The sequence below is a fragment of the Antechinus flavipes genome, chromosome 2 (assembly GCF_016432865.1).
Source record: "Antechinus flavipes isolate AdamAnt ecotype Samford, QLD, Australia chromosome 2, AdamAnt_v2, whole genome shotgun sequence".
In the NCBI taxonomy this organism is placed as follows: domain Eukaryota; kingdom Metazoa; phylum Chordata; class Mammalia; order Dasyuromorphia; family Dasyuridae; genus Antechinus; species Antechinus flavipes.
In genome coordinates, this window is record NC_067399.1 from 231,181,537 (window position 1) to 231,242,484 (window position 60,948).

General features: G+C 38.9%; 3 protein-coding genes and 1 long non-coding RNA gene across 8 annotated transcripts in view; 2 read left to right on the forward strand and 2 right to left on the reverse strand.

Moving 5' to 3' along the window:
• Positions 1-5,123, reverse strand: part of DBNDD2 (dysbindin domain containing 2) — a 12,790-nt gene extending 7,667 nt beyond the window's left edge. The window contains exons 1-2 of one of the 3 annotated variants that reach the window (XM_051976476.1): positions 5,063-5,123; positions 1,660-1,808 (exon numbers count right to left, since the gene is read on the reverse strand). In XM_051976476.1, the coding sequence (XP_051832436.1) occupies positions 1,660-1,798 (139 nt within the window). In that variant the 5' untranslated portion in view covers positions 1,799-1,808; positions 5,063-5,123. Of the gene's footprint in view, positions 1-1,659; positions 1,809-4,015; positions 4,463-4,994 lie in introns of those variants that run through there. The other 2 variants (XM_051976475.1, XM_051976474.1) reach the window with 2 other exon arrangements.
• Positions 5,124-31,167: 26,044 nt separating this feature from the next.
• On the forward strand, positions 31,168-34,250 carry TP53TG5 (TP53 target 5). Its single transcript, XM_051982962.1, has 4 exons — positions 31,168-31,302; positions 31,740-31,811; positions 32,323-32,453; positions 33,792-34,250. The coding sequence occupies exons 1-4, from the start codon at positions 31,279-31,281 to the stop codon at positions 34,216-34,218; spliced, it is 654 nt and encodes a 217-aa protein (XP_051838922.1). The 5' UTR covers positions 31,168-31,278; the 3' UTR covers positions 34,219-34,250.
• A 595-nt stretch (positions 34,251-34,845) lies between these two features.
• Positions 34,846-42,650, forward strand: LOC127548847 (uncharacterized). The gene is made up of 3 exons (XR_007950477.1): positions 34,846-37,349; positions 38,081-38,204; positions 42,184-42,650. It is a non-coding gene; the product is annotated as an uncharacterized LOC127548847 (long non-coding RNA).
• A 2,025-nt stretch (positions 42,651-44,675) lies between these two features.
• SYS1 (SYS1 golgi trafficking protein) lies at positions 44,676-49,090 on the reverse strand. 3 transcript variants are annotated; one of them, XM_051976479.1, is made up of 4 exons: positions 48,899-49,090; positions 48,157-48,436; positions 46,635-46,702; positions 44,676-45,718 (listed from the first exon to the last, which is right to left on the reverse strand). In XM_051976479.1, exons 2-4 carry the CDS (start codon positions 48,316-48,318, stop codon positions 45,478-45,480), a joined length of 471 nt encoding a protein of 156 aa, XP_051832439.1. In that variant the 5' UTR covers positions 48,319-48,436; positions 48,899-49,090; the 3' UTR covers positions 44,676-45,477. The 3 variants fall into 3 exon arrangements, with proteins under 3 accessions (XP_051832439.1, XP_051832440.1, XP_051832438.1); XM_051976480.1 differs by having other exon boundaries at positions 48,157-48,561; XM_051976478.1 differs by having other exon boundaries at positions 48,157-49,090.
• Between the last annotated feature and the right edge of the window lie 11,858 nt (positions 49,091-60,948).

The window sequence follows — 60,948 nt, forward strand, 5'->3', positions numbered from 1 at the left end:
TAAACTCTGGCTCTCTCCCAGCACCTTGGACAGTGCAGTGCTACACAATTGTTTAAAGACTACAGAAAGTAACCTTCCTTTGTCTTTGTAATTCTAAGGGGACTTTGGAATTGCTCCAGAAGGGAATCAAATGCAGGGAAGGAGTGGATCAGAAAAACAAGGAGAATCCAGGAAAGATGCCAAAGATAGTTCTTTTCATTCAATATATGCATGTTAACAAATGTTTGTTGAACTGAACTACCTCAGGGGGGTATGGAACCGAGCCACTCTCTAGGACACTGGGGAATCAGAAATAGCGGTTCAATTCTATCCAACAAAAGATTTATTAAATAACTGCTCAACACAGAGTCTTTTGCCCTGTGCTAAGGATACAATGATGAAATAAGTAAAAATCCATACCTTCATGTTGCTTACATTCTCATGGGAAGTGTTGTAGTGTATAAGTAACTAAAATAGCTACTCCCATAAACTTATTAAGTACACAGGGATTTGTGTGTGAGAGAGAAAGAGAGACAGAAAGAAAGAGAAAGAGACAGAGACAGAGACAGAGAGACACTCACAGAGAGATTTGTAATCTGAGAGATATGAGGTTATAAGGATAAGTTCCAGTTAGAAGGCTGGGAAGGTATGAAGAAGAGGCAGCACCTGAGTTGGCTCCTAAAAAAAAGATTCTAACAGATAAATGTATAGAGTCTATTACAGGCATGGGGATCAGTGAGCATAAATTCAAGAATAAAGACATCCAGTTTGGTCAGAGAAAGCACAAAATTAAGCTCCAGGAAGTAATGTTGGACAAGGGTCTTGGTATCAAGATTGTGGAGGGTCATAACAAGCTGATGAACTGATCCTTTTCTAGGCAGTTGGAAAGAGTTTTAATTCTTTTAAGGGTAAGAGGCTAAAGAAGATCCTAATGTAGAATCTTCAGAAGCCAAATGAGATCATGAATGGGAGGCTTTCAGGGTTGACCAAGGCCCTGCCTCCAGTCTCTCCCCAGTCTTCATTCAACTACCAAGGGGATCTTACTATAAAGTACAGGTCTACCCATGTCACTCCTATTCCATAAACATCAGTGGCTATCACCTCTAAAATCTTCTATTTGGCTTTTATAGTTCTGGGTCCCTTTCTACTTTTCTTACATTTTATTTCCCTCTACCTACACTATGATCCAGAAATACTGGTCTTCTTGCTATTATTCAAATTCCACACCTCATTTTCCAACCCCAAGTCTTTTCAAAGGATAGCCATATGCTGTGAATGCTCTATTTCCTTATCTTCCTCCAGGCTTCCCTAGCTTCCTTCAAGATTGAACTAAAACCTCACCTTCTACCAAGGACTTTTCTGGTCCTCTCCTTCCCATAATTCCTTTCTTCTGAGATTCCTATCTTCTATTTATACTATACATATCTCATAAGCATATAGTTGTTCCCATGCTGTCACCTCCACTAGAATATCAGCTTCTTGAAGACAAGGATTGTTTGGGGCTTTTTTTTTTTTTTTTTTTAAGATCCCCATTGTACAACACAGTTCCTGGAACATAGTGTATGTTTAGTAAATGTCTATTGATGGGTACCACATTGGCTTGCTATCTAGTGAGTGTTGTGGTCATTTCCTTCCCCCATATCAAGATGATACACTCCAACCCCAACTAGCTATGCTCACGTCTCCGGGACTCGAGGTGAAGATGTGATAGAGGGAAGAAGAATTCGGAGTCTTGCTGGAAAACTTCTTCAAAGAACTTCTGTCGATCTCGAAGACGGAGCTGCTGCCGGTCCAAGGCTCCACGGGAATTGGGTTCCATGATGGCTTCTCTAGGGTTAAAAAGAAGATTAAGCTCTTCAAAGTCAGGAGACAACATGTTGTGATGAAGAGAGCAATGGACTGGGAGCCAAGTGACCTGGGGGTCTTGGTTCAGGCTCTGCCATTAATTTCCTGTATGATGTTAGGCAAGTCCCTGGGTCTCAACTTTCTTATCTTTCAAATAAGGGCATTGTAGATGATCTCTAAAGTTTCTTCTAGTTTTGGCATTCCAATTTATATGACTCCAAAGCATGGTCATATACAGAAAAACTAGACATGTGACTTAATCTTATGCTTCAGTCCCCATAGCACCCAGCCTCCATGGAGCCACATGGCTCCAACCTACATCTCTCTATCCTCACTTGATTTCCCTTCCTAGTCTATTTCTCTCTATCTCTATCCCTTCAGACACATACAATCTATCCTTCCCTACTGAAGCTGACTTGTGCATCCACAAAAGAGATGCTTGTCCCAGGCACCACTTGGGGGAAACTGGCTCTGTAGAAGAAGCTGTTCCCTATCAGGGGAATCCTGCCAAATGCTAGAGTGAAATGTAAGGGTTGGTTCAGCCTGGATGAACAGGACCAGGGCAAAAAGCCCTGAAAGACCTTGTTCACATTAGCAAGGTCAGAACATGAGAAGGAAATGAAGAACCTGAACATGGATTGAGTACTCCTTACATGTTTCCTCAAAAGGAATAATTTGGTCTGAGCTTTGGATATTGCAAATTCAGAACTTTCTGGATGCCAACGGCGAGCTGACGTTTATAGAATAGATCAATTTCAGCATTTGTTAAGCTTTGGTTTATTCATTTGTAAAATGAAGATATTTACTATCTGTGAGGATATCATTTTATATGCTATAAATGGCTCCATAAATGTGAACTGTTATTACAGAATATTAAAACTACAAAATAGACCTTAGAACACAGAATATTAGCACACAGAACTATTGAATCTATTATGTTAGAGCCAGAAGAGATTTAGCATTAACATACATGTCAGAGACAAAAGGGAGTTTAGAGATTAACTGGCTCCCTGTCCCTTTACAGAGGGGGAAACTTGAGTTATAGGGAATTATAGTCACTATCATGAAACTACTGACAGAGTAAATTACCTGAGCTTGGAGATGAAAAGGAACTAGGGAAATGAATTCTAAGTTCAATTCTCCTGATTTCTCTTGGTACCTTCTTATAGTTAAGAGACTTTTGAATATTAAATATCAGAGCTGGAAGGTACATTCTGTCTTTGAAGAGGGACACAGAATAGTATTCCCCCTATACATGCGGTTTCCTCTAAAAACAGTTCTGATTCTCTATCCCTGATCCTAGAATGCGGACACACCCTTTCTCAGCCTAAGTCCCTCTAGTTTATCTACTTATCGCTTTAAACAGTCAGGTCACCAGCCCATATGATGAGATCAACAGGACCTAGGGGTCTCAGGAGTCTAGGTGGAACCCAGTCAGGGAGGGTGGGACCCCGGAATATGGAGCTGGCAAGGGTGTAGAGGAAGTCACAGTGGGGCGGGAGATTTGGCAGCAGAGAAAGGTTGGGGACAGGGAGAACTGCTGTGACTAGGATCCCTGGGAAAAGCTCTTAGAGCAGCCGCCCAGGTCATCCAGCTAAAAATACTCCTGAGCCCAACAGGGGCACTAGTTGGGGGTGGGGTGGGGGTGGAAGAAGAAAGGGAAGGGGCTGAACTGGGTCTAGGAACCCCCTCCTAATAATCCTTTCCCACCATCCCCGTCACCCCTCCCAGGGGACTTCAAACCAGTGGGACTGTAGGAATGACGATACAGCGCAGGGCGGGAGAGGAGGTAGGAAAAAGGAAAGGAGGAGAAGGAGGAGGGGGGAGATGATAGGTAGAAAGCCTTGTTTACTGGTCTTGGGGGAGGCGCGCATGACTGGAGGGAGAGAAGGAAATGCGGACGGCGCTCTAGGGGACAGGGAAGGGGATGAAATCCAGAGATCCAGAGCCAGGGACCGCGAGGTCTCTTTCTCTCTCCTCCCCCACCCACGAATCCCAAAAGGCTTCCGACAGAGCAAGAGCTAAAGAATTTCCCTAAAAAAGGAAAAGGCGCGGAGTGGCTGGGGGAGGGGGAAAGCAAGACACTAAGGAGATAGCTTCCTGCTTGACCCTCAGCTACCCGGGTGGGCCTTCCCTGTCCATTCTTCTTCGCACCCAGGGCGCACCTGTCCTTAACGGGGCTCCCTCCTACCTGCCTGGCAGCCCCTGTTTCAGTCCCCAAGCGGCCTCGGCTTCCCGATGAATCCGAGGAGACGCTTCGGGGGCAGCTGGCTCCGAAGGAACACTGCGCGTGTGCGCTCGCCCGCCCGGTGTGAGCAGTTCCGACGGGGCGGCGGCCGCGTGGGCGTGAGAGCAAGCCGGCCCGTCAGGCGGGGTGTGGCTGTGGCGGAGACAGCTACCCACGCTCCGCCCGTCCGGCGGCGTCGCCTAGGGCTCACTGTGGACTGGCCCAGGGAGAGTGAACTAGGAAGAGGCAGGCGGCGGAAGTGGGGTTGGAGGGAGATGGAGTGTCCCAGTGGTCTAGGTATTTGGGATCCCCACTCTCACGATAGGAGCTTCTTGCAGATTTAGCTTCCCGAAGGGACGCAACTCAACATAAGCATATGTGTTGAGAAGAAAGGAAAAAAAAGTTAGATGCACAATTAATCTTTTTCTAACCTTCAAACAAATTGGTATCCCAAGCACAATTGACACGCCTAACAGTTTGCCTTACTTTGGATACGCAAGCATTGCAGATCTCCTTTGCATTCATCAGATAAGATACACACGTTCTCCCTGGAACATGCACATTTGGGTTAATAATGTGCATTTCTCAATATTGCTTTAAATGTTTACAAAGCACTCTTCCCATGGTAACTCAGTGAGCCAAGGATACATAATACACACATACCCATAGCAACCCTATTCACGCGCAGACATTAAGATAAAATGATTTCCCATATAGACCATCAGAAACACTGTTGCACTCACCCAGAATCTCCTTAGTAAATAGACACACAGACACGCACACATTTCCATGTACACACAGACTCACTCATTTACACATGGTCTTTTTGCACATCAACGTTAGAAGGCACTAAAAGATGGGAGCTGGAACTGAAGGAGTTCACAGTGTGTTACCAGAGTTTTGAAGGGAACATGTTAAGATCCGTGACCCCGCCTCCCCTTACCCATTATTAGATTACAGGTGCACAGTTGCCCTGAAGCTGGGTCACATACTCCTCTCTCTAAGACTCACCAGACCGCTTCCCACTCGGGTCTCCGACCGACTTTGCGAATGTACTGTATAAAGAGGAAGCCTGAGCCAGGGCGGAGTCTCCTGGGGAAGGCAGAGAGGCGGTGTCTAAACCCATCCAGAGCCGATTTCCACAGTTGGCCTCAGAGCTCTCAATAATTCAGGGACCGAGAGAGGGCACTGTGGAAGGAGCTAAGGAAGCAAGGCCTGTAGATGACAGATGGGAAACAGTATTAGAATATCACAGCTGGGACTTTGGCGATCATCTAATCATATAATTAAAGACCTCGGAGACTGGAAAAGGCTTTAGAGGTCATCTAGTCCAATCTCCTCATTTTAAAGGGAAGGAAACTGAACACTTTAGGGGAAGTCATTTGCCCAAAGATGGCAGAGCAGCAAGTAAGTGGTCGAGCTGGGAGGAGAATCAAGAGTCTTAAATTGAAAGGATTGTCTCCTTTCCCCAGGAAAAAGTTATATTTTCTTTTTAATTTTTCTATTAAAAAATAGATTTCCATTTTCTAAATATATGTAAAGATAGTTTTCAACATTCACTCTTGCAAAACCTTGTGTTTCAAATTTTTTCTCTCTCCTTTCCTCCCTACTCTCTCACCTAGACAGCAAGTAGTCCAATATATATGTTAAACGTGCAATTCTTCTATACATATTTCCACATTTATCATGCTTCACAAGAAAAATCAGATCAAAATGGGAAAAATGAGAAAAAAAACAAAAAGCAAGCAAACAACAACAGCAAAGGAGAAAATATTTTATGATCCACACTCAGTCCCCACAGTCCTCTCTCTAGATTCAGATGGCTCGCTCCATCACAAGTCTATTGGAATTGGCCGGAATCACCTCTTTGTTGAAAAGAGCCATACAGGACAAGGTTCTTAACACAGGATTCTGTGAATAGACTTCAGGGGGTCTGTGAACTTGGAAAGAAAAAATTACATCTTTATTTTCACTCATTTCTAACTGAAAAATAACATTCCTTCAAATAATTTAAAAAACATTATTCTGAGATTGAGTTCACAGGCTTCATCAGATTGCCAAAGAAGTCCACCACACAAAAAAAGATGAAGAAATCTTAGAGAAATTTACAGATTTAAGACCTTAGAAATAATGTAGTCATAGAACTCCTTTTCAGAGCTAGATTAGAGCTGGAAGGGACCTTTATTTTTTTTTTAATTTAATTTTATTTAATAATAACTTTGTATTGACAGAATCCATGCCAGGATAATTTTTACACAACATTATCCCTTGCAATCACTTATGTTTCGTTTTTTCCCCTCCCTCCCTCCTCCCCCCCCCCAAAATGGCAAGCAGTCCTATATATGTTAAATATGTTGCAGTATATCCTAGATACAATACATATTTGCAGAACCGAACAGTTCTCCCGCTGCACAGGGAGAATTGGATTCAGAAGGTAAAAATAACTCGGGAAGAAAATCAAAAATGCAAATAGTTCACATTCATTTCCCAGTATTCCTGGAAGGGACCTTTAAAACCATCGGATTCAACCCTCTCCTTTTACAAATGTGGACATTTAAACGCAGTAGGGTAGTGACAGTCCAGTTATACAGTGAGTTAGAGGCAGAGCCAGACCTGAAGTGTTGGTGTTTACACTTCCAGAGCAACATACTACATATACTTAGGTAATATATAATATAATTAACATAATATAACAGTATAACAGGGCAATGTCTGAACCAACTGTTCTTATTATCTTAGTAAATATTTATTTATAAAATACCTGTATGTATATATTTCTGTGTGAAATATATGTGTATATGTTAAATGTGTTTATATATGTGTATATATCTCTATATATTATATGCATTATCAGTCAATATACTTTTATCAAATGCTTATTGTGTTCCAGTTACTGTTCAGGGAGTACAAAGACAGGCAAAAAAGACCAACCCTGCTCTCTAGAAGCTCCAAGTCTAGATTGTGTGTGTGTGTGTGTGTGTGTGTGTGTGTGTGTGTGTGTAATGTTTGTATAGAAAAAGGGACTTTTTTTTTAATAAAAGGGAAAAGTCACAAAAAATACACCAAAAAACGTGAAAATAATGTTTCAACTTGCATTCATACTCCATAGTTCTTTCTGTGGATGTTGATAGTATTTTCCATCATGGATCTTTTGAAATTGTTTTGGATCATTGTGTTTTAAGAAGAACTAAGCCAATCATAATTGATCATTGCATAGTATTAATATTAGCTGTGTAGAATGTTCACCTGGTTCTGCTTACTTCACTCAGAATCATTTTATATGTCTTTCCAAGTATTTTTTGAAACCTATCTGCTCACTTCTTATAGTACAATAGTGTTCCCTTACATTCATATAATACAACTTATTCAGCCATTCCTCAATTGATGAGTATTCCCTCGATTTCCAATTTTTTTGCCCCCACAAAAAGAACTACTATAAATATTTTTGCACATATAGGTCATTTCCCCTTTTTTATCATCATAAAAATGGGATACAAAACTAGTAATGGTATTGCTGGATCAAAGGGAGTAGACAGTTTAATTACTCTTTGGCATGGTTCCAAATTCTACACAATAGTTGAATCAGTTCATAATTCCATCACCAATGTACCAGTATTCCAGCTTTCCACATCTTCTTCAACATTTATCATTTTCCTTTTCTATCATTTTACCAATCTGATAGGTGTGAAGGGGTACCCCAGAATTGTTTTGATTTGTATTTCTCTATTCAACAGTGATTTAGAAAATTTTTTCATGTGACTTTAGATAGCTTTAATTTCTTCATCTAAAAACTGCCTGTTCATATCCTCTGAACATTTATCAGTTGGGGAATGACTTATATTTTTATAAATTTGATTCAGTTATTTATATGTTTGATAAATGAAGTCTTTATCAGAAATACTGGCTATAAAAATTGTGTCCTAGCTTTATTTTTGCAAAACCTTTTTAACTTCATGTAATCAAAATTATCCATTTTGCATTTATAATATTCTTTATCTCTTGTTTTATCCTAAATTCTTCTCTTCTCCATAGATCTGATAGGTAAACTATTCCTTGCTCTCCTACTTCATTTATGGCATCACCTTTTATGTCTAAATCATGTATCCATTTTGACCTTAACCTGATATATGGTGTGAATGTTTATGCCCAGTTTCTGCCATACTATTTTCTAGTTTTCCCATTAGTTTTTTTTTAATAACGAGTTCTTATTCCAAAATATGGAGTCTTTGAGTTTATCAAACAGTAGATTACTATAGTCATTGACTACTGTGTCTTGTGTACCTAACCTATTCCACTGATTGACCATTCTATTTCTTAGCCATTACCAAATAGGTTTGGTGATTGCCACTTTATAATATAGTTTTAGATCTGGTGCAACTAGCCCAACTTTCTTTACATTTTAATTCCCTCTATATTCTTAACCTTTCATTCTTCCAGATGAATTTTATTCTTATTTCTTTCAGCTCTATAAAATAATTTTTAGTAGTTTGATTGGTATGGCACTGAATAAGTAAATTAATTTAGAGAGAACAGTCATTTTTATTATATTAGTTCTGACTACTCATGAGCAACTGATATTTTCCCCATTGTTTATATCTGACTTTATTTGTGTGAAAAGTGTTTTAAAAGTATATTTATATAGTTTTTGGGTTTTGCTTGACAAGTAGACTCCCAAATATTTTATATTGTCTACTATTATTTTAAATGGAATTTCTCTTCCTATCTTTTGCTGCTGAACTTTATTGGTAACAAACAGAAATGCTGATTTATGTGGGTTTATTTTATATCCTGTTGCTTTGTTGTTAATTATTTCCAGAAGCTGTTAAGTTAATTCTTTAGGAATTAACTAAATTAAGAAATCTCTCATATTCTTTGCAAAGAGCATAGCTTTTGACTCTTCATTGTCTATTTTAATTCCTTCAACTTTTTTTTTTCTCTTACTGCTAATGCTAAAATTTCTAATACAATGTTGAATGATAGTGGTGATCTTTGTTCCACTCTGATCTCATTAGAAAAACTTCTAGCTTATCCCCATTATAGATAATGCTTACTGGTAGTTTTAGATAGATACTGCTTGTCTTTTTAAGGAAAGCTCAATTCCTATGCTCTTTAATGTTTTCAATAAGAATCTGTACTATGTTTCCTTCATCTAATAAGATAATGATATGATTTCTGTTGGTTTGCTATTGATGAAATCAGTTATAAGTTTTCCTAATATTGAGCCAGTCCTGCATTCCTGGCATAATCCTACTTGGTCCTATGGATTATTATAGTGATAAATTGCTGTTATCTCATTGCTAACATTTAAATATTTTGTATCAATATATTCATTAGGGTTATTAGTCTGTAATTTTCTTTCTCTGTTTAAGCTCTTCCTGGTTTAGATATAAGCACTGTATTTGTATCATAAAAGGATTTTGGCAGGACTCCTTTCCTTATTTTTCCAAATAGTTTATATAGTATTGGAATTAATTGTTCTTTAAAGGCTTGATAGAATTCACTTGTAAATCCAATTGGCCATGAGATTTTTTTTCCTAGAAGTTCATTGTTGACCTATATCTTTTTCTAAAATGGGGTTATTTATATATTTTATTTCATCTTCTGTTAGTCTGAGCGATTTATGTTTTTAAAAGTTATTCATCCATTTTACTTAGATTGACTGATTTATTGGCATTCAATTTGGCAAAATAGCACCTAATTATTGCTTTATTTCCTCTTCATTGATGGCAAATTCACCCTTTTTATTTTTGATATTGGAACTTGGATGTCTTCTTAAAATAAAAACAAATTACCTAAAGATATAGCTATTTTATTATTTTTTAAATAAAATCAATGCTTAGTTTTATTTATTAGTTTGATAGTTTACTTACTTAAAATTTTATTAATCTCTCCTTTGGATTTCAGAATTCCTAATTTGATATTTAATTGAGGATTTTTGATTTATTCTTTTTTTAGCTTTTTTAATTGCATGCCCAATTCATTGATTTCCTCTTTATTTTATTCATGCAAACATTTAGATATAAAATTTTCCCCAAATACTGCTTTGACTGTATCCCATAAATTTTGATACATTGTTTCATTATTGTCATTCTCTTTGATGAAATTGATTTTTTCTAAAATTACTTGTTTGTATTCATTCTTTAGTATTAGATTATTTTAATTTCCAATTAATTTTTAACCTATCTTTCAATGGTTCTTAGGTGCATGTAATTTTTATTGCATCATGATCTGAAAAAGATACATTTAATATTTCTGCCTCCCTGCATTTGATTGTGAGGTTTTTATGCTCTAATATATAGTCAATATTTGTGTAGGTGCCATGTACTAATGAGAAAAGGGTACATTCTGCTGAGCTAATATAATAAAAATGATAATATTACCTAAATTAATCTACTTATTTCATGCCAATCAAACTCTCAAGAAATTACTTCACAGAGAATGGATCCAGCCATTCTGGAGAGCAATTAGGAACATACTCAAAAAGTTATCAAACTGTACATACCCTTTAATTCAGCAATGTTTCTACTGGGTTTATATCAAAAAGAGATCTTAAAGTAGGGAAAGGGATCCATGTGTGCAAAAATGTTTGTGGCAGTCCTTTTTGTAATGGCAAGAAACTGGAAACTGAGTGGATGCCCATCAGTTGGAGAATGGCTGAATAAGTTATGATATATGAATGTTATGGAATATTATTGTTCTATCAGAAACAATCAGTAGAATGATAGTAGAGAAGTCTGGGGAGACTTTCATGAACTGATACTGACACAAGCAGAAACTCTAAGAGATCATTGTACACGGCAACAACAAGATTATATGATTATCAATTCTGATGGACATGGCTCTTTCCAACAATGAATCAATTCCAATAATCTTATAATGAAGAAAGCCATCTATACCCAGAGAGAGGACTGTAGGAACTGAGTATGGACCACAACATAGCTTTTTTCACTCTGTTGTTGTTTGCTTACATTTAGTTTTCTTTCTTGTTTTTTTTTTTTTCTTCTTGATCCAATTTTTCTTGTGTACCAAGATAACTGTGTGAATATGCATACATGGATTTAACATATATTTGAACAGATTTAATAGGTATTGAATTACCTGCTATCTAGGGGAGGGATTGGAGGGAAGGAGGGGAAAGTTTGGAACACAAGATCTTACAAGAGTCATTGTTGAAAAATTACCCATGTATATGTTTTGTAAGTAAAAAGCTTTAATTTAAAAAAATTAAGAAAATTAAAAAAAGAAATTACAGAGCTAGAAAAAATAATAACTAAAAAAGTCAAGAATTTCAAGGGAATTAATGAAAAATGCAAATGGAGGTGGCCTAGCTGTATCAGACTTAAAATTATTTTATAAAGCAGCAGTCATCAAACTGTTTGGTACTGGCTAAAAAGCAGAGTAGTCAATCAGTGGAATAGGTTAGGTTCACAGGACAAAATAGTCAATTACTATAGTAATCTAGTGTTTGACAAACCCAAAGATCCCAACTATTGGGATAAGAACTCATTATTTGACAAAAACTCTTGGGAAAATTGGAAATTAATATGGCAGAAGCTAGGCATTGACCCACACCTAACCACCCTATACCAAGATAAGATTGAAATGGGCTTTATTATTTGGACATAAAAAATGATAGTATAAGCAAATTAAAAGTACAAAGGATAGTTTACCTCTCAGATCTGTGGAGAAAGAAGAAATTTATGTCCAAAGAAGAAATTGAGCACATTATTGAATGCAAAATGGATAATTCTGATTATATTAAGTGAAAAAGTTTTTGTACAAACAAAACGTGTGCAGACAAGATGAGAAGGGAACCAATAAACTGAGAAAAAAAAATTTTACATTCAAGGCTTCTGATAAGGTCCTCGTTTCTAAAATATATAGAGAATGGACTCAAATTTATAAGAATTCAGGTCATTATCCAATTAATAAAGGGTCAGAGAATATGAGCAGGAAATTTTTTTTTTATTTTTTTTTAAATTTTTATTTAATAATTACTTTATATTGACACTCGTTTCTGTTCCAGTTTTTTTTCCCTCCCTCCCTCCACCCCCTCCCCTAGATGGCAAGCAGTCCTTTATATGTTGGATATGTTGCAGTATATCCTAGATACAATATATGTTTGCAGAACCGAACAGTTCTCTTGTTGCATAGGGAGAATTGGATTCAGAAGGTATAAATAACCCGGGAAGAAAAACAAAAATGCAGATAGTTCACATTCGTTTCCCAGTGTTCTTTCTTTGGGTGTAGCTGCTTTTGTCCGTCATTTATCAATTGAAACTCAGATCTCTTTGTCAAAGAAATCCCCTTCCATCAAAATATGTCCTCATACAATATCGTTGTCGAAGTGTATAATGATCTCCTGGTTCTGCTCATTTCACTTAGCATCAGTTCATGTAAGTCTCGCCAGTCCTCTCTGTATTCATCCTGCTGGTCATTTCTTACAGAACAATAATATTCCATAACATTCATATACCATAATTTACCCAGCCATTCTCCAATTGATGGGCATCCATTCATTTTCCAGTTTCTAGCCACTACAAACAGGGCTGCTACAAACATTTTGGCACATACAGGTCCCTTTCCCTTCTTTAGTATTTCTTTGGGATATAAGCCCAATAGAAACACTGCTGGATCAAAGGGTATGCACAATTTGATAATTTTTTGGGCATAATTCCAGATTGCTCTCCAGAATGGTTGGATTCGTTCACAACTCCACCAACAATGCAATAGTGTCCCAGTTTTCCCGCATCCCCTCCAACATTCATCATTATTTTTTCCTGTCATCTTAGCCAATCTGACAGGTGTGTAGTGGTATCTCAGAGTTGTCTTAATTTGCATTTCTCTGATCAATAATGATTTGGAACACTCTTTCATATGAGTGGTAATAGTTTCAATTTCATCCTCTGAAAATTGTCTGTTCATATCCTTTGACCATTTATCAATTGGAGAATGGCTTGATTTCTTATAAATTTGAGTCAGTTCTCTATATATTTTGGAAATGAGGCCTTTATCAGGACCTTTAACTGTGAAAATGTTTTCCCAGTTTGTTGCTTCCCTTCTAATCTTGTTTGCATTAGTTTTATTTGTACAAAGGCTTTTTAATTTGATGTAATCGAAATTTTCTATTTTGTGATCAGTAATGGTCTCTAGTTCATCTTTGGTCACAAATTTCTTTCTCCTCCACAAGTCTGAGAGATAAACTATTCTATGTTCCTCTAATTTATTTATAATCTCGTTCTTTATGCCTAGGTCATAGACCCATTTTGATCTTATCTTGGTATATGGTGTTAAGTGTGGGTCCATGCCTAATTTCTGCCATACTAATTTCCAATTATCCCAGCAGTTTTTATCAAATAATGAATTCTTTTCCCAGAAGTTAGGGGCTTTGGGTTTGTCAAACACTAGATTGCTATAATTGACTATTCTGTCTTGTGAACCTAGCCTTTTCCACTGATCCACTAATCTATTTCTTAGCCAATACCAAATGGTTTTGGTGACTGCTGCTTTATAATATAATTTTAGATCAGGTACAGCTAGGCCACCTTCATTTGATTTTTTTTTCATTAATTCCCTTGAGATTCTCGACTTTTTATTGTTCCATATGAATTTTGTTGTTATTTTTTCTAGATCAATAAAATATTTTCTTGGAAGTCTGATTGGTATAGCACTAAATAAATAGATTAGTTTAGGGAGTATTGTCATCTTTATTATGTTCGCTCGGCCTATCCAAGAGCACTTAATGTTTTTCCAATTATTTAAGTCTGACTTTATTTGTGTGGAGACTTTTTTATAATTTTGCTCATATAATTCCTGACTTTCCTTTGGTAGATAGATTCCCAAATATTTTATGGTATCAACAGTTATTCTGAATGGAATTTCTCTTTGTATCTCTTGCTGTTGGGTTTTGTTGGTGATGTATAAAAATGCTGAGGATTTATGGGGATTTATTTTGTAGCCAGCTACTTTGCTAAAATTATGAATTTTTCCAATAGCTTTTTAGTAGAATCTCTGGGGTTCTCTAGGTATACCATCATATCATCTGCAAAGAGTGATAGTTTGGTTTCCTCATTGCCTACTCTAATTCCTTTAATTTCTTTCTCGACTCTTATTGCCGAGGCTAGTGTTTCTAATACGATATTAAATAATAATGGTGATAGTGGGCAACCTTGCTTCACTCCAGATCTTACTGGGAAAGGTTCCAGTTTTTCCCCATTGCATATGATGCTTACTGATGGTTTTAAATATATGCTCCTGACTATTTTAAGGAAAAGTCCATTTATTCCTATGCTCTCAAGTGTTTTTATTAGGAATGGATGTTGGATTTTATCAAATGCTTTTTCTGCATCTATTGAGATGATCATATGGTTTTTGTTTGTTTGGTTATTGATATAGTCAATTATGCTAATAGTTTTCCTAATATTGAACCAGCCCTGCATTCCTGGTATAAATCCTACTTGGTCATAGTGTATTATCCTGGTGATGATTTTCTGTAATCTTTTTGCTAATATTTTATTTAAGATTTTAGCATCAATATTCATTAGGGAGATTGGTCTATAATTTTCTTTCTCTGTTTTCAGCCTACCTGGTTTAGGTATCAGTACCATGTCTGTGTCATAAAAGGAGTTTGGTAGGACTCCTTCAATCCCTATTTTTTCAAATAGTTTATATAACATTGGAGTTAATTGTTCTTTAAATGTTTGGTAGAATTCACATGTAAATCCATCTGGTCCTGGGGATTTTATCTTAGGGAGTTGATTGATAGTTTGTTCTATTTCTTTTTCTGAGATGGGACTGTTTAGGATATTTACTTCTTCCTCTGTTAGTTTGGGCAAGCTATATTTTTGGAGGTATTTTTCTATTTCATTTAAGTTGTCGAATTTATTGGCATAAAGTTGGGCAAAGTAACTCCTAATTATTGCTCTAATTTCCTCTTCGTTAGTGGCGAGTTCTCCCTTTTCATTTTTAAGACTAACAATTTGATTTTCCTCTTTCCTTTTTTTAATCAGATTTACTAAGGGTTTGTCTATTTTGTTGGTTTTTTCATAGAACCAACTCTTAGTTTTATTAATCAATTCAATAGTTTTTTTACTTTCAATTTTATTGATCTCACCTTTTATTTTTAGAATTTCAAGTTTAGTGTTTGACTGGGGGTTTTTAATTTGTTCCTTTTCTAGCATTTTTAATTGCAAACCCAATTCATTGATCTTCTCTTTCTCTATTTTATACAAATAGGCCTCTAGAGATATGAAATTTCCCCTTATTACCGCTTTGGCTGCATCCCATACATTTTGGTATGATGTCTCATTATTATCGTTTTCTTGGGTGAAGTTATTAATTATGTCTATGATTTGCTGTTTCACCCAATCATTCTTTAGTATGAGATTATTTAGTTTCCAATTATTTTTTGGTCTACTTCCCCCTGGTTTTTTGTTGAATGTAATTTTCATTGCATCGTGGTCTGAAAAGGATGCATTTACTATTTCTGCCTTACTGCATTTGAGTTTGAGGTTTTTATGTCCTAATATATGGTCAATTTTTGTATAGGTTCCATGAACTGCTGAAAAGAAAGTGTATTCCTTTCTGTCTCCATTACATTTTCTCCAGAGATCTATCATATCTAACTTTTCTAGTATTCTATTTACCTCTTTGACTTCTTTCTTATTTATTTTGTGGTTTGATTTATCTAATTCTGAGAGTGCAAGGTTGAGATCTCCCACTATTATAGTTTTACTGTCTATTTCTTCTTGCAGCTCTCTTAGTTTCTCTTTTAAGAATTTAGATGCTACCCCACTTGGTGCATATATGTTTAATATAGATAGTGCTTCATTATCCATGCTACCCTTTAGCAAGATATAGTGTCCTTCCTTATCTCTTTTAATTAGGTCAATTTTTGCTTTAGCTTGATCTGAAATCAGGATGGCTACCCCTGCTTTTTTGACTTCACCTGAAGCATAGTAGATTTTGCTCCACCCTTTTACCTTTAACCTGCATGTATCTCCCCGCTTCAGGTGTGTTTCCTGTAAACAACATATTGTAGGATTCTGGCTTTTAATCCATTCTGCTAACCGCTTCCTCTTTATGGGGGAGTTTACCCCATTCACATTTATGGTTAGAATGACCAATTCTGTATTACTTGCCATCTTGTTAACCCCGGTTTATGCTTTTCTCCCTTCTTTCCCCTTTCCCCCCCTTCCCAGTATTAAGCTTGTGAGCACCACTTGCTTCTCACAGCTCTCCCTTTTTAGTATCCCTCCCCCCACCTTAGAGTTCCTCCCCCTATCTTACCCCTTTCCCTCCCAGTTCCCGTATTCCCTTCCGCTTAGCTTATTCCTTCCCTTTTCACTTTTCCCTTCTCACTTTTCAATGAGGTGGGAGAAGTTTTACCATAGATTGAATATGTCTTAAGATTTTTCACTTAAAGCCAATTCTGAAGGCAGTAAGATACCCACTATATTCATCCCCCTCCATTCTTTCTCTCAGATATAATAGGTTTCCTATGCCTCTTCATGAGATGTACTACCCCCACTTTACCCTTTTTCTGATACAATGTCCTTTCCACATCAATTTCTAGAACAAGGTATACATGTATTCTTTATACATCTATATAGTCAAAATATAGTTCCCAAGATTAATCTTTACCTTTTTAGATTTCTCTTGAGTTCTGTATTTGTAGATCAAACTTTTTGTTAAGTTCTGGTTTTTTCATCAGAAATAGATGAAATTCGCTTACTTCGTTGAATGTCCATCTTCTTCCCTGGAAAAAGATGCTCATTCTCGCTGGGTAAGTTATTTTTGGTTGCATACCAAGTTCCTTAGCCTTTCGGAATATCATATTCCAGGCCCTTCGATCTTTTAATGTGGATGCTGCCAGATCCTGGGTGATCCTTATTGTGGCTCCTTGATACTTGAATTGGGTTTTTCTAGCCGCTTGCAATATTTTTTCCTTCATCTGAGGGTTCTGGCATTTGGCCACTATATTCCTTGGTGTTTTGATTTTAGGATCCCTTTCAGTGGGTGATCGATGAATCCTTTCAATGTTTATTTTTTCCTCTGTTCCTATGACTTCTGGGCAGTTCTCTTTGATAATTTCCTGGAAAATAGTGTCCAGGCTCTTTTTTTCATCATGTTTTTCTGGGAGTCCAATGATTCTCAGATTGTCTCTCCTGGATCTGTTTTCCAGGTCTGTTGTCTTCCCCAGAAGGTATTTCACATTTTTCTCCATTGTTTGATTTTTTTGGATTTGCTTGACTGATTCTTCTTGTCTCCTCGAGTCATTCAATTCCACTTGTTCAATTCTGATTTTCAGTGAAGTGTTCTCTTCACTCACTTTTTAAAAATCTTTTTCTAATTGTCCAATTGAATTCTTTTGTTCTGTGGAATTTTTTTCCATTTCGCCAATTTTGTTTTTTAGAGAGCTGTTTTCTGTTTCCAGTTCACTAATCCTATTTTTCAAGGATTTTACTTCTTTATCCACTCTCTCTTTAACTTTCTCCAGGCTCTTTTGCCAAGCCTCCCTCTCCTTTTCCCAAGCTTCTCTCTCCTTTTGCCAAGCCTCACTCTGCTTTCCCCATTTTTCTTCTAGCTCCCTTGTGAGAGCCTTTTAAATCACTTCTATGAGGTTCATCTGTGCTGAGGAACAGATGGTCTCCTCCTTTGGGGAATCACCTGGGGACTGCCTGTTTTTAGTCTCCTCAGGATTTAGAGTCTGCTCTCTATCTGTGTAGAAGCTGTCAAGGGTTAAAGTCCTCTTCAGCTTCTTGCTCATTCTGTCTATTAATCAGAGACAAACTACCAAAGAAAAACAGAAAAAACTGGAGTCTTTCTTTGGGGGAGGGGTTGGGTATGTTATCGAGCTTCCTCTACAGACTGCAGGGGGCAGCAGTGAGGCACTAGCAGGACTGTGCTGCGCCTGCGCTCTGAGATCCCAGAGCGTGCTGAGTCACTGTGGGGGGGAAGGGGGGGGCGGCCAGGTCCCGAGAGACTCCAGCTGTTTGGGGTTGTGTTCTTCAGCCCCGGTGTTTTTAGCTTCTCTGCTGGGCTGCTGACTTGCTGCTGGAGTAAAGTATCCAAACCTGTAGCGAAGCTCTCCCCGCAGAGACGGCTGCGATCACTCCCCACCCCCTCTCAGCTCTGCTCCCGTGCTCTCACTGCCGCTGCCCTCAGCCTGCGCCCGATCTAAAACCGTCCCAGCCCTCCAGTAAAGACAGACCTTTCTTGGCGGATCTCAAGGATGGCTTCTCTTGGTAACTATATGTGGGTTTTTTTCAGTCAAGCATTGATTCAGAGGCTTGTAATGAAGTGGATAGTGAGAGAAAGCGCGGAGCTTATGCAACTGTGAGCCTCCTCTCCGCCATCTTAACCGGAAGTCCCAGGAAATTTTTAGATGAAGAAATTAAAACCCTGTCTACTCATATGAAAAGATTCTCTAAATCATTATCGATCAGAAAAATGCAAATTAAGACAACTGAGGTACACTACACACCTCTCAGATTGGCTAAAATGATAGGAAAATATAGTGATGAATGTTGGAGAGCATGTGGGAAAACTGGAACACTAATACATTGTTGGTGGAGTTCTGAACTGATTCAACCATTCTAGAGAGCAATTTGAAACTACACCCAAAGGGCTATCAAACTATGCATACTCTTTGATCAAGCACTGTTTTTACTGGGCTTGTATCCTAAAGAGATCATAAAGATGTGAAAAGGACCTGAATGTGCAAAAATGTTTGTGGAAGCCCTTTTTGTAATGGCAAGAAACTAGAAACTCAGTGGATGTCCATCAATTGGTGAATAGCTTAACAAGTTATGGTATATGAATGTTATGGAATATTATTGTTCTATAAGAAATGATCAGCAAGATGATTTCAGAGAGGCCTGGAAAGACTTACAGGAACTGATGCTAAGTAAAATGAGCAGAATCAGGAGATCACTATAGACCATAACAGTAAGATTATATGATGATTGATTCTGATGGACATGGCTCTCATCAACAATGAGGTGATTCAGACCAGTTCCATTGTGATGAAGAAAGCCATCTGCACCCAGAGAGAGGACAGTGGGAACTGAATGTAGACCATAACATAGTATTTTCACTCTTTTTGTTGTTGTTTGCTTGCATTTTGGTTTTTTCTCATTTTTTCCCTTTTACATCTGATTTTTCTTATGCAGCATGATATTTGTGGAAATATGTATAGAGAAATTGCACATGTTTAACATATATTGGATTGCTTTTTGATTGGGAGAGAGGGAGGAAAGGAGGAGGAAAAAATAGAATCCAGGGTTTTGTAGAGGTGAATCAAAAATTATCCATGTATATATTCTGAAAATAAAAAGCTATAATTAAAAAAGAGAAAAAGGTACATTCCTTTTCATCCCTGTTCAGTTTTCTCCAAAGGTTTATCATATCTAAATTTTCTAAAATTCTATTCACCTCCTTAACTTCTTTCTTGTTTAATTTGTGGTTAGATTTAGCTATTCTGAGAGGGAGAGATTGACATACACCACTAATATAGTTTTGCTGTTCAGTTATTCCTATACCTTAACTTCTCTTCTAAGCATTTGAATGCTATACCACTTGGTGCATATATGTAATATATTACTTTATTATCTATGGTACTTTTTAGGAAGTTATAATTTCCTTTCTTGTCTCTTTTAATTAGATCTATTTTTATTTTTGATTTGTCTGAGATCAGGATTGCTAACTGATTTTTTTTTTTTACTTCAGCAAAAGCATAATATATTTTGTTGTAGACTTTTACCTTTACTCTAGATGTGTTCTTTGCTTTCATTGTGTTTTTTTGTAAACAACTTAGTGTAGAATTCTGATTTTTAATCCACTATTATATACTTCCATTTTATAGGAGAGTTCATCCCATTCAAATCCTCAATTATGATTATTGTATATTTTCCTCCATCCTATTTCCCTTCTGTTTATACTTCTCTATTTCTTTTCATATTCTCCCTCCTCACCAGAGCTTTGATTTTGACCACCACCTCCCTCAAACTGCCTGCCTTTTACCAGTCCCTCTCTCTTCTCCTTTCTCCTCACTTCCCTATAGGGTATTATATTTCTTCACCCAGCTGTGTGTATGTTATCTCTTTGAGCCAAACCAAAGAAAGGAAGATTCAAACAATGCTCACTCCCTTCCTTCTTTCCTTCTAATGTAATACATCTTTTGCATCTCTTTATGTGATATAATTTATCCTATTTTCCCTACCTTTTTCCTCTCCTCCAGTATAATTCTTTTTTCTCCCCTTAATTTTTTTTACATCATCACATCACACTATCTAGGTAAAATCCTTCTAAAAGCCCTAATGGAGGTTCAGTATTCAATAGGTACAAGTATTACCTTCTCCTGTAGGGATGAAAATAGTTTAACCTTATGGTAATTTTTTTTTTTACTTTCCTGTTTACTTCTTTATGCTTTAATCTTATGTTTGAAGATTGAAATTTCTGTTCAGCTCTGTTCTTTTCATCAGAAAACTTGAAAGTCCCCTATTTCATTGAATAGTCATCTTTTCCCCTGAAGGATTATTCTCACTTTTGCTGGGTAGTTGATTCTTAGTTGTAATCCAAACTCCTTTGCTTTCCAGAATATTATATTCCATGCTTTTCAGTCCTTAATGTAGAAGCTGCTAAATCCTGGGTAATTCTGACTGTGACACCTTGATATTTGACTGTCTTTTTGACTGCCTGCAGTGTTTTCTCCTTGATCTGATAATTCAGAAACTTGGCTACAATATTCCTTGGAGTTTTTGTTTGGGGATCTCTTCAAAAAGTGATCGGTGGATTCTTTCAGTGATTATTTTATTATCTAATTCTATGTATTGGGGCCGTTTTCCTTGATAATTTCTTAAGAAATGCTGTCTAGGTTCTTTGTTTTGATCATAATTTTCAGGTAATCCAATATTTCTTAAATAATCTCTCCTGGATCTATTTTCCAGGTCAGTTGTTTTTTTCAATGAAGTATTTTATATTTTCTTCTATTTTTTTTCTTCTTTTGATTTTACTTGATTGTTGATATCTCATAGAGTCATTACCTCCCACTTGCCCAATCTTAATTTTTAGGGAATTATTTTCTTCAGTTAGCTTTTGTACCTCATTTGGTTAACTCTATTTTGGGAACAACTATTTTCTTCAATCAATTTTTGTAATTCCTTTTCTAAGCTGTTGTCTCTTTTTTTTCTCATAATTCTTTTGCATAACTCTCATCCCCACCTCACCCCCAATTTTTCTTCGTTCTCTCTTATTTGATTTTTAACATCCCTTTTGGGCTCTTCCAAAAAGACTTTTGGGGCCTGAGACAAATTTCCTTTTGAGACCTTGCATGTAGACTTGTTGACATTGTTGGCCTCTTTTGAGTTTGTGTTTTGATCTTCCCTGTCACCATAGTAGCTTTTTATGATCAGAGCTCTTTTCTGCTTTTTGGTCATTTAAAAAAGTTACATTCTTTTCCTGGGCTACAGTGGGCACTATCCCAAGCTTCTTCCAATGGGGATCAAAGGGCTGGTTACTGGATTTCTGCATTGGGGCCTCTGAAGCTGGTGGCTTGCCCACTGCCTTAGAGTGGTTCAACCTACTCATATCTGTTATGCCCTGGATTTCAGGGATGGCATTTTGCCTGTTGCACTGGGGCTGGAGGCCTCAGAACTGGCTACTGTGCTACTGGCTTGCTGAGCCTCACTGACGAGTGATCTGTGCGGTAACTAAGAACCTCCCATTGACTTGCCAGAACACCAGTCATGTTGGAGTATGATTCTGTTTTACCCAAGTGAGATAGAACTTTCTTCTTGTGCTGGAAAATTGTTTTACTCAATCTTTTTGTGGATTCTGTCACTCCAGAATTCTCTTGAGAGATTTAATGTTGTTTTTGAGGGAAACTGAGGAGAGTTTAGACAACTTCCTGGCTTCTCTGCACCGTCTAGACTTTCTCTCATCTCCAATACTTTTTTTTTTAAACTTTATCTTGAAGAGAGTTCTCACTAGAGCACTGGGAATTTTAGACTTGCCCAGGTTCTTAAAACCTACATATGTCAGGGACAGGACTTGAATTCAGATCTGTCTGACACCAATGTCAATTATCTCTCTACTATATATCACATTTTCATATTACATAGACTTTCATAGCATATCATATATATGTGATTTTCCAAGTTCCCCAGCAATTTTTGTAAAATAGTGAGTTCTTACCCCCAAAACTGGAGTTTGAAGTAAAAACTCACTATAAAACTAGAATACAATATGTCAGAAACTTGACATAGCCCTACATCAGTGGTTCTGAAAGTATGGTCTAGAGAATCCTGGGGATCTCTGAAACCCTTTTAAAGGGTCTACAAATTCAAAAATAGTTTTTATTTCCAATATGGTAAATGTCTATAAATATAACCCAGATAAACAAAACCGCTTTGGAGAGATCCTCAATAATTTTTAATAGGATAAAGATACTGAAAACAAAAGTTTGAGAACCACTGACCTACATCTTACATACCATACCAAAACAGGGTTAAAATGCATACATGATTTAGGCATAAAGGATAATAGTATAAGCAAATTAGGAGAATAAGGGATAATTTACCTATAAGATCTTTGGAGAAGAGAGGAATTTATGATCAAAGAAGAACTATAGAACATTATGAAAGGCAAAACGGATAACTTTAATGACATTAAGTAAAAAAAGTTTTTGTACAAACAAAACCCAAGATTAAAAGAGAAGCAAAAAGCTAGAGGAAATTTTTACAGACAGTGATTCTGATAAAGACTTCATTTCTAAAATATATAAATAACTGTGTCAAATTTATAAGAATACAAGTCATTTCCCTATTGAGAATAATCAAAGGCTAGGAATAGATAATTTTCAGATGAAGAAGTTAAAGCTATCTGTGGCCATCTGGAAAAAAAATGCTCTACATCACTATTGAGTAGAGAAATGCAAATTAAAACAACTCTAAGGTATCACTTCATACCTCTCAGATTGGCTAAGATGACAGGAAAAGATAATGATAAATGTTGGAGGAGATGTGGGAAAACTGGGACCTCAATGCATTGTTGGTGGAGTTGTGAAACAAAGCAACAGTTCTGGAGAGTAATTTGGAACTATGCCCAAAGGGCTATAAAATTGCATATCCTTTAAATAAAGAGTATCACTACTGAGTCATTCCCAAAGAAATCATAAAGGAGGGAAAAGGAATCACATATGCAAAAATATTTGTAGCTGCCCTTTTTGTGGTGGCAAAGAATTGAAAAATGAGTAGATACCCATCAATTGGGGAATGGATAAATAAGTTATGGTATATGAAAATAATGGAATACTGTTCTATAAAAAATGAGGAACATGGTAATTTTAGAAAGATCTGGAAAGACTTACATGAAGTGATGCTGAGGAAAAGAACCAGAACCGGGTCTACATTGTACACAGTAACAGCCAAGATTGTGCGATGATCAATTGTGACAGACTTGGTTCTTCTCAGTGGTTCAGTGATCCAAAGCATTCCCAATAAACTTTGAATAGACAACACCATCCACATCCAGAGAGAGAACTATGGAGACTGAATATAAACCAACACATCCTATATTTATTTATTTTTCCTTTTTCTTTTGTTTTCTTTTTCTCTCTTGGTTTTTCTTTTTTTTGTTCTGATTTTCTCTCCCAACATGATTCATAAAAAAAAAATGTAAAAAAAAAAAGTGAATACATATATAACCAAAAAATGTTGTTTTTATGTGTAATTGAGGAGAAATAAATAAATAACAATATTATATACACATAAACACATACACACATGCTCATGCACGCATGCATATATGTATGTGTGGGGGTGTCAGTTGAATCAATGCTCCCACCACACTAACAGTAACAATGTAAATAATTAAAGTAATTAATACATGCTCTACACTCTGATATCTTTATCAATCAATCAATCAAAGGCATTAAAATTGTCATAGAAAAGTTCTTAATTCAATTTGGAAAAATTGAAATGAAATGTTACACATCAAGTATATTTATATTGTTTACAGAAACTCAGTCATATCATGTAATGATATAGTATAATTTCTAGGGAAATATAGTGGTGGTTTTGGGTCACCTAACCTTAGGGCTTCTGTTCTAACAATCAGAGGATTCCAAAGTCCTCTGGCTTTGCCCCCCCTCTCCTCAACACCCATCTTAGGAATGCTATTGTTCTGACATCTGCCTGATTCCAGAGATCAGTTCTCAATTCATTGCTGATTGATAATCTTGTCCACAAGAGCCAAATTCTGAAGATCAGTCCTCCTTCCCACCCATGAGCCATAGAAGTAGTATATAAACGCTAAAAAGCTGAAAAAAGTGTTTCTCTGCTTCTGTTTCTCTGCTGAATTCCCTTAAAATTTCAGTCTACTTTGTAATGGCATTACTATTACAATAAACTTTGCCCCTTGGCTAAGGAGATGGGTTCAAGCCTGCAAATTGTTTTGAGACACCTTGCAACATTGGTCTATGACCCCAAACTTTTAGGGTCCCCTTTCCCAATTTCAACAGTAGGATGTTGGATAAAATAACAAGCCAATTCAGAACTTGAAATTCTAGTAACAGCCCAGTCTAGTAGTGGAAGTGGTTTCAGCTAAATCCCACAGCTTAAGGAGGGAAGTGGAAAGAAGAGAGTCTCCATCTCTTCTTCCTTTTGACCAGAGAATAATCTTGTAAATTATAAAAGATCAAAAAATTTTTGACCAGAATATGACCTTGTAAATTGCAAAAGGTCAGAAGATTTTGGACTTCCATGAGTGTCCTAGCAGTATTCCCAAAACAACAGTGGCTGATAGTGATGTAAACTGAGATCTTTTGGGAAAAAATGATGTAAATTGTGTCCCCTTTGGGAGGACTCTCAAACTCTAGGAAAAGCACACCTTTCCCAGACATCACCCTTAAGTGTTCTCATTCAATTGGAGATCTTGACGAGGGACATAATCACCATCTTCTATTGAATTGGAGATTAGTCCCTCAAATTGCTCCCAGCTTGGAGGGGGCAGCTGGGAAAACCTCAATAAGGCCTCAGAAGACTGATAAAAGACAACTCTGAACTCGAATCTTTGCAGAAGTCCTAACAGAAATTTGCCCACTGCTGAAGATATTTTCTTCTCAGAGTTAACCCACCTTTGCTATATTCCTAACAGGATCTTGCCCACTAAGAAGACTGTCTTCCTAGCAAGCTGTCTTCTTAGTGTAAATAAATCCCATTATTTGTCACAAACCTTGTACCTGTATTCATTGGATTTGTGAATTCTTTCTCAAAGCCTGCCACCAGCCAAGGGGGATCTCATTGCTATTAGGGGATCTCTTACCCTCAATTATTTTTTAAATAGCCTTTTATTTACAAGTTATATGTATGGGTAATTTTACAGCATTGACAATTGCCAAGCCTTTTGTTCCAATTTTTCCCCTTCTTTCCCCCACCCCCTCCTCCCTAGATGGCAGGATGACCAGTAGATGTTAAATATATTAAAGTATAAATTAGATACACAATAAGAATACATGACCAAACCGTTATTTTGCTGTATAAAAAGAATAGGACTCTGAAATATTGTAAATTAGCCTGTGAAGGAAATCCAAAATGCTGGCAGGCAAAAATATAGGGATTGGGAATTCAATGTAATGGTTCTTAGTCATCTCCCAGAGTTCTTTCACTGGGGGTAGCTGGTTCAGTTCATTATTGCTCCATTGGAATGGTTTGGTTCATCTCATTGCTGAGGATGGCCAGGTCCATCAGAATTGGTCATCATATAGTATTGTTGTTGAAGTATATAATGATCTCCTGGCCCTGCTCATTTCACTCAGCATCAGTTCGTGTAGGTCTCTCCAGGCCTTTCTGAAATCATCTTATTGGTCATTTCTTACCGATCAATAATATTCCATAATATTCATGTACCACAATTTATTCAGCCATTCTCCAATTGATGGGCATCTACTCAGTTTCCAGTTTCTGGCCACTACAAAGAGTTACCCTCAATTCTTGCACCTCATCAATATCAGTATCTGTGTTGGAAGAGGAACTCAAAGTACACAAAATAATAAAAGGTAGCTTCAGGGAGCCCAGCAGAATGCTATTTCATATCCAAGGGCAACTTCATGAGAATCCCACAAATGGAAGGAAAGGACTGCTAGCAAAGAAGAGCTATGAATTACTCTTATACTACATATGTTCACTAAGATCGAGCCTATTTTGTTCTCCTTTTGAAAAGGGATTTTTCTCATGCAGCATGATAAATGTGGAAATATGTTTGGAAGAATTGCACATATTTAACCAATATTGGATTATTTGCTGTCTAGGGGAGAGTGGAGAGAATGAGAGAGGAAGACAAATATGCAACATAAGGTTTTGCAAGGATGAAGGTTGAAAACTATCTTTGCATATTTATTTATTTTTTTTTGCTGAGGCAATTGGGGTTGACTTGCTCAGGGTCACACAGCTAGGAAGTGTTAAGTGTCTGCAGCCAGATTTGAACTCAGATCCACCTGACTTTCGGACTGGTGCTTTATCAACTGTGCCACCTAGATCTTTGCATGTATTTTGAAAAATAAAAAGCTATTATAAAAAACAAGAAAGTTTATAAAAATATCTCTCTTGATATGTTATCACTGTAATAAATAAGCAAATTTTGATTTTCTATACATTTACCTAAAAAAGAAAAACCCAGAAAGACTTACATGAATTGATGCTAAGTGAAGCAAGCAGAATCAAGAGAATATTGTACACAGTAACAAGAATATTATGTGATGATCAACTGTGATGGACTTGGCTCTTCTTAACAATGTGATAATTCAAGGCAGTTCTAATAAATTTGGGATGGAAATGCCATCTACATCTAGAGAGAGAACAATGGAGACTGAATATGGATCAAAGCATACTATTTTCATGTGTTTTTTTCCCTTTTTGGTCTGATTTTTCTACATAACATGACAAATATGGGAATACATTTAAAAGAATTGTACGTATTTAATTTATATCAGGTTATTTGCTGTTTTGGAAAGGTTAAGGAAGGAAGGGAGAAAAATTTGGAACACAAAATCTTACAAAAATGAATGTTGAAAACTATCTTTACAAGTATTTGTAAAAATGAAATACTATTAAAATTATTTTACATGTAATTGAGGATAAAATAAAGTATGAAAAAATTTTAAATTAATTTTCCTCTAAAAAATAGTTTTTCCTATCTGATGTGTCTGGGTTTGTAATTATTTCCTTGTGATTTCCAGTTATAAGCATATGGATCCACTCCTTCCACCTAATAAATTGGCCTGTTTTGAAGAATATTTTGAAATAGATCTTGACCATTGAGGTGTTAGAATGAGAAAAAAAACTGAACTATTAGTTTCCTGAAAGGGGATTGAAGCAAAAGAAAGCAATACAGCTGATTAGCCAAGATTAAACAGATGGAGAAATTGGGGGAAGGGAGAGCAGCTTGATGGCACAGTGGTTAGACCGTCACTAGGGCTTGAGTTCAAATCAATCTCAAGACATTTAACATTTGCTAGCTGTGTGACCTGGACAAGTTTTCAACCCCAATTGCCTCACCAAAAGACAGACAGACAAATACACAGACAGAGACAGACAGAGTTAGAAAGAGAAATTGGGGAAAAGAAAAGGAGATAATCATTGTAAGGATAACAAGCAAGCAAGCAAGCAACACTTATTAAGCATATACTTTTTGCAAAAAAAAAAAACTGTTAAGTACTACTAGGGATACAAATACAAAGAATGAAACAATTCCTATATTCAGAAAGTTTACATATTCACAGAGTAAGTAAGGAGAAACAATTATGCCTGTATATTACACCTTGAAAGAACCCTTAAAATGGGTCAAAACTAGAAGGACCTTTTGAAACTATCTGTTCCTCATTTTACAGATTTAAAAAAATTAACTCTCAGAAAGAGGAAGTCCATAGTTTTCCATACTGGCTGAGATAGTATCACAAATAGGATTTAAATCCTGGCAGACTTTTGTTTCAAAATTAAGGATCTTTCTTCTATACCATGAACACAGAATTAAAAGATCTGAATTCAAATCCTGATGCTGCTACTAACCAGCTGCGAAAATTTGGCAATTTCTCCTTTCTGGGCCTCAGTTTTTTCCTATGTAAAATGAAGAATTTTTTTAAAAATGATTTCTAAATGAATGGGATAAGCTGAGAGAAGACCTCTCATGGGAATGTGGCTTCAACCTATGCCCTAACTGGGGCTTGAGACTTTGCAATAACAAGTTGAGTTATAGCTAAAAAGCTACAAGTGTTCAATTGTCTTGGCTGAATATTTCCCTCTTGCTCTCCCCCCACCACACACACATACACCTCTTATTTAGGATTTTAAATACTTCTTTTAAAGGTGATCATGGCTTTAGGTATTCGGGTAACAGAATTCTCCCATCCAAAAATATCTGCTTGTATAGCAGTTCTCTAAGGAAATTTAAATTAATGGTTGTTATTTACTAATATTCTTTTGTTTTTGGGAATAGATTTCTACATTTAAAATGTAAGCCTGGACTCCCCCAGACAATGGGAGAAAAGGTGGGGAGGGAGGGGGCTTTTGCATTTAGGATCTATTTAATTTCGTATTTTGCAGTTTGTGCTTTGCACTCCTTTATAGACATCTTGTCTGTCAGGAGTCGTCCTTTTTCAAGAGATCATAATAAATCTTTTTTGTTTGTTTATTTGTTCTTTTTTTTTTTTACCTTGAGAATCTCTGACTTTAATTTCGGTAAGGGTCACTGTCCTTATTAAAGGTCTTTCTAATGTAACTGTTGGTTCAAGGGGACAGTTGCATAGAGTTCTCCCTCCCTGCTGGAAACTGACAACTCAGTGCCTCTGGGGAGGGTTAAATCCATGATATTGGGAGAAAAGAGAAAACCAGCCACTTCTGGGTAGATCTCTTCGATAAACAGAGCTTTAATTGATCAAAGATGGACAGAAGCAGCTACATCCAAAGAAAGAACACTGGGAAATGAATATAAACTGCTTGCATTTTTGTTTTTCTTCCTGGGTTATTTATACCTTCTGAATTCAATTCTCCCTGTGCAACAAGAAAACTGTTCGGTTCTGCACACCTATATTGTATCTAGGATATACTGTAACCTATTCAAGATGTAAAGGACTGCTTGCCATCTGGGGGAGGAGGTGGAGGGAGGGAGGGGAAAAATCGGAACAGAAGTGAATGCAAGGGATAATGCTGTAAAAAATTACCCTGGCATGGGTTCTCTCAATAAAAAATTAAAAAAAGAAAAAAAGAAAACCAGACACTTCTGGCTTTTCAAGAGAAGATGAATAATTCCAACCTCTCTTCAGGTTCATGAAGAGACAAAGACTCTAAGAAAAAGCTGACTTGTAGAGAGGTAGACAAATCATGTTATTATCCCCAGCTTGCTAAAGTAGACACTTTAATGAATTTTATTAAGGAGTGAAATCTGAGATTGTCTCTTAATGGAACTGATTTATTTCACATCCAAAGGGAGAGATTATTTAATTTGTATTGTCTACATACGATCATATATATGGTTTCTGTTTTGCTATCAACTTAGATAAAGGAATTTCTTTCTATTTGCTCTGTGTGTTCACTGTAGAGCTGGCACCTGGTGGGAAAAGGGTTAAGTTGAGGCCTTCTTTCCCCATTAAGGACAGAGATCAAAAGTTTAGCTTCAATCTGAAAATCACTATCCTTAGATTAATAATATTAAATGGAGCAGATAGAGCTAACTCCGACCTGGTGCCCCCTTTCTTCAAGGAAAGCAGAATGGCTAGCCTCTGTGCCCAATCTCCTCCTTCACTTCTTGGAGAAGGGTGAGATGAAGAGACTTTAGACAGGTCCATTCTTGCTTCTCTTTGAGCCACATTTAAACAAACTCATGTGGACATTCATAATGTACACGGATCAGAGAAAAGATATCCTACTACATTACATGCCCTAACATTCTATTTTCTATAGTTTGGCTCACTATAATTCTCTTATTCTATGAAGCAAGTAGGTTATAGCAAGAGACACCATACTGTTACAGGAAAAAATCGTGAATTTGGCTGCACTCATGCCACTTATTAGCTTTATGGCCTTACTTTTTGAAGCCTCAGTTTCTCCATCTGTAAAATGAGGATATAAATTCATTGCAGTGCATTCATGACAAGAATCATAAAGAAGCAGTGGATTTAGAGCCAAATCATAGAATTAAATGTCTTCATTTTACAGATGAAGAAACCGAAACCTAGATTGAACAAGAGACTTAGGGCCATAGAAGTAGTAATTAATGGAACTAAGACCAGAAATCAAGGCCTTTGACTTCAAATTTAGTGCTCTGTTCTAAGTTTTTTTAATGGACAGGAAAGTACTTTAGGATCCCAGCACAAATTTTCATCCTCTGCTCTTACTAGCAAAGTGACCATGGGCAAGTCATTCTTCCGCCTGGAACCTCAGTTTTCTCATCTGTAAAATGGGGATGATAATCCTTGTACTACCTGTCCCATAGGATTGTTGTGAGGAAGCATTTTGTAAGTCTTAAATAGCTATAGACATTTGAACTATCATGATGTTATTTTAGAAAATATAATTACAGAAGGAAGGTAGATGACAAATTGGATCGAATACCAACTCTGAAGTCAGGGGACCTGAGTTCAAATCCAAGCTCAGATGCTTAACTCTTCCTAGGTGTGTGACTCTAAGCAAGTTACTTAGTCCCAGTTGCTTCAGCAAAAAAAAAAAAAAAAAGGAAAAAAATATTATAAAAGACATTGTTTTATAAAATATGAGCTATTATTATGGGACCTACAGGGAATAAAGGGTTTTTTGGGTTTATTTTTGTTTGGCAGGGTTTTTTGGCCACTGTAACTCATGAAACTATTTGTGCAGTAAGTTTAATCTTAGTCATTTTAGAAGAAAGTGTCCACATCATAGAAAACCCAGATGTTTTGAAGTATCAAAATAAAGCATTTTCCCATTAGGAAAAAAGCTGATTTCATTTCCCAGGCTTAATCTGTTAGTCCCCAAAAGCAGAGCCTCCTACCTGCCAAATATGACATCATCAGACATATTTCTGGCATCACAAAGTTCCATGAGGTCACAGCATCCTTATCTATGTCACAACCTGCCAGCCACAGCAAGTCATTGACCTTCTCTACAGAGAGAGGAGCAGGCCTATCTTGGCACTAAACCTACCCATCAGACACGACTTGCTCTCCACCAAGAATTAGCCCCTCGGTGAAACGGAGAATGAAAACCAGGCCTGTTCCCAAGGTTGGGTACCATGCAGGAGCCCATTAGTCCCAAAGGGGTTGAGTTCAGCAAGGGCCAGAACAAGGTTATGAAGTGCAGAGAGGAAAATAGTGGGGAAAATACTGAATTGGAGTTAGGAGATCTCAGTTTGAATCTTGATTGTACAAGTTCTAAGCTTTTGTAATTTTCTGAATGTCCTTTCACTTCTCTAATCTAAAATAAGAGATAATCATTCTGGATGATCTCTTAATTTTCCTTTTAGCCCTAAATCCTATGACCCTAGAAAACACAGCATAGGGAGCTGCCAAATATACCCATCATTGAACCAAAATTGGATTCTGAACCATCACCCCATCTCACCAGAAGTCATCAAAGGCCACTGAATGTAAGAGCCCAGGCTATACAAAATATAGAAATTCCTCTCCCCATAACATGTCCTCAAACTTCTCTTTCCCCAGGTCCAAAATATGGAGCAATGGAAAAAGAGGTGTAGATCCAGCAGGGAGGTTGAGCTAAACCAGCTACGGACGGTAAGACACACACACACACACACACACACACACACACACACACACACACCCCTTTACAAAGACTCCTTAAATTACTTGCTATCTAGGGGGAGGGGGAGGGAGGAAGGAGAGGAAACTGGAACACAAGGTTTTGCAAGGCTCAATGTTGAAAAATTATCCATGCATATGTTTTGGAAATAAAAAGCTTCAATTAAAAAAAATATTCCTTAATCTTTAAACTGATCTCCTAGCATAGATATCTTCAAGCCAACAGGATCCAGATCATCTCATATTACAGGACCTAGGATTTAGAAGAAACTTCAGAGGAATCTAGTTCAGTCCCCTCATTTTGTAGAGAAGAGTTTCCACAAGGATAAATGCCTTATGGAAGGTTACCACAGGCTGAGCTGACCTGAGGAGTCCTCAAATTTAAATGACCAGGGGTAGGATGGATGGGAGAGGGGTAGAGTGAGGGGAAGGTCCCAGAAAGTTCATAACTATTTCTTCTAACCTTTTATGTCCTCCTGTATAGGTAATGAAAAACCTGTCACTCCTGAAGCTGTTGAAGAAATCAAATCCCCGTGTAATAAGTCTCCACAATCTGGCGAAGTCCTGCTGGAAACTGCTATTTCAAGTGCCCCAGATACTTCGTGTTTCCTCTAGGTGATCAAGACTCTCGCTGTACCCAGAAATATAGTGTGTGGAGCATATGTGCCTGCCTGCTGAGGCAACACTCCCAATTCTGGAGAGTGCTAGTACCCTGGACAGCTCCAGGGAGGAGAGGGTGGTGTAGAGAGAGGTAGAAGACTGCTTCCAAGTTGGTATTTCTCTTCCAGAGAAAGGAACCCTGGGGAATTCCTTTGCATACTTGCACCTTAGGTCTGGAACCAGCTTGAGTTGAATTTTTATGGCTGTATGGGATTAGAATAAAGAACACTGGTGCTAAAATCAGAGGGCCTGGGCTTGAACCCTGGCTCTTGCGACTTAAGCTTGGGCAAATCATTCTGGGCTGAACTCTCAGTTCCTTCTGTAAAATGGGAAGAGTAGGGTGAAGCTGGACTAATTGATCTCCAAGGGTCCTTTCAGCTTTAACTCTATGATTCATTCTATAGCTCTAGGCAATTCTCAGCCTTTCTGCTCTGACAATCTCTCTGGCAAGTCATCAGCTCTCTGTGGACATTCAATAGAGAGTACCTAAGAACCTAGGACCCTATCCTCCATCCCTGAACATATCTTATTGAATACACCTCTTTATCTCTCTTCATTCATTCATTTAATAAATATTTATCTTCCCAGCTGCTGCTGCTCCCAAAGAAGAGTTGCCCAACTAAAATGCTGCTGCCCCCCCACCTGAATCTGGCCCCATTGAAGGGACCAGTCCATTGCAATTACCTTTTTGACAGAAACTGTCCTGAGATTTAAAAGCTTCAATGATTTGCTTCAAGGGATTTCTGTCTCTCCACTTACTTCCCCATCTCCCTTCTTCCTTGGGGATCATGAAACTGAAAGTCAGAGATAAGAGGAAGTCTTAAAATAGAATGCTGGAGCAGGAAAGAATCTTAGAATATGACATATTATGGCTTGAAGAGACATTAGGAACCACTTGGTCCAAGTTCTGCATTTTACAAAGTAGGAAACTTCAATGCTTTGCCCAAGGCTTAATATTAAATTGTAGAAGCAAGATTCTAACCAGGCCTCCTGAATCACCATACAATGTTCCTCTTCTCTCCTATTCCAGTCTCCTTTTTGCCCCTCTCCCATCTCATTCTGTCATACAGGTCTTTGTTTCTGATGACAGGAGTGACATTATTCTCTGTTTTGGATCTGAACTGTGTTCAAGCACCACCTCTTCTTCCCAAAGACAGATTTGATTTAAGATTGGGGGTAAGGGGAAGGAAAGGGTGAAAGAGTGCAACTGCAGGGCTAAATGGATCTGATCCACTTTGGGGCTTGGGTTTCTGTTGTACTGACCACCCCCTACCCTTTCCACTACCATTCTAGGACCAGTTCTGGTACTTCCTCCAAGCTAATGGAAATGAACAGAGCTCCCATAGAGATTGGAGACCTGGTAGCAAAGAATGCAAAAGTAGAGAAGGCAAAGGCAAACATGGAGAAGGCCAAGAGAGGGGCCAAGAAGGCCACAAAGGCTAAGAGTCAATGCTGTTCCTTCTCCATCTCCTCTTCCAAGGTCAAAGCCACAAAGGGTTCCCACTTCATCGTCTTGAAGACTTTTCCCAAATCCCGCAAAGCAACCCCCCAGAACTTTAGCAAACCTTGCACATGGTTCGAGGGCCTGCCCAAACGCATCCACATACCAGCCCCCAGAACACTCTGTCGGCCTTCTTCACTTCGATGGGTAAAGCGCTGCTGTACACGGTTCTGTTCTGCAACCTTGGAACTACCAAGGGCTTACCCTTACAAAGCATGATTTGGGCTGATGCCTGGGTCAAATGTCTTAGACCCAAGCTCTCTGTGTGTGTTTATTGGTGGTAGGTTGGGTGTTGGGATTTGAGGCAGAGGTTCAAATCATAGAGCTAGAGCAGTACCTTCTCCCAAGGTATCTTAGAGGTCATTTCACCTTCACAGATTGGGACATTAAAGCCCTAGGAAGAGGAGAAAAGACGACCACAGATAACAGGCAGCAGAACTGGCACTAAAACCTAAGTTCCCTGATTTTTTTAAAATCTTTTTTTTTTGGTTAGGCAATTGAGGTTAAGTGACTTGCCCCCAGGGTCACACAGCTAGGAAGTATTAAGTGTCTGAGGCTGGATTTGAACTCAGATCCTCTTGACTCCAAGTCTGGTGCTCGATCTACTTTGTCATCTAGCTATATCCCCCAGGGCTTAATAATTACAAATATAGTAATATGTTAAAATGATAATAACCCTAGGAGATGTTAAAATAACATCTTGCAGAGGAAGCTGACTTTAGAATTAGGAAGACCAGAGTTAGGGCTTTAGCTCTAACTTGGTGTTTGGTTGATTTTCCATGACCTAATTTAGGGTTGTTGATTTTCCATTACCTAATTTAGGGTTGTTGATTTTCCATGACCTAATTTGGGATTTTCTTGGCAGAGATACTGGAGTTGTTTGCTATTTTCTTCTCCAGATTATTTTGCAGATGAAGAAATTGAGGCAAACAGAGTTAAGTGACTTACCCAGTGTTACACAGCTAGTAAGGGTCTAAGCCCAGATTTGGATTCATGTCTTCCTGATTCCAGGTCTGGTAATTATTATCCACTGATCCACTTCTGATAAATATTACCTATTTGAACCTGGGAAGCTTTAACCTCTTTGTGCCACAAATAACACTTCTAAAATAAGGTGCAGAACCGTAACTACCGTGTATTGTTAAAGGAGTTTACTATATCAGTGAAATTATAGATTTGGACCAAAAAATATCTTAAATAAGGATTGAGATTTCTGTGTGGTTACAAGACATGAAAAAAGATCTTGAACTCAGAATTCAAAATCCTAATTCTGGAATTTAATTGATGTTCTCTGGTCATGGGCAAATAAGTCAGTTAAATTCTTTAAGCCTTAGTTTTCATCTGTCAAATGGGGAGAATTATATATATATCTATATTGCCCACCTCACAGAGTTTATGAGGAAAGAGCTTTATGAGCTACATAAATTTGTTATTATTAAGTCCTTTTCTTCAGCAATACTGAAGAGGATGTGCAAATATTATTCCTGTTTTGCAGATAAGAGACACAACAGAACTGATTTGCATCGGGTCACCTAATAGTATGTGTGGCACTAGAACTCAGGTCTTCTAATTTTAGGCCCAGGGATATTACATTTAACAAAATTAGGATTTTCCTCCTTGCCTCAAACAAGCCCCTAAATTTATGTGAAGATCCTGGAGTACAGAAGTGAATCCCCACCAAGGGCTCTCTGAATTATTGTCTTTTCCCTTGACTGGGAATAGTCTTCCAGTCCACCGTTTTAGCAGTGTGCCCTTTATTACAATCCACCCCACGGGGAAGAAGTCTGGAAACCGGTACTATTCTAGACAGGTGGCCTTACACATCCCCTGTAGAGGCTACTCTCAAGCAGCGCCCCCTAGCGACAGTGCGTCCTCTTAAGATTTTTGAGCAGGCAGGTGGAGCTAATGTAAGAACGAAAGGTCAGCCCACGCCTGCGGGAAGTTCGAGAGAAATCACGATTGTGCAAATAGATGTCCCATGCAACATAGCATGGGGTTGAAACCATCTGGCCAAGATCCGTCTGTCCTTAGGGAAGAGGAAAAGACTGGAAGGGGGAGGAAGTGGGCAATCCTGGAGAGAAAATCAAGAAAACTTGGAATTTACGGGGGAATAGAATTAATCTTGGGCTAACCCAAGTCTGGCCAGCGAGTAACGCTCATCGAAATCTGAACGTCATAATTGTTTCACTCTGGCTTCAGAATCATCCCCTTTCCATTCCCCACTTCAAAGATTATTCTGGGGGAGGAAAGAAACAAGGGATACAGTCCCTCCAAGAGTGCTAATCTGGACTGGGCACTTGTAACCTTGAATTGTAGGGGGTACACCCAAACAATTTTGATTTTACATTTTTTCCGATGCTTTATTGTGGCATGACCATTATCCTCAAGTTCTGGCAGCTCCTACCAATTTGGAAAGACTAGATTTAGAATTGAATAGGATCCTTAGAAACCATCCTTTGTTTTACAGGTGGGAAAACTGAGGCACCCCCAAAGGGGAAATGAACTATCCAAGATCATTCAGCTGGCAAGCGTTAGAGCCCAAATTAGAATTTATATTCTGTCTCGGAAAGCAGAGTTCTTATCATTGACTCAAACTGATATTTTAAATAATGTATTGATTAGAGATAAAGCAAATTGGATAAAAAATGTAGAAGACCAGACGATTTGGATTCTAAATTTAGCCAGAGATTTCTCCTTGATTCTGACTCTGGGCCTGACTTTATAAGAGTATGGGATCTATTGATCATAGGATCGTAGGAATACAGATTTTGAGATGAAAGGAACCTCAGAACCCGTTAGTTCCACTCTCTCGTTTTACAGATGAGTGCGGGGAGTTGGTCATTTGTCCAAGGCTACACAGGTAGTAAACGTAAGAGGATACATTTGGATCCAAATCCTCTGAATCCAGTCAGTGTTTCCCCCTCCTTCCTCCCTCCTTTTCTGCTTTCTATTAGTCTCAAGCTTCTAGTGGAGTCCGGACGGCAGCTGGTCTCGGCCAGTGAGCCTGGCCAGGTGCGGGACCTGGGGCGGTGAGGCAGCGGTACACTGGGCAGCGGAGGGGAGGGCAGGGATAGGGAGTCAGGCGGTGGGAGCTAACGGGTTGGCGCAGATGAACTTAAGTGCGAGAGGTTTGGGCTCTTGGTTCTGCCGCTCCGTCTTCCACATGGGACTCCGCAGACTGTCCTGAGAGGGGCCATGGCACTGGGTTTTCTGCTCTCGGCGCTGCTGCTGCTGCTGCCCTCCTTTGGTAAGGCACCCACGATATGCTGAAGCACTCACCGTATCCCTCTGCAACGCGCCTTCTCTCTGTCCGCTCTTCCACGTCGGTCCTCCAGCCTCGAGCCCCCAAGGTGCGCATCTCTTCCTCCCAAAGCAAATTCTCACTTTTGCGCTCTTGTTTCTTTCTTTCCTTTGGAGCTACGATTGTAGAGCCTTTCTTCCTTTAAAATCGCTAAACTGCCTGCTCTGTCTGTGCGCTCTCAGCCTGCCTCTGCGCCCAGGTTGAACTTTCGTACCCTGTACGTTTCCTATTATTTAAGAACACCTTCCGCCTCTACTCTCTTTCTCTCTGTCCATCTCCTATTCCCGCGGGCTTCTTGCTCTCTATCCGCTGAACCTCTCCCTCAGTTCTTGGGCTTTCCTTGGCTCCCTATTTCCCAGCTTAATCCCAGTTTATTTTTCTCTCTGCCTGGGGCAAAATGAGCTTAATTGCAAACTGGGGTGTGGTAGAGAGAAGACTGGGATGAACCGCTCGAGAGGATCCTGAAAGAAATGAACCATAATTGATTTAAGATCGAGCACTTTCTGCGGTACAGAAGGAGGCAATAGGAGAACTACTTTGCATGTGGAGGGTGGGACAAGTTGTTTAGCCTTAGCCTACAAATATCAGAGTGGAGATAGGGGTGTGTGTGGGTCGGAAGAATTAAGCTAGCGATACACACACTATATCTATCTATGTATATGTATACACACACACACACACACACACACACACACACACACAGACACACTGATTCATAGGGAGCGGGACGAGTTCATTATATCGCGTTCCCTCCCTCCTTTTTTCTGCCTTCTACTCCAGGGACTTCAGACAAGGCTCGAGATGCCCAGGTAGAATGCCTTCAAGTATACCGCGGATTCTCTGCTTGTGTATTGCAGCTAGGAAACAGCATGGCTGAGGCAAAGGGACTGTCCGCAGTGTGTGGGTGAGTAGAATTCATCTTTCCTCTCCCTCTGGAAGCCAGTTGCCACAAGTGTCCCCCACCAGCCTTGGTGTCCCTATAGGTCCTCACTAGAAAAGATTGGAAGGATGAAGGAGACTGAGAGCACAAGAACAGAGATGACATCCTCATTCACTTCTTTTTACCTGCTTCTTTAGGATGCCCTAAAGATACTCATGACCTCATTTCTCCCCACTAATGAGCAGCTGCTCGACTACCCACCCTCAGGGAATTAATTACCCACGGTATTTGAAAGGGAAGTTTGTTCCTTCACAACCTCCCGAATGATCTGCTGAAATATTAAAATTTTTGATCTCCCCATAGTACCTGACTTTCTGAAGGGGACAAAGGATATTTCTGATCAAAGCCATGCAAAATCTGCCTTTACGTGAAAGAAAATACTTTGGTGACCTGTCTGAAAGCTGGTGGTTTTAAAATTCATTGAAACTCACGGTCTTTTAAGCAAATGGCATTGGATAGGATCAGGTCTGATCCAAAATCTTTTACTTTCTCTACTATTTCTATCTCTTAATAATCCTACCTTTGCACTAATTCATTGTATAACTGTCCAAGCCTCAGTTTACTCTGAAAAATGAAGTAGAACTAATTAATCATTAAGGGCTTCTTCTGCTCTATGATTCCATGAGTCACCTGAAAGGATTGAAGTACAGAGGTGGGGGTACAAAAAAAAAAAGCGCTAGAGGAAAAGCTTGCCTACCAAGCCCAACTGGTATTCTCTCCCCCAGGAATGCCAAAATAACTTTAATCCTAGCTTTATATTCACAATTTAAGTTCTACTTTGGATTCTTTACAGCCTCTTAAAATCTGATTTTCCCATCTCTTCTAACTAGGGAGATATGCTTCTCACCAAGACACCATATTCTCCTCACAATATCCAAAGCATCTCAATTTTGGCTACACCTTTTTCCCTCTATAGTCCTACAGTTAGCTAATTCAGGTACATATATTATCTCCTTATAATTCCCTTGTCCCTTTGTCTTGTCATTAACCCCGTCAACCCTGGATCTCCTCAGCTATCTGCTTTTTTTACTCTCACTCTTCTCTAGCTGATTAAGACTAGAAGCTATACAACATCTGTGTCCACTACAAACTCACTGGTGTGTGTGTGTGTGTGTGTGTGTGTGTGTGTGTGTGTGTGTACTACAGTTAAACATTTATTAGGATACCATTGATTGATTATAACAAATATCAAGATGATAAACAATGGGACAGCTGGGTGGCACAGTGGATAGGCTCTATAGCAATCCTTTTATTCTTCTCTGACTATTCTAAAACCTCGAAGTGACTATTCCAAAATTACTCTCATCAAAACCTCCCTTTTAGCAGATGTTCTCATCTTCCTTTTTACTGATTGTGAATTTTCATTGTCCCAACTCTACATACCTCAGAACCCTTCTAGATTGTCTCTGCTTATCTCTTCCTTTGCTCTAGCCTTTAAGAGGGGTGACCTTTCTCCTCCAAGATAAACCTCTCTACTTGTGCCTCTGCTTTCATCTTCCACAATTTCTTCCTCTTGCTCTCACCAACATTTCTCCAAATAAGCTCCCTCTCCTGTACAAACATTTTTTTCATCTATCTCATCAGCTAGTCTCTCCAGCTACAATCCTTTATCTCTCCTCTTTCACTGCCAGTGTTTCCTCAAAAGAATAATCTATTTGCTTCTTTTATTTCCACAATACCTATTCATTTCTCAGTCATTTGCAATCTGATTTATAATCCCACCACTGAAATGAGACTTTCCCCAAGATTAATAGCAATTTTTTAACACTTAAATTGAAAAGCTTCTCAGCCAACATTTTCCTTGACCTTTCTGCAAAACCTGCCAATGTTAGTCACCTCCTCCTATCACACTGCTTTCTCCGATTCCTCTGTCTATCCAGTTTCTCTTCTGTCTATCTCCTTTGCCAGATCATCCATCTCCTGGTCCTCTAGCAGGGCTCTGTCCCATGCCCTTGTCTCCCTCTATGCTTTTTTCCTGGTGCTGTCATCTGCTTCCACTGGTTCAGCTATCTCTCCCCAGATGATTCCCAAATCTAAATATTCCACCATTGTCCTTTCCTGAGTTCACTTCATAATATCAACTTGCTGTCCTCTACCTCTTCTTAGATGTTCTGTAGGCACTTCAAGCTCAACATATTCAAAACCAGAACTAATTCTCTTCACCAATTAATTTACCTCTCATTCAAACGTCCTTATTTCTCCTGAGAAATTGATTAGATTTATAAGCTAAGAATCACCCTTGAATATTCATTTACCCTCACTATCTCACAAGGCCAATGAATTACCAAGTCTCTTAGATTCTATCTTCACATCTCTTGAAAAAATATAAAAGTCTGGAAAGATTTACATGAATTGGATGTTGAGTTGAGCAAATAGAACTAGGAAAACATTGTATACAGCAACAAAATTGTGTGATATTCGAATTGAATATCACAATAGCCAAGTCTATTGTGATATTCAATTTGAACTGAATCAACAATTCAATGATCCAAGGGGATTCTAATAAACTTTGGATGGAAAAAGCCATCCACAGCTAGAGAGAAAACTCTAGAGACTGAATGCAGATATTATTTTCACCATCTTTATTCGTTTATCTTTTCTTCTCATAGTTTTTCCCTTTTATTCTGATTTTTCTCTCCCAATATAACTCATATAATATGTAAAAAAATAAATGGACATGTATAACCTAAAATACACATACACACATATAATAGCTGGCATTTATAAAGCCCTATGGCCAGGAATTTTACAAATATTATTTCATTTCATCACCACCCCAACCCTGAGATAAATGCTATTATCCTCATTTTTACACTTGAAGAAACTGAGACAAACAACTTACTCAAGACATAGATTAGCTATCCACTACCCACCTAGCTTCTTCTACTCATAAACTAATATTATAATTCAGATCTTTATCACCTCTCTTCTAGACTATTTAATAGACTTCGAGTTGGTTTCTGTTTTTAGTCTTTCCTGAAGAACTACTAAAATAATCCTCCTAAAACACTAGTCTAAGCATATCACTTCACACCCCCTACTCAAAGAACCTTTAGTGGTTTCCTATTTATTCAATCATGGCATTTAAAGTCGTCCTAAATAGGCTCCCAACCAGACTTCGAAAATTATTTCTTGCTACTCTTTGTACACTCATATTCTAGCCCACTGGACTTCTAGCTGTTGCTTGCACTCAACATTCTATTTCTTATGCTAGGGACAAATTGGCACATGCCCCATACTAAGCATCCATTCCTCCATCAACGTTGCCATCCAGAAACTTCTTCCAATAAAACTAAACTCAAGTCCCAACTAAAAAAACCTTCCCTCCCTAATAAATTTGGAAATTGACCAGTGAGAAACCTAGATAAGTGAGGGCCTTAAATAGATGCCAAGTGAAGAACTATTGGAACTTCAGATGTTTAGCCAGGGAAACTCAGTCAAAACAATTTTAAGTATTTGAAAGGCAGTCAAGTTGAAAGATTAGACTTTTTTTTTGCCCCAAGGGCAGAACTAAATTGCAAAGGGTGAAAATTGTCAAGAGGCCAATTTAGGGCTTGATGTAAGGGAAAGCTTAATTATACCTCTTTAAAAAATGGAAGGGGCAGTCTCAGGAGGTGGGGGTGGAAGGGACAAGTCCCCCTCATTGGGAGCTTTTAATCAAAGAATTGATGGAAAGATTGTCAGAGCTTCCCTAAAAGGGTTTATGTTAAACCATTCAGCTCCCTTCCAAATCTGAAAATCTGTTCTGTAATTGTCTCCCTCCTCAGTTTTCTTTGTATCATATTTGTTTGTGTACATAAACTCAGAGGACAGGAGTGTTTTGTTTTTGTATTTATCATCTAGCAGTTTTTATATATAGAAGATGGTTATATTATATGACTTTTATTGAATTAATGTATCCAAAGTTCTGAAAGGCTACATCTTTGTCTTTTTTTGACTACAGGTACTGGGAAGAGTTTCATGCCTGTGCCCTGACTACCCTCCAGGACTGTGAAGAGGAAGCTACTCTAATCTGGGAGACATTAAAAAAGGAATTTAGAAATCTTCAATTTCCTGGGAACTTGTTTGAGCTATGCAGCCCTAGGGGTTCTGGTGGGCCAGGCCCTTTATTCTTTTTACCCTGGCACCTGCTGGGCACTGCCTTGTTCCTTCTTTGGTTCTAAGCAAGCCTGGGTCAGTGCATGGAACCTACCTCCCTGAGCCAAACCCTCTCTTGTCAAAAGGAAAGATCTTTTCCTGCCATGTTCTAAGCCACTTGATCCAATATCTAATCCTAACAGGTGAGAGTCCTACCATCCACTGGTTTCCTGCCTAGGTAGATAGTATCACTTCCCCCTACCAGAATACATACTGAGAAAAGAACCTACTTGTATCTTTTACAATTAATTAAAAACCTTCCTGTGATGCAGAGTCTTGCATTTTATGGATTTTGCTATATATCAGCAAGGCTTTGTAAACCTGGAAAGAAGGGAAAGCGCATACTTGTCAGTACTGAAATTTTAGAAACTCTCTGTATTCCAAGTACTCAATTAGATCCCCACTACAATGAGGTCCAAATAATAATAGCTCATTTTTAAATAGTGCTTGCTTTGGGGCAGCTAAGTAGTACAGTAGATAGAGCACCAGTCCTGAAGTGTCCTGAGTTCAAATCTGGAATCAGACACTTAACTCTTTCCAGCTGTGTGATCCTGGGCAGCTCAGCAAAAAAAGCCCCAATTGCCTCAGGAAAAAAAAAAAAGAAATAATGCTTGTCTTACAAGTCCATTTGAATTATATTAGCATATTAAGTATTAAGCATTATCCTTGTTTTACAGATGAGGAAATAGGTCCAATAAGACAGATGATTTGCTCAGGTCTCATAGTATAGTAAACCACAATACCCAGAGCCTCTATTTGCTTTTCCATCATAACTTTTTCTCAAATATTCAATAACTCTTAAAAGACATTGCCATGGCATATAATTTGTCGTGTAAATACTGCTTTAAGGCTTGCAAAGCAAGCTTCTAAGGACGTTTTTGCAGCTAAGCTTCACAACAGGCCTGTGAATAAAATATCAGAGATGCCTTCTTTCTCTTAAGTTATTCCACTATACAGGAAATCATATTTCAAATCAATTTAAGCAAAGGGAAAAGTGAGTTCTCTTCTGCTGCCTTCTCTTCTCATACTATCCTAAGAGGTCACCCAAATCCCTTTTTAAGATGAGGTATTTAACTAGGACAAGAAAATTTGGTCTTCTGCCTGCTGGGACTATTGTAAAGAGAATTCATGCCCGAAGTAGGGAGGTGGGCCCCCTTGCAAAACAACAAAAAAACCTATGTCAGGTTCCTCTTGAAAATTTAAAACTTAATCAATTCACTCTCTCCCATTCTTTTTATGGCAAAATATAATCTTTTAGATTCCAATTTTTTCCCTTTCCTAATGTTTCTCCATCCAAACATTTATTTACCTTTTAAAATTTGAACATAGTCAGCCTTTAACTCTCTTCCTTTACAAGATTAAAATCCAGAGAAGCATGGGAAATCCAATGACTTCTTAAAGTCAAATCTATATTTCCTTCCCAGCTCTGAAACTATTAATGTGGAAAAATCTGGCATTTTATAGATCTTTTGGCCAGGTTTCTGCCTCACACCACTTTTCCACAAAAAAAGCAATAATTACAAAACTCAGCATCAAAACACAGATGACAGGCAAATGTGGAACAGGGAACACAGACCTTAACACCATTGTTACCTGGGCTAGAAAATGATCAGGAGTGATAGTCGTATCTCTCAACTCAGTTTCTAAGATATTTCTCTTAGAACCTGGAAGGGGATGGGCGGGGGGGGGGGTGGGGGTGGTGAAGTAGAGTAGATTTGTATGGTAATACAAGGAGAGGAATATCTAAATCTTGAAATGTTAGAACAGGACAGAAACTTCAAGACATCTAGTCTGACCTCATTTGACAGATGAAGGAACTGAAGCTTGGAAAGAGGAAGCTACTGGCTCAAGATCGTACAATTAGCTGCTGACCTAGCCAGAACTAGAAGCATGGTTCCTGATGCCTGGTTCAGCACTCTCTTCACCAAAATAATTAGTTCCTACAAATTTATTAATAATTCATTGTGATAGAACTTTAAGGCTTAACAAAATGCAGTCATTACAACAGGGCAGTGACTCAGATTGGACCACTATTATTATCCCTATTTTACAAAAAAAGAAACAAGATTACAAGAGAGGAAAAGAATGGCTCTCAGTCATGTGGTTGAGTGAGTGTTCAAACCAGGACTTTGGAAGCCTTATCTTCACTCTAGTTTCCCTGCTCTTCTCACTCTATCATGCTGCTCTGCTAGTACAATAGAAAGGTTGCTCTTACAACTCTGGAAGGGAAAGAAGGCCTTTATCGTTGTAAGAACTTCTTTCCAATAGTTCCCAATAGAAACACAGTCAGCACAGAGAGAAGTGGAAAATACTGTATTTATATACAAAGGAAGTCAAGGAGCTGTCAGGCACTCCACTAGGAAATCCCTCCCCAAAAGCACATCTGGACAACAAAGCACTACCTCCTCCTCTTCTTCACCACATCCCCAACTGGTAAGAGAAAAACCTTGGATGGGTAGAATGATGGAGTTGTCCTTTCACTGAGTAATTCCCATTGTATTATAGTTCCAAAGAAATGAGGGAATAACTCTGCCTATATTCCCTAGGGTCATATGAGCTATCTCTCACAAGAACCAGGAATCAGGGACAGGACAGAGAAGAGGTAACCAAAGGAAGGTCACTGGCCAATATGTATGTTTCAGGGTAACAGACTTTGGGCTTCACTAGCATTCAGTACCTCTGTCCGCCTTGATTACTAGACCATTTATGACCCTTCCTCCAACCACAAAAATGTATTGCCCCAAAATCTTCTTTGATCCAGCAAAATTTAAGAAGTTTTATCTATCCCAAGTTGGCAGAATGAATAGCCAGGCAGGTGATTTACTCCAATCAGAGTTTCTTGATTTTTTTCTTTAAAAACAAAATGATAAGAATAGTGGAAAGAATGAGACATCTCCCATTTTTTGCTTGCTTCTTTCACTCTGTCCTTGTCCAGATGAAAGATTTTCTTCTTGATGTATTTCTTCCCTGCAGACACCAATGCCTCAGCTTATGCCAATTGACTGCCCCAGAGCTGACTGCTGGAACCTGCTTCAATCACACCAATGTCAACTTTCATTGACCAAGTCCCTCTTGGTGCCAGCAAAGAGTTGAGTTACTCCTAGACATTGGACTTGGGAGTAGAATTAAGGGGGATCTCCTTGAGCTCTGTCCTCATACAGAGGTACTCCCCAATCACAGCCATCAGGGCAATACAAACAGCATGCACCAGCCACCAGGTCAGTGATGAGGGAAAATGGGAACTGTAGATCCAGCATCCCAGGAGGTGGAAAAAATGAACTGTGACAGTGAAGTCCAAACACTGTTTCCCTCGACGGATGAAGTATAACAAACCAAGGGCACTGTGATGGGGGAAAAAATGGGGAGAGATCATTGCATTGATCTTACTTTGAGAGAAACACCTAACAAGCTGAAGGGAACTCATTCATCTGACAGGTCACTAATTAGGCTGAATGGAGCACAACAGTTATAAGAAGAGGAAATGGGCAAACAACATACAAGTTAAAAGTTCTGTGACTATAAAATCAAGGATGCTACCCAGAAAAAAAGATTAGGCCATATATTCATAGACAATTGAAGAAGCTATGAACTCTGTTGTCACATCAGCTAAGAAACATAGCATATCAGAGAAGGAAATAGCCTAACTTCATCATTTTTATGTATGAAGTCCCTGAGGACCAGAGAGACATGATTTGCTCCAGGGTCACAGGAAGGTGGTCATAACAGACCTAAAATCTCTGTTTCAAGTCTCTGCTCAATAGTTTTATCTCTAGGCTACATTATAGGGGGTAGAAAGATACAAATGTAAACTTATGTCAGAATTGCTTTTCTATGAAAACTAGAAATGGAGTAAATGCCTGAAAGAGCCCACTTTCTTTTACTACTCCCTAAAGAGAACTTATTGTTTAGTCATGGCCAACTCTTTGTTTTTGTTTTTTTGGGTTTTTATTACAAAAATAGTAGTGTAGTTTGCCATTGCCTTCTCCAGTTCATTTTAAAGATGAGACGAAGGCAAACAAGGTAGGGTGACTAGTCGCCCACATTCACACAACACAACTGCTAAATGGCTGAGGCCAGATTTGAACTCGTCTTTCTGCCTCTAGGCCCAGTGCTCTATGCAAAAAAAAAACAATCTAGCTGCCTCAGAAAGGGACACTCATATCAACTCAGAAGTCAAGGGGATAGCCCTAATACTCAACCAAAAGAAGCTTTATCTTAGGAACTCTAGGTGGCTTATAAGGCTGGGGGGATACTCACCAGGTAAGAGCATTGAGAATGAAGGCCATCATGGAGAGACGGCCAGGAGGAGTGGAAAAGCCCAGTATCTAAGAAGAGAAAAGGAAGCAATCACAAATGAATGAATCGACACTAATTGTGAGGATAATTTTTTTCAGCAAGAACCTGGATTAAGAATCCCAGAAGGAGAATGATAATGATATCACATGCTAACAACAAGTTAGATTTACATGGTATTTTTAAATTATGTATATACATACACAACACTTCACTTGAGTCTCATCAATTTTTTTCAAGTAAGAAAACTGAGGCTCAAAGAAAATAAACTACATCTAACAAGGAAAAACATCAGAACCTAATACCAAAAAAGGATTAGGTAGATGTTGCTAGGATTCAATCACTTTTTCATTCAGCTATGGGTGAGAAATTAAATTCTGAGGATACTAAGGTCCAGATGTATACATGAATCTATCATCAATAATCTCATGGTGGATGTCCCCAGAAAGGTCTCCCTACCCTGGACCATGTTCCTGGAGTCTCAGCAGAGTCCAGAAGATAGAAGTAATAAGGGATTTTGATAATCCTTCAGCCTCATCTCCTTATACTTGCTCCTCAGGTACTCTGCTTTCTTACCCAATAATCATAACTCTGGTTCTACAGTGACTAAACAGTTTATAAAGTGCTTTCCTTTCAGCATTCTTTCCAGGAGTTGGGTAATCTTAAGTACAATTAACTCTCTTTTATAGATGAGGGAACTGAAGAGATCTGAAAGGGGAAAATTACTTTTTCAAAATTATACATCTAATATGTGATAGAGAACTAAGACTTCAATTTAGGTGTCCTGACTCTGAAGTCAGGACTCTTTCCATTACTACCACAATGTCTCTGACTGAAGCCGGAATTCTCCTCAATCTTTGCTTCAATGCCTAGAATGTTTCCTACTTTCCATTCTTCCTCTTGCCCCATCCCACTCTACCTGTTAAATTTCTATTTATCTTAAAAGTCTACCCTGCCCTCCCCATTAAGTAACACTTTCTCTTTAGACCTCAACGAGCACTTTGTTTCAACCACTCTAATTACTTATCATGTAACATGTTATATAACAATTTGCATCTGTGTGTCAATTCCATATGAATATGCGACTTGACTTATCTCAACTTTGTAGCCTTGTATAAGCACAAATCTCTGTGCACTGTAAGTACTTAATGGGTAACATCAGTGCTGGCTGGCTGACAGTGGAACAGGGACCAAGTAACACACTGGGCCGAAACGAGTGAATGAGAGACCTGAATGAGTGACTGCCTGCCCCCTGGGGTGATTGAGTGGGCGACTGGCTGGTTGACCAGGTGGCTAATCTGACTAACTGGCTGAGTGGGAGACTGTATAATTGTCCTAAAGTATGAGCTCTGAACAGCTGAATGAATGACAGTGATTGTTAGTAAAGAAGAGACTGAGTGAATGAGCACTGTTTTGAAGACTGAAGCACGGAATGCTGACTCTCTGCCATCTCTGGGCTGAACCCCTGATTCCTGAGGACCCTTACCTCGGGGCTGAACATCTGGTCCAGAGAGGGGCTGCTCTGCACCAGGCTGTCCACCAGCGCCAACCACAGACCCAAGGAGCCATAGTAGACGTTTTGCATGAGGACGATCTGGGAGACAATCAGGATGGGGTCCCACACGTAGCTGCGGAACTGGCCAGCCATGGCCAGGGCTCCAGGGCTCCGGCCTCCAGTTTCAGCACCGCTGCTGCCTCCTTCCCCCAACAGTTTCCACGTGTGTCCAAGCCATGGGAAGGGGAAGTGTGGAGGTCGGGGGCGGGGCCTGCGGGGTCGGGGTCCAAGGTGCAGTCAGGGAGAACTTCTATAACCATAGCAACTCATACTCCCCACCCATCCTCCCTTCCTCCTCCCGACACCTGGCCAGCCCAGGGAGGGGCGAACCTATAGCTGGGGGGAAAGAGAACAGATAACTCTGAGGAGCTTAGGCTAATTAGACCGCAACAATCAAAGTCCGTAGGGCCAGAGCACTGAACACTATGGCAACTTACCCTCCTCCCCCAAGTTCCATTTTTCAATAGCCTGAATATTGGGGAGAAATGAAGGGTGCGGAGGCCTGTTTCCATGGTAACCAGACCCTCCCTCCACGAGGGCGGGGTGGGGGAAAGGAGAGGAATGGACGAGCCCATTTCTGGCGGGGGGAAGGGGACCCTGAGAGGTCAGGCTGTGCCATTCTGGAAGATCAGGCAGGCTCTCGAACCTCCGCATGAGTCTGAGGTTCACTCACCCGGCTACGGACTGTGGGGCCAGTTGCTCGGCCCGGTCTCACCACGTAGCCTTACGAGCGGCGCGGACAGCTGGAACCATGGTGGTGGTAGTGGCGCCTAGAGCGTCCCGATTCCTCCGCGTCACAGCCCTAGGAAGGGAAGGGACCTAGCGCTTCCGGGGACACGGTCGGGAGCGGGGAGGAGGAGACGAGGAAAAACCCAGCTTTGCACCGGCGCACTGAGAATGACCCGCGAAAGAAGGGGCGGGGCGGAGGAGGGGAGGCGGCAGCCTGAGGAAGAAGAGTAGTGCACATGCGCATTTAGGAAATTGAAGAGAAACGGAAGTGGGACGTTAACTAAGTGGAACGTGCGTGCCCTCTGGTGGAAGCCTGTGGTTGAATGTTTTGGGGACTGGAGAGAGAGAAGAGGGAAGGAGGGAGGAGTCCTGAGTGAATGTAGGAGCCAAACTGGGAAATTCTCCAGCTAGAATGGCCTTGGAATGAATCTGCCTTTTTTTTAACCTGTCTCTGGTCACTGAGCTCGCAATGTTGCTTGTGTACCTAGCACAATTAGAATTTTAAAACTCAAAGTGCCTACTGTATACAAGGAGCCCGTGGTGGGATATGGGTAGCAAACGGAGGTCAAAAACTCCCGAACTCTACCGCAGGAAGTTCACAGTGGTAATGATAATTCCCTTTTATTTAAGATTTACAAAGGGGTTTCCTCAAAAAAAAAAATTTAAAAATACATTAAATGCTAACTTTGTTCAGAAAAAGGCCATTTGGACTGCAGCGAATATCAACAGTGAATGAAGTGAGCTCCCAAGCTCAGAAGCATTTGGCTTTCCCAAGCCTCAGCCCCTTTCAAGGACTAAGTTTGCAAGCCATTTTGTCTCAGATATCCAGTGTCTTACAAGAAGTTGTGACGGAGCCTTTAGGCACACTCCTTGGTTATTTAGGTACCATCCCTTTCACTCACTGCTTGACCGGCACCAAGGACTAGCACCTCAAACACAAGATCAAAAAGAGACCCTAGTATATTCTCTATCTGTGGTTTCTTATTGTTGTTCATCAACCCCTATTATTTTGAGATTAAAGCAAAGGAACTGCCACCAAATGAGAGCCCAGTGTTGTCCCTAGAGACCAAGTATTTACTAACCCAGAAAGATATGATCCAGTCTCTCTGTGGGCTTCATCCTGTGGTATTTGGGAAGGAAGAGAGGACTACAGAGAAATCCAATTTGTCAATCTCTCAGTCCATAACTATCCCCTGTCCTACAGAGAAAAGGGTAAAAATGTATTAGTCACCTACCAGAAATTATGCTAAAGTCTTTACATTTGTGATATATGTATGTGTGTGTATATGTACACATGTGTGTGAGAAAGAATTCTCACAACCCTCTGAGGTGGATGTTTTATTGTTCCCATTTTACAGTTGAGGAAACTTAAGAAGAAGTTGCTCAGGGATCATATTGTTGTTGCTGCTGTTTGTCCTTCATTTTCAGAGCACCGTGATATTAGGGAGATGATGCCATGACATGGAAGTGAACTGGATTTGAATGAGGGAGGGCTGTGCAAGGTCACCTATGTCATTTTCTCCTTCAGAGCCATCTAGGTCCAGTAGCCAGATACAGCTCAGGATGACTGGAGATGGCCCTGGATGAAATAGTAGACTTTGGCCTTTATAGGCTAAGGTCTTTCACAAGTCTCAGTTTGACAGGTTGAGGCAACACTCATTAAGTGATTAACACTAGGTAGTAATTGAGGCTAAGAACGGCCTCTTTCATCTAGTTAAAAACAAAAACAACCAAGCAAACAAACAAAACCAATCTAAATAAATAAATAAATCTGGAAGAGGAAGATGCTCAGGGTTTCTGGCCAAAACAGAAATGATTGCTATTTACATTCACTTTGAGTCAGGGTGACATAGCTAATAAGTATTAGAGTTCAGATACCAATTCAGGTCTTCTTAATTTCAGACCCAGCCATTTCAACAACCAGCTTCAGATGGTATGAATTTCTACCTCCACCTCTACCACCTTATCTCTGAGAATGATTTGGTGAAAATTCCTTTCTTCCTGCTATCACTAGTCACTTTATCCTCATCCATCTAAATCCTACTCTTCCATAGTCCCAATCTTCCTTCAAACTTTCCCTTCCCTTGTGCCCTCTGGAAACCACACCTCATTCTTAACAAGTTTCCTCTCATCCTAGACTCTCTCATCTACTCAGATCTCACATCCCACATATTTTCCATCTTCTTTCACTCAAAGAAATCCAGCTCAGGCTCTCTTCTAGCATATTGCTACCCTTTCTAGTAACTGCTTATCCCTCATGCTCCCAAAACAATAGGAAAAATAGGCATATTTTGCTGATCACTGCCATTTATTCAGGCCCTTTCTTTACCATCACTTAACAAACTTAACTTCTTTGAGGTACATTTCATTGATTTCCATCATCCAATCCCAATCCTCCTTGTTCTTGTCACTGATATCCAAGTCATTCTCTCTCTTTTCTCAAGGTGGCATAATGGATAGAGAGATAGGCCTAGAGTCAGAAAGTATTGAGTTTAAATTTCAACTCAAAGACTAGCTGTGTAACTCTGGACAAATCACTTTCCTAACTTCATTTTCCTCATCTATAAAATAAAGATGATAACGACACTTGACCTTTCTATGAAAAGAAAAAGATATTTACAAAGTGCTTTGGAAATCTTAAAGCTATATATTATATATATAATATACTATATATATTTATACTATTATTATTATCATCTATAATTAGTTCACAGTCTTCCTTTCAATCCCAACTTATGTCCTTATAGTTAGGTCATCTATGTCCCTCAAATATTCTGATATCTTAGCTTCTAAACTCCTATGACCTAAATCGTCATTTCATCTCAGCAACACACAGGAAGGCTCATATATTAGATCTCACTATTACCAATAGTTGCTTCCTCCAAGATAATGATAATAATATGGAATATGGGCTAGCTTTGTGATCTCCTTGTTATAGGAAATTCACTCTACCAATGAGAATCTGGTTCAAGGTCACATACTTAGTATGTGTCAGAGTTAAGATTTAAACCCATGTCTTCTTGAATGACTCTGAGGCTAGAACTCTATAGCACACTGCCAATATAATGATAATAGCAGAATAAATATTATGATTTAATATTTACATTATCTTATCTGATCCTGAATTATGAAATTCCCAAACTAATCTCAACCTCCCATTCTTCCATTTCTCCCTTTGCTTCATACTTCCTAAGCCTATTCTTCTTATAATATCTAGTATATCACTCCTATTCTGACCTCACTTTCCTCCCATCATGATCTGTACTCCATGGTTGACCAATTCAATTAAAAACTATCCTCTTCTATTGATTCTCTTGTTCTTTTGTCATACTACCATTCACATCTTGACAAACTCCAACCCCTAGTTAACCTCCCTCTTTGCCCCTAGTCAGGTGCTACTGAATGCCATTGAAAGAAGTCAACAACCATGCAAACTGGGTCTGTTGCATATTTATGTTATCTAATCTTATATAGAGATTATTGATTAAAAGCCCTTTTGCACACCCCTGTTGAGTGCTCTTTGCTACTCAAAAATTCTTGTATTTTTCCCCAACTCTATACTACTTACAGTGAGAGTTCCAACCCTTTCCCCTCCTTTCTCAAGATGTTTATGCCAACCTTTGTCTCTTTCTTAGAAGAACTCTTTAATTCTAAGAAAACCAAGACTGTATACTCTAAAGTCCTTTTTCTCTTTTGCTCCATACTTTAATACTGCTATTTTCTATCCTTTGTTCTGATCTTTGAGAAAGAGGTGATCCTTTTCCTGAGGACAGCCAGTTAATCAACAAACATTTATTAAGAGTCTACCATGTGCCAGGCACTGTGATACACTGAAGATACAAAAAAAGCAAAAGACCATACATGTTCTCAAGGAACTCACAGTTTAATTGGGAAAAGACAACAGAGCACAAACAGGATATATATCTATATACAGAATAAATTGGATCTATATATCAGATAAATTGGAAATAATAAACTAGAAGTAAGAGGAATTGGGAAAGGCTTTCTCTAAGAAGTGGAATTTTAGCTGGGACTTGAAAGAAATAAGGGAAGTCAGGGGACAAGCATGAAAAGGGAGAGCATTCCTTGTGGGAGAGACAGCCAGAGAAAATGAGCAGAGCTAAAAGATGGAGTGTCTTGTTGGGGAAGAGCAAAGAGACCATTGTTACTGGATCAAAGAGTACATGCTGGGAGAACAATGTATGGTGTAAGAAGACTGAGAAGAGAGAAGGATTTATGTCATAAAGTTCATTGGATTTGAAATAAAGGGTCTTGGTTTTGATCCTGGAAGTAGTAGGAAGCTACTGGAAGGGAGACAGAGAGAGGAAGGAAGGGAGGGAGGAAGAGAGACAGAAAGACAGACAGAGACACAGAGAAAGCCAGAAAGAGTGTGTGTGTGTGTGTGTGTGTGTGTGTGTGTGTGTGTGTGTGTATAAGGCTTCACATGATTGGATGTGAACAATAGAAAAATCACCAAGTAACTGCCTAGAGTACCAATGTAATGGAGAGAGACTTGTGCCAGGCAGTATCAGCAGACTACTGCAATAGTTCAAGTATAAGGTGAGTACCTACACTATAGTGGTAATAAATACAAGAGTTGTGGCCCCATTTGGGAATTTTTTTAATTGAAATACTGGAGCAGTTTGCCAGTTCCTTCTCTACCTAGTTTTACAGATGAGAAAACTGAGGCAAGCAAACTTAACTTTAGGTTAAGTGACTTGTCCAGGGTCACACAGCAAATATCTAAAGTCATATTCGAACTCAGGAAGATGAATCTTCTTGACTTCAGTCCTGGCATTCTATTCACTTGTATCACCTAACTATAGGGGAGAGAAAAGGTTATATAGGAGAAATGTTGCAAAAGTGAAATCTCCAGGCTGTGGTAACTGATTGGATAAGGGAAGAAGGAGGATGGAATAGAACAGGATAAGAAAATGAGTAATTACCTAGGTTGAGAGCCTGGAGAACTGAAAGAATGGTGATAACTTAGATGGTAATAGGAAGCGTGGAAAATGGTTTGAGATATAGATGAATTCCATTTTGTATCTGTTGATTTTCAGATGTCTCTTGGACATCTAGTTTGAAATGTCTAAAAGGCAATAGGAGATGCAAATCTGGAAGTCATCAGAGAGGTTAAGACAGAACAAAAAATTTTTTAAGAATCATCTTCTTGGAGATGACAATTTGATAATTAAAGTCACGAAAGCTGTGAGATAATCACGTGAAGTAGTATAGAGATAATCAGTCAAAACCCCTTCACCTTTTAGATCCGGATCCTATTCCTATCTTCTAAGAGAGCTTTCCCTTTCAATCAAACCTCCTTCTTCCCATTTTTAATCAGTCCTTATCTACTAGATCTTCCCCAGCAGAATACAAATCTCTACAATGCTTAAAATACTTAACCCTTCCCTTCCCTCAAGCTACTTGTTATTGAAACCTGACTTTCATTCCTACCATTCAACTAAAACAGCATTCTTCAATGTACTAACAACCTCTTAAATGCTTTCCCAGGCCTCATCCTTGACTTCTTTGAAAATTTAACACTATACTGGTGATCCATTTCAGCAGCTAGCAGAATGGATCGAGTGCTGAGTTTGCATTAAGGAAAATTCTGAGTTCAGATCCGGCTTCAGATACTAATTGTGCAACTCTGGGCAAGTCACTTAGCCCTGTTTGCCTCAATTTCCTCATCTGTAAGGAAATGGCAAATCATTCTAGGATCTCTGCCAAGACTGAACAATGAATTCTTTCCCTAGTATTAGCCTTCCTCTTAACAACCACCTGCTTTCTACTCATAGTTTAAAATATATCCTCTCATTTTCTTCATTTTTTTGTATTCTCATCCTAGTTATGAAAAATAATAAGTTCTAACTCCCTCTTCCTCCTTACTAGACAAGAATATATTCCTTCTTATATATTCCTTTTTGTTTTTCTTTTTTATAACATCAGAAATGAACTCCCTCTAATACCCTGATAATAAAGATTCTGAAGGATAATTGTTACCTTTTCCCCATTTAGAATGTAAGCCTTTCATCCATCTACCAAGCTTTTAGTTATTTAAAAAAATTAATCTTTCCCTAGCTTCATGGGACTCACAGTCTAATTGGCAGTTATCAACATATATAACTAAAATAAAAATTATATGCAATTGGGGTTCTTAATGCCACATCAGCAAAGCACACAACAAATCTTGAAAACCATTACTATAACCATTGAGAGGTTTCAGTCAGTGGAAGGAGCACCTTCATCATTGTGGTAGAGCACCACAATGATGAACATCAATGTTCTATGTGTGATATGCAAGGATTCTTATATGTACTTTGCATATGAAGAAACTGAGAATTAGAAATAGGAAGTAACTTATCCAGAGCCCTAGGATCACATGAAATCTCCAGAGAAGGACTTCAGAGGTCACTAAGTTCAAAGTACCTGAACAAGAATTCACTTTCTACTGTATGTAACAAGAGGTTATCTAGATTTTACTTATTTGACATTATCTGAAGTATATCTTAACTGCCTATGGGATAGCCCACTTCACTTTAAGCTAAGTCTAATTGTTTGAAAGGTTATCCTTTAACCAACCCTCAAACTAGCTCTCTGCAGCTTTTGCCCCTTTGCCAAAAAGAAGTAGTGTCTAACCCCAAGTGATTCGGTGTTTACCAAGAGGATACACCAAGTTGGTAACAAATTCATAGTATGATTTGACTACATTGCTTTCCTGAGAAAGAAAGAAGGGGGGGAGAAAAAGAGGGAGGAAGGAGAGGGAGAGAGAAGGGGGGAAGAGAGAGAAAAAAAGAGAGAAGAGAGAGAAAAAAAGAGAGAGAGAAAAGAGAGAGAGAGAGAGAGAGAGAGAGAGAGAGAGAGAGAGAGAGAGAGAGAGAGAGAGAGAAAGGGGGGAAGAGAGAAGAGAGAGGGAGAAAAGAGCACAAACCTAAGAGAAAGCACCCCTAATTAAGACCCATCAGATGATGAGCATAAGTCTGAAACATATCACCTACTAAGACTTGTGCCAGCGAAGAACATGAAAGGGGACCTCATTTGAGAGATGGGTAACTGGAAAAAAGAGTGGTCTTCCAAGAGAAAGAGCCAGAATTAGGGATAACTCACACACAGCCCTATATTGCTACTGATAGCTACAATAGTCAAGAAATCCAGAGGATTTCTGATAGGGCCCAATACATGCATTAAGAGTGACAATGGATGAGAAGGCATAAGTGGGATGTAATCTCACCATTCCTACCAGAAGGAGAAGCCAGGTGGACCAAGTAACAGATTTATCAAAATATCTAAGTGTGTTGGGGGTGAGACTAATTAGTATAAAGAGAGATAAGATTCCCTTTCCCGCACCTGCATGAAATGAGATAAGCTCAAATAAGCAAAATACTTTTTAAATGTAGAAGTTTACTCCTAGCCTGGATCTAGACACAGAGCATGTAGCAGAAGAGATGGCTATTGAATTGGTTTAGAGGTAAAGGGAAAAAACAGCATTGAATTGATTATTTTCTTCACCTGTCCAGTTCTTCATGAATCCTCAATTTTCCCGATATAGAACAGGTGTGAATAGAAGGTAGGGAGGGTTCAAAGAACCTTGACCTAGGATTTAGGAAATGTGCCAATTACAGGATTTTTGGTGAACATTATATGGCCTCGGGCAAGGCACTGCTTTCCTTCGGCAACAATTCCTCCCCATAATAAAAAAAATGTTTAGAATAGACAACCTTCAAGAGTCCTTCCCAATGGAGTTTGTTCTAAATTTGACATTGCACCTTCCAGATAACGTTCCAATCCTGATATACAACGAGTCTATGAATAATTCTTCTTACCTAGTAATCAGCCATTTCCTCCGTCTCCTAGATTTCTGATTTTTTTAAAAAGAGGAAAAAAAGCTCATCAGCCTGGAGGTGAGGTTGAGGTGTCAGTTGCGTGGAGGAATGCAGCTGAGGAGCCAACTTCCTGTAGGAATGAAAAAGGGGAATATGGAAATATTCTCCATTTGAAAGTGGCAGTTGGGAGAATATTAAAGTTTTATCTAGTTTAAGGACAGGTGCCGAGAAATGGGTACCAGAGATTGAACTCTCAGTGGGGAAAGCAGGGTCTTCTTTATTGAATGGGACTGTATCTTTTTCCTCATCTGTAAAATGGGAATAATAATGCCCTCCCTATCTCACGGAGCTATTGTAAGGAAATCATTTTGCAAACTACGACACAATCTGGAAACATAAGTGGTTATTTTTATTATTCAATTGGAGGATTTTATACTAATCTTCCCAGGATGAGGCTGGAATTCATAGGTTTCAGTTTCCTGGATTGTCCACCCACCCCCATTCCCATTCAAGCTTTGTGATGTGAGACCCATCCCCCTCTTTTCCTCACTGGGAGTGTCCTGGCCCTGCCCCCTTTTCCTGAAATGGAACTAAAGGCGGGCTGAGCTGGGCTGGATTGGGCTGGGCTGGCTGCTTGCCTGCACTGAATAGCTGGTTTCTGATGTAATCCCCTGAGTTGTGTGTACTCCTGTAACTCTTGGGAAAGCACCCTTCCTGCCAGCTGTTCTCCCCCATCCCCACCTGGGCAAGATGCTTTTTCCCTTTCCATTTGCAGTTTCACTTCTCAGCTTCCCCCATCTCTGGAAATCAGACCCCTTCTCCTACTTCCCTCTTTGGTGGTTGATTTTACCAGCCTCTTCTATTTGGCACCATGGGGAGACTTCCCTGTAATACTCCCAGAGAAGTAGGGTAATATGATTTAGAGGTGGAAGGAAAGTTAGAAATTCATTTAGTTCCTATTACCCTACCTTAGCCCCCATGTACATTCCTTATTCCCTAGCTATTAGAGCTCTCCCCACCTCCCCTGGGGTTCCTAGAGCTTTCTGATCTCATTCTGGGTTCATCCAACCCCTAATGTATATTAGACTCAGATTTAGGGCTGTGAGATTCTTTGGTCTTCAATCCTATATATATATATTTATTTTGCTGAGGCAATTGGAGTTAAGTGATTTGCCCAGGGTCACACAGTCAAGAATCCCTTTTATATTCTTAAAAAGTATGGAGAACCCCCCTTCCCACTCCCTACTCCTTATTCAATAGCTTTTGTTCAAATGGATTGTCATTGATATTTACCACATTAGAAATGAAAAAATCTTAATATTATGAAAATAGTTTTGACTTCATGGATACTCTGCAAAAGTCTCAGGAAAGGTCCTTGTCCAACCCCCTAATTTTACAAGTAAAGAAATTGGAGGTAGCTAGACAAGTTAAGTGACTTCATTAATTCATTCACCAATCATTTATTAAATGTGTATCTATTGTCTGTTTTGCTAGACCTGAGGATATACCAAATAAAAGAAAAGAGAGCTTACTTTCTATTGATAGAAAACAGTATGAACAGCTTGATAATAAATGCAAAGTCGTTTCCTGTAATGTTCTTCTCTAAAAATATAATGTTCTCTGGGAGCAGGTTTCCTGAGGGGCTTCTGGGAGCAGCCTTAGTTTCAGTTCAGTGTAATCACCCCAAATTCAGCCAGGAGTTAAAGTCCAATTCCCTTATTATCTCTTTCCAACTCTTGTCTCCTTCCTTGGGCATGGTTAGCTTTCTTAGAGGCCTATCTCTCTCCTTGGTTCCGAGAGCTTAAGCTGCCTTCTCTGGCTTGTGAATCTGCTTGACTGAATCCTGGCTCCTGAATCTCCCGGAGTGCATCCTAGTTTAGGCTCTTAGCTTATATATGCTCTCTTAAAGGTGTGAATCATGTAGAACTCCAGTAAGTACTACATATATAATCATTGTCTCTATCAATTCTAGTGATTTAGCACTTTGTTTCAAGTTCTGGCCCATAATATCTCCTTGTAGGATCAGATCAATCATACTGAACCGTGCTAACTTAGATAATTATTGTCTCTATCAATTCCATTGACTTAATATCTTGTAAGAATCCTAACAATTTCTTTTAGGAATTTGATAATAGTTACTAGTTGGTTGTATAGGGATACTCAAAGTCATATGACCAAATCAGTATTTGAACCCAGGATTTCTCTGTTCCTTAGTCTAGTCTATGTTTTTGCATTGTTTCCCCCAGTTAAAAAAAAAAAAAAGACTCTTAAGGGCAGGAACAGCTTTGTAGGTTTTTTTTCTTTCTTCTTTTTTTGGTCTTTTTATCTCTAATGCTTAGATGATTAATAAAAAGCTATTTAATTTTATATTTTTATTTTTACAGATTTTTTTACAGATAAGGAAACTGAGGCCCAGTCAGGTTAAGTGACTTGCCTGGGATCACACAGCTGACCAACCAAATTTATTGCTCTCTCCATTGTGACATGGGGCTATACAGAATTCACTGAGACCAGTCTTGGTGATCTGAGCAAAGAGATACTAGAATGGGATGGGCCCCTTTTGGCCCAAACCTAGAGAGAGAAATTTCAAAGACTCTGAGGGATGATCAAAAGGGAACTGGAATACCGAGGGTAGATCAAAAGGGAGCAGGAAAAGAAGAAAGAGTCTTATGTTGTGGAATTACCTAGGAGAAAATCTGGCCAAAAGCATCTGTAGTGGAAAGTACAGTGCCTGGGAGTCAGGAGTCCTGCCTTATAGTCTTTACTTAGCCACAAATTCCTTATGTGACCTTGTACAACTTAAATTCCTTCTTTGTGTAGAGAGCCAGAACTCTGGAGAAGTATACTTGAAACAAGATGTTAACTCAGAGGAATTGATGAGACAATGATTCTCTAGTTTACTAGTACCTAGTACTTGGTATCATTCTACAAGTTGACACCTATTCTACAAGATTGACACCTATGATGGTGTACTTGTAATAGAATATATAAGGATCAACAAGGACTGGAAGAGAGACATTCCATCTTTGATCAGCCTTGCGGTGGCTCTCCTGCCTCCTGCATTCCTCCACTGAAACCAAGACCCTTCTGGAGGCCCTCTAATGATTCTAGAGAATCATTATTTTAATTCCACTGAGTTAACACTTTGTTGTAGAATTAAATCAATCATACTGAGCCTTAAGTATATTTCTCAAGAGTTCCTGTCCTTTGCATCTTTGGACTTGTTTCCCTTTGAAATGTAGAGGTTTGACTTGAATATCCTCCCAGGTTCTCAGTCCTGAACCAACTATAAGAATCCAGTTGGATTAGCTATTAGCTTACTGGGGTGCCCAAAGAACAGCACTAATCTAAAGATGGGAACCTCTAACCCTCACAGAAAAAGGATGACCCAAGTATTTTGGCAAAAGTCATTTTTATTTTATCTTTGATCAAGAACTGAATAGTGACAGAAGCCCTAAACCAAATCAAACCACCTAAGAGAGAAGAGCAGCAGAATCCTAATTTGTTATTCTCACTTCAAATACCAAGATGGTGCTAAAATACTCTATAGATCCCCACTCCCATGAGGTCCTTTATGAGGCCTTCCAGTGTCCCAGAAAAGGGGTTCTTTCTCCTATGCAGATGGAGAAATGGACATTCCCAGAAGGACTCCCACCATTCCCACCCCCATTTCAGCTGACATACAGCCCTCTTCGCATGTTCCTGTTGTGGGGAACATTTTCAAAAACACCTTCCCCAGGGGAAGCATGTTATCTGGGCAGATTATGTAACTGTGTACTCACAAATTTGGAAAACCCATTAGGGAGTTAAGTATCTGGCTAACCTGGGCACCAGCCAGAGATTTCATCACACTGTGAAAGAGGAACTCAAAACCATATTGTCCCAGAGATGGGGCAGAATTTTTCCCCCTAGTTCCTGCTATTCAAGTAGCTATACCTTGGGAATCATCTTTCCATTCTTAAGCAGCTCCTTGGGATGTGTGACACCCCAAGGACAAGTGGGAATTGATGGAATTTGTCCTGATGATCTTTTTTAGAAAGACAGAAGTTGGAACCTCATCACTCTTCTCCTTTACCCCATCCACCCCTGCCTCCAATCCCACTTAAACAGTTATTTGGTTTTGTGGTCTATGTTTCTGGGGATAACAATTATTATGTAGTAGAAAAAAACT

Excerpts from the sequence above, each read along its gene's own strand:
- TP53TG5 (XM_051982962.1), top strand. The coding sequence starts at position 31,279 with ATGAAAACCAGGCCTGTTCCCAAG. Across the intron at positions 31,303-31,739 it reads AAACCAGGCCTGTTCCCAAG|GTCCAAAATATGGAGCAATG; the intron begins GTTGGGTACCAT and ends CTCTTTCCCCAG. Across the intron at positions 31,812-32,322 it reads AGCTAAACCAGCTACGGACG|GTAATGAAAAACCTGTCACT; the intron begins GTAAGACACACA and ends CCTCCTGTATAG.
- SYS1 (XM_051976479.1), bottom strand. The coding sequence starts at position 48,318 with ATGGCTGGCCAGTTCCGCAGCTACGTGTGGGACCCCATCCTGATTGTC. Across the intron at positions 46,703-48,156 it reads ACCAGATGTTCAGCCCCGAG|ATACTGGGCTTTTCCACTCC; the intron begins GTAAGGGTCCTC and ends TTCTCTTCTTAG. Across the intron at positions 45,719-46,634 it reads ATTCTCAATGCTCTTACCTG|TGCCCTTGGTTTGTTATACT; the intron begins GTGAGTATCCCC and ends CCCCCATCACAG.